At 38.0% G+C, this 72,089-nt stretch overlaps 3 protein-coding genes across 5 annotated transcripts; all 3 read left to right on the forward strand.

Moving 5' to 3' along the window:
• Nucleotides 1-4,385: 4,385 nt before the first annotated feature.
• Nucleotides 4,386-10,700, forward strand: LOC122300376 (putative pentatricopeptide repeat-containing protein At3g16890, mitochondrial). 3 transcript variants are annotated; one of them, XM_043110982.1, is made up of 3 exons: nucleotides 4,386-6,787; nucleotides 9,301-9,524; nucleotides 9,961-10,700. In XM_043110982.1, the coding sequence occupies exon 1, from the start codon at nucleotides 4,512-4,514 to the stop codon at nucleotides 6,657-6,659; it is 2,148 nt and encodes a 715-aa protein (XP_042966916.1). In that variant the 5' UTR covers nucleotides 4,386-4,511; the 3' UTR covers nucleotides 6,660-6,787; nucleotides 9,301-9,524; nucleotides 9,961-10,700. The 3 variants fall into 3 exon arrangements, with proteins under 3 accessions (XP_042966916.1, XP_042966918.1, XP_042966917.1); XM_043110984.1 differs by having other exon boundaries at nucleotides 9,328-9,524; XM_043110983.1 differs by lacking the exon at nucleotides 9,301-9,524.
• Nucleotides 10,701-12,261: 1,561 nt separating this feature from the next.
• Nucleotides 12,262-26,725, forward strand: LOC122300377 (AMSH-like ubiquitin thioesterase 3). The gene is made up of 14 exons (XM_043110985.1): nucleotides 12,262-12,509; nucleotides 12,852-12,916; nucleotides 13,026-13,101; nucleotides 13,190-13,390; nucleotides 13,927-14,027; nucleotides 14,739-14,844; nucleotides 14,929-14,975; nucleotides 15,178-15,490; nucleotides 15,655-15,744; nucleotides 15,927-15,989; nucleotides 17,798-17,872; nucleotides 25,087-25,149; nucleotides 25,994-26,046; nucleotides 26,193-26,725. Exons 1-14 carry the CDS (start codon nucleotides 12,408-12,410, stop codon nucleotides 26,398-26,400), a joined length of 1,563 nt encoding a protein of 520 aa, XP_042966919.1. The 5' UTR covers nucleotides 12,262-12,407; the 3' UTR covers nucleotides 26,401-26,725.
• Nucleotides 26,726-31,627: 4,902 nt separating this feature from the next.
• On the forward strand, nucleotides 31,628-35,663 carry LOC122300378. Its single transcript, XM_043110986.1, has 3 exons — nucleotides 31,628-31,995; nucleotides 32,130-32,259; nucleotides 34,228-35,663. The coding sequence occupies exons 1-3, from the start codon at nucleotides 31,863-31,865 to the stop codon at nucleotides 35,342-35,344; spliced, it is 1,380 nt and encodes a 459-aa protein (XP_042966920.1). The 5' UTR covers nucleotides 31,628-31,862; the 3' UTR covers nucleotides 35,345-35,663.
• The last annotated feature ends 36,426 nt before the right edge of the window (nucleotides 35,664-72,089 follow it).

The raw sequence follows: 72,089 nt of genomic DNA on the forward strand, positions 1-72,089 counted from the left end.
ATTTTTGGTATTCGAGTTTGGGTCGAGTTTGATCTTAATTTTACTTAGTCGAGCTGAGCTCAATCATAAATTTCTAATACTTTTCAAGCTCGAGTCAAGTTCGAGCAGATATATATGCTAATTGAGCTCGAGTCCCCTTGTTCGAACTTGGCTTGACTCAGTTTGTTTGTAGCCCTAGCTATAAGAGATCATTTGGATTTTTCATCTCATATCATCTTATTACTATAATTTTTTCAAATTTTTACAAAAAATATAATAAACAATTTAATTTTTTTAAATCCCAATTCAACTTTTTTAAATTTCAAAACAATAATAATATTAAAAAATAATATTCTAACAATATTTTATTCAACTTTTATATAAAATTATCTCATTCCATCTTTGAATCTAAACCCCCTTAAGTCATATTGGTTTTAAGGATGTGCCTATTCTTGTACCAGTTAATCCGATCAGTATTCAGGTTTATAATGCAGTTAGGATTCTCACCTGGGTTAACTCGATCATAACCTGAGTCGGTACTCCGTTATAAAAATTTGGATTTTACTCGAGTTGTAACTAGATATTCGGCTTTGTCAAAAAACTATTTTAGAGATGAGAGCTACAAACAAAAATGATGTCGTTATGAAAATCAAAATGACATTATTTTATCTATTAGAAGTGGACTTGGGCACCCCTGACCGTCAAATTTTGGGGTGTCAGCACTTGCCAGCACTTGGAAACTCAGGCAGGGACACTCATGCTAGGCCCATCTAATATAAAAAACTATTTCTTTAATAAAACAATGTCGTTTTAGGTAAAATCTCAAAACAATGTCATTTTAATATAGGATTTCGTATAAAATGGGAAATCTCCCAGGACCCGGTCGTTGTTGTGACGTCCCCAACTCGCACGTATAGACACGTGAAAATCGAGGTGTCGGGATGATAATAACATGGATCACACATCCCATCGCCAAGTGTCAAGTGTGTGTATAAACAACATGTGTACAATAAAATCACGCAGCGGATAATAAATGTCTTACAACTAAATACCAGAATTTTTGTTTAAATAAAAAACTCACTTAAATCACACATAATAAAATATTACAAGTCTCAAATATTGTTTCAACACCAAATTACAAGACATATAAACTAGAAGAGATAATTTTAACATAAAAAACTCCAAGTCAAAACTCTGGCAGAGCCGCCTCTTCAGGCTCAGCCTCCTCTTCCTCAACCTCTGCATCAAAATTTACGGTACTAAAAATGGTCCCGCAGGTAAGTAATAATCAAAATGCCATAAGATAAAAATATATTACAATCAACAATATGCATGAAAATATGCTGAATGCATATATCCCAAAATTCACATTTTTTCACGCACGCTAAAATTTCATTTTGACTCAAAACATATCATTTAAAACAAACCATTGATAATGGCTCAAACCAAGAAAATCATAGTTTTTCTAGAAAATGGATCACAATATCCTCTTACAAAATCTCGCAATTTTTTCAGAAAATGACCCATATCCAATATCAATTCCAAATTAATGAATGCACCATGATCTACCCTAGGGATCATTCGAATACTTTGGCTCTTGTGCCACACCGCAGGTAACGACTACGTGTGTGACACCTAAACGAGCGATATTTAGTCTCGCGTCCAGTGCATACTTGGACCAGGCCTTCCTCTAGTCACCGCTAGCCTAGGGACCACGGAGTCTACACGACAACGTTACCATATCGTGCGATCCGATCGTCGCCCAGCGACAACCTAGAGGGTGTCACTCAGTATTATCCACTCCCGAGTGACCAGAGGAGCTCCACCTAGATAATACCTCATCTCGGTTTGGGGTCGTGATACACACGCACCAGAAAATCCATTTACACAGATAAAATTAATTTTTCTCAATTTAACACATGTACATGTATGCACCATGCAATGCATACCTCAAGACACAATTTAACCAATAATTCTTAACATCAACAACAAACAAATAACTCCGTCCTCAAATCCATCTGATCCCCGACTCTTCGGATTCAGTATGGAATAACCAACCAGTCATAATTTATTGTAACGCAATAATATATTTAAATCTATAATGAAATTTGGAAAAATATTTACGGCGCTTTAAAGGCAAATTCCTGGAAGATCAAAAACCAATTTTAACTCCAAAAAACTAGTTTGAAAATAAACTACCAAAATACAATTTTTTACACTAAAATGGGTTGCGAAAACAAAGGGATTTAAAGGATGATTTTTCTGAAACGACACTTGAAGATGATGGCTGGAAATATAATTACACAACAAGGGAAAAACAAAGGCCAAGTACACACGCACGGCTTGCTCAAAAATAGGGCACGAAAATGAGGCTTTCAAACACAACTCTGACCCGAAAATACTAGAGGAAAAGGAGGGAAAAACGAGCAAGAAAGTAAAGCCAAAAATAGAGTATGATTTTAGTACAAAACAGAGCATATTTTTGACACAAAACAGAGAATAGATTCGTGGGAAAACCAAGGAGAAAGAAGGGGTTTTTACACCACAATAAAAAGGAAAAGAAACAAGAAACAATGAAGAAGAAAGAGGCGCACTAGGAAACTCGGCCAGACCTGCAACAATGGTGAAAGATCCATGAAATAAAATGCAGAGAAATGAGAGAGAGAGGCTTCAGTTTTATAGCAAAAAAGGAAGAAAAGGCAAGTGAATAAATGCAACTAACCAACTGAAGGAAAACAATGAAAGAAACGCAACACACAAAGAGAAGAAAGTTGTCGGCTGAAAGGAGAAGAACAAAAACTATAAGAGAATAAGAAGAAGGCAGCTGCGCTGGAAGAAAAAAGAAGGAAGAAGATGAAGCCCTAGACATCCAATGTGACACCGTTTTGGGTAAGTTGAGGGGCTGGGCTTATGGGTGATGGGCTGGGTCAGGAATTGGTTGGGTTTGGATCTGAAAAAGAAAAGAAAAGAGAAATAAAAGAGTCCAACCCAAAATACAAAGAACCAAGAAATAAAAAAGGTACAATAAAAATAATTAAAAGCTAAGTAAAAATACTACAACGTAATATTAATAAAGTAAAACATTTAAAGCATATAATAAATTAAATGTGAAATAATAACTAATAACAAGAAAGCACATTAAAATAATTTATACAACTTAAAATCATAAAATGAATGCAGCGAATAAAACATTAAATTTAAAACAATAGAGTCATAAACCATAATAAATAAAATAATCTTTCTACACAAATACACTTAAAAACGGGTATAACAGTTGTCTCCCCTCCTCTCGACCGCCTGTCTCTTTCGAACTTCTCTCTCTCACAGTGCCTTTGTTTTAGTGTTCTATGGCGTTGTCGCGGCAACGATCTCTCTCTCCTTCTCACAGTCACCCATAGTCGGTATATATATGGTTGGTGGTTCACTAGATGGTATTTGGTAACTTGAATGGTGGTTCACTAGTTGCAGTTGGTTGGTGGTTCAGTCTTCTCTACGTGGGTTTTGGTTTTGGAAAAATATAGTTGCAAGCATAATTGTGCATTAATCTGTATATCAATGTGATGTGATTGGTCAAAAAATAGATTTTATTAAAAATAGTGTTAATTTAAACTTTAAATATGAATGAATCAGTATTGGTATACAGATTAATATATGATTATATTTGTATATAACAAAACTCTTTAATTTTTTCAACGGTCATGATTAAGTAGGGGGTGCACTATATTTTAATCGGGGTGGGCAAACAAACAAGTGGGTCAATCCAGCACCTGGCAACTAGATGAGGAGTTCTATCCAATAAGAGAATGGCCAGCCACCCCCCTCCCCCAAAAAATCATGTAGGGGGGAAGGACAAGGGCACCCCTTTATTTATAATTTATTTTTTAAATGTGGAACCTGGTTTTCCAATTTCTGAATATTTTTCAGTCCGAATGCAAATGCCAACAGCTAATTTAAGTACGTAAATTTATTAAAAATAATTTCAAAACTACCATTTATGTGAAATAGACTCGTAAAATAGTTTTAATATTATAATTTTTTTGTTTAAAGAAAAATAATATTTACAGTTATAAAATACATAAATATCACGTATTTCTGTTGAAAATGTGAGTAAATATAAAATTGAAAAAATTAATTTTCTAATAATATATCTTAATTTTTTTTCAAATGAGTATGTAGTACTTGTACAACATAATTATATCTAACATGAAAAATGATATTTACAGTCATAAAATATACAATTATTATATAATTATTTAAAAAAATAAATAAATATGAGATTTACATAAAAAATTAATTATTTTAATAATAAATTTTATTATTCTTTATAAAAATTACGTAATAGTTACCGACTCTACGACTATATATCTAACGATGTATAGTCAGCTAGCATTACTCTGCCTAAAACCCCATTTTAGATTTTCCTCAGTGCTAAACCCCAGCCTGTTTTAAACATTCATGACCCACAAGACTTGGGCTCGTAGCACCAGAATTTATAAGCCGACTAGCATTCGGCGGCTTGTCTGGCGAGGGACATGAGACTGCGAGGGTCGTCTTCCTTAGCTTCCAGGGCTTCACCCGCACTCAGAAACCTACCTGAAGAAGCTTGCAATAAGAAGAAGCTTCAGAGGGATACCCCATCAAAGGCCGAATCCAAGGAATTTACTGATCAAGGACGCTCGAACAACTCTGAAGCTCTTTCAACAGGTAACCCTTCTCCTCTAAACTCTCAGTTCAGAAATCCCAACTCAGTTTCCATCTCAAAGGCCCCCATTCCAGCTAAGAAACGCCAAGATACTATTAGACCAATTGACCACCAGTACATTTCTCAAATTCTGTCGCGGAAGGACTGGTTTGTATTGCTAAACCACGAGGTCAAGGCGAGGAGAATCATTTTGACTGCTCAGTTTGTAGCTAGTGTCTTGCAAAATCAAGAAAATCCATTACACCCTTTGAAATTTTATATCTGGGTTTCGAATATCGACCCATCATTCGCGAAGAATCAATCGATTCGTGGTGTCTTATCTAACACCCTTTCTCGGAAAGGTCCAGTTGTTTTGTCTGTTGAGTTGCTTCAGGACATTAGGAATTCTGGTTGCCGGGTTACAGAAGACCTGCTTTGTGTACTGATCGGCAGTTGGGGGAGATTGGGGTTGGCAAAGTATTGTGCAGAAGTTTTTGCCCAAATATCGTTTTTGGGTCTTAGTCCAACCACGAGGTTGTATAATGCGGTTATAGATGCATTGGTGAAAGCCAATTCGCTTGACTTGGCATATTTGAAATTCCAACAAATGACTGCTGATAATTGCAATCCTGATAGGTTCACTTACAATCTCCTAATTCATGGAGTTTGCAGGATTGGAGTGGTGGATGAGGCGCTTCGTTTGGTCAGGCAGATGGAGGCCTTGGGATATTCACCGAATGTGTTCACGTATACAATATTGATTGACGGGTTTTGTAATGCAAATAGAGTTGACGGAGCCTTTAGACTTTTAGAGATGATGATAGAGAGGAATGTGTATCCAAGTGAGGCTACTATTAGGTCACTGGTTCATGGGGTGTTTCGTTGTGTAGCCCCTAGTAAGGCTTTTGAGTTGCTATCAAGATTTGTGGAGAGGCAGCCTGTCTTGGCTAAATCAGCTTATAATACTATACTGCATTGCCTTTCGAATAAATCTATGGCGAGAGAGGCTGCTATTTTTTTAAGAAATTGTGGGGCAAAAGGTTATTTGCCTGACAGTTCAATCTTTAATATTGTAATGACTTGTCTGATAAAGAGATTAGATTTGAATGAGACATGTGAGCTATTTAGTAGTTTAATAGGGCGAGGCATGAAGCCAGGGTTTAGTACGTATCTTGCACTAATTGAAGCTGCATACAGGACAGGAAAAAGCAAGGAAGGGAATATTTTTTGGGATCAAATGTTCAAGGATGGACTTGTATCTGATGTTTTTTGCTATAATATGGTGATTGATTGCTTGTGTAAAGCCAATAAGATGGACAGGGCATCTGAGACTTTCAGAGACATGCAGCATATGGGAAGTGCTCCTAACCTTGTCACTTACAATACCCTTATTAGCGGACATTGCAAGGATGGAGAGCTAGATAAGGTTCGGGAACTGCTGGTGATGCTTTTAGAACATGGATTTAAGCCTGATATCTTCACATTTAGTTCAATAATAGATGGCCTTTGTCGAGTACACCAGATTGGTGATGCTTTTGAGTGTTTCATTGAAATGGTTGAGTGGGGTGTCACCCCAAATGCTGTCACGTATAATATATTGATCCGCTCTTTATGTGTCATTGGGGATGTTGGTAGATCAATGAATCTTTTGAAAAAGATGCAAGCCAACGGAATAAGCCCTGATACTTTCTCATTCAATGCTCTTATTCAAAGTTTTTGCAGGTTGAATAAGGTTGAGAAAGCGGAGAACCTTTTCATTTCCATGTTAAAACTAGGTTTGCATCCTGACAATTATACATACAGTGTTTTGATCAAGGCACTCTGCCAATGTGGGAGACTAATTGAAGCAAAGGAGATGTTTCACTCGATGGAAGTAAATGGTTGTGTTCCCGATTCTTATACATGTAAACTAATTTTGGAAACTCTGGTTCAGCTAGGTCACTTTGAAGAGGCTCGGAATTTGGTAAAGAGATGTAGTAAGAGTGGACTTTCTTTGTAATCCAATCCTAACTTGTAGGACAGCGCTATTGTGGTTCATCAGTTCATGCTGCTTTGATGACATATGCATCTGTAGACCGTTAGGTTGCTGTCTTGCTTATTGCATCGGTGGAATTAAGTGTACAACAGGTATGTAGCAAGCCATTTGATACTTTTCTACTTCAAAAATTCTTTCGTATCTCTTTAATTAAAAAAAAAAATAAGGTTCTTTTGTATCTCTTTTAGAAGAGTGTTGTTCCCAGTAGGATATGCATGGTGAGTTGCTGATGATGCAGTTAAGCAAATTTATATAACAATGTAAACTTTAAATTTACACTGTCCGGGCATTCCCTTCTACTGGTTTTTTACATTCTAAGTGATATGAAGTTCCAATTTATTGTAGTTTTTAAATTTGGTTGAAATTTCTGAGAGTAGAGGGATGATGAATCAGATTGGCTTGGGTGTTTTATCTGTTGTTCATGCATTGACATTGGTGAGGTGTTAAACATATCAATGAAGAAAAGAAAGGAAATAAAAATGAGATTACTACTAGTATTCAAGGGAGTTGTGGGATGAGATTTTCCAAAGGGTTGATGTTGCGTGGGTTATGCCCTCGAGAGTGGTAGATTTGTTGGGCTGTTGGAGGAAGATGCAAGGATGTCACCAAGTGGCAGCAGTGTGGAAGATGATCCCGCTGTGTATTATGTAGTGTATTTGGTTGAAAAGAAATGTGCGCTGCTTTGAAGACAAGGAACGCTCTATGGCAGTGTTGAAGAACTTTTTCCTACACACTTTATTGCTTTGGTTTTCCGCTATGTACTAAACAGGGACAATGTTCATGAGTTCCTGTCTTTAATTCATCGCACATAGAACGTCCTAGGTGTCTTATGTATATTTCCTGTGTAAGCTTTGCCTATTTTCTGATTAATAATATTTTTCTCTTACTTATCAAAAAAAAAAGGTATTCAATCTTTACCCAATGAACAAAAATGTTCAACTGGATATGCTGGCACTAAAATATCAATAAACTCCATCTTTTAGATTGTCTTGATGCTATCTTCTTTTTTCAATATCAATTTACCCAATTGAAATAGAGTCGTGTTGTTTACAAGTACTCCCTTGCAAGCACATACGATGTTGGCATGCTAATGTTATTGCAATGTGATGTGGCTTGGAATTGTAAAATGTGAAGAATGGCTTTATGTTGTTTGGTGACCTTTTGTAACACCTCGTTCCCATAGGATAGAAATGTTACTAACGTACATAACATATTGCCCGGTAAAGAGATTCATATCTTGAAATACCACATTTATTGACAACATTAATTAAATTGAACATAACTGTTTTTGAAAACTTAAAACTGAAAATGTAAAATAAAAACATAAACTAACCCTACGCGTGACTTTTTATCCAAAAAACATAAAAGAACTAAGTCCTCACACTAGATCTGCTCCTGGTCCTCTAGCTTTACGTCCTTACAACCATCATTTGTGACATTTAAACATAGAAGAGAACAAAGAAACAAACAAGCGAACAAAAATGAGTCGAATACTCAGTAATAGTACATCATACCGTAAAATATAACTTAACAAGACTTAATTTTTGAAAGACTCTTCAAACAAACATATATCATTCATAGATTCTCATAGCCTGTCTATTCATCATCAACATGAGTGGAAACATACATAATCATGGTGAACATATAAACGTAAGTGCATAATTTACTTATTTATCTTGTTTTTCACTTATTGTATAGTGAACCACGCTTGAGTCCGTGGCACCCCATAACTTGTCATAACATGGAGTGAAACACGCTTGAGTCCGTGTTTCACTTAACATAAGGTGAACCACACTTGAGTCTGTGGCACCGCATAACATAACTTGTGGTGAACACGCTTAGGTCTGTGTTACCCTTAACATAATTTGTGATGAGTACGTTTAGGTCCGTGTCATCCTTAACATATCTTGAAGTGAAGCACGCTTAGGTCTATGTTTCACTTAACATATAGTGGACCACGTTTAGGTCTGTGGCGCCGTCTTAACATTGCTTGTGGTGAACACGCTTAAGTCTGTGTCACCCTTAAACATCTTATCTTTCTTAATGCATGAGAACTTATTTAATATCATGAACTTTTCTAGCATGGCATATACTTGTAAATGGCATAGCATAACATGGCATATCCTTGCACATGGCATAGCATAACATGACATATTCTTGTAGATGGCACAATATGATCTAAACATAAACATTTCATGGCATATATGATCTAAGATTTATATGAACTTTACAGAACATATTTGATCTAAATGCTTCATGACATTACATAGCATATATGATTTAATCACTACATGAACATGGCATTCATGATCTAGGTACTACATGAACATGGCATACATAATCTGACTATTTTATTAAATGGCATACTTGACTTAAATTACTACATGAACATTTCATGGCTTCCATGTAATTTTAGAATCATACACTTCATCAAACAACAAATTCATTCGTATGAGCATAATGTCGTAGTTCATCAAAGATCGTGAAAGGAATCTAACCTTGAATTCGCTTGTAGCGTAACATAGACAAACATCATATTTTCATATACCATTAGAAAATTATAGTACACATGCAATTGTATGATCATACTCTAATTACCTCTTAGTGCTGCTTTCACAATCTCACGTCGTAGCTCGTGATCGAGAGGAAACTGAAGTGACGATGGCTCTGGGGTGGCTGGGAGTGACCGGTGACGCCATTGGCTGGAAGGGAGTGGGTTTGACGGGATTGGGCTGGTCGGCACTTTCTATGGCTGTTTCTGGCAAGTTGGTTGTCTCGGTTGGCTGTGAAAGTGGTTTTCTTGGTTGTAGGGGCTGTTATGTTGGGCTGGTATGTATCTATTTTCTCCAGATAATTTTGTGTTTAATACCAAGGATCGTGTGGGATTTATAGATGAGGGAGAGGGAGATGCCGTGAGTCTTGAGGAGAAATTGGATAAAGTCTAGAGTTGAGAGTTTGAATTCAATTCGGGGGTCGTATTCAAACTGAAATGAAAACTAACGGGATAAAATTTTGGAATAGGGGATGAAAATCAACAACAAATATCATCTTAAAATCTATTTCAAAACATATCTCAAGTTTATAACAATAATAATAATAAATAAAATAAAATCACTCTGGGTCTAGGTGTTACACCTTCTCTCTCTCTCTCTCTCTCTCTCTCTCTCTCTCTCTCTCTCTATCTATGAGTTGTGACTATTTTTTTTCCTGGAAGCAAGGAAAATACTCTAATGTATGATCTAAGACTCCTGTTTCTCTTACACAGATTAAATCGCTGATTTAGTGATGGCTGCAACAAATCTGGGAACTGTTTTCTAGGTCTGGTGATATTGGACCTGAGAAAGAAAGTGGTGGTCAGGAGATAACCCTTTTGGATGGCTGGGTGTACCATTCATTTATCTGGCTGATGTCTGATGCTTGTTACTAGCATACGAAAAAGCTCCAAATGGACATGATTTGGAGCAGAGAGAAATGTTGCCCTGTTTGGCCCCCATGTACGAGAAGAAAAATGAAGCTGGTTTGGTGGAGCGTATGGCAAGCAATTGGAACAAGGCTGTGTCAATCGAATTTTAGGGCACATCGGACATGTTGGAAATCGAACCGAAATCATTAGGTTTATAAAGGCTGTTTAGACAACATCTTTTCTCTAAAAGCATTTAGTGCCTGCTTACATTGATAAATAGCAAAACCATCTTTAGGACCTCACGAAAACAAAAATCTCACGTGTTCATAGTGGCAGCTAAAGTTTTTGCAGTGATGCCACTTCTCATATCTATCAACCTTTTCAAGGATCGATAAAAAACTGTATAAATTGTTTGACATGTTTGGGATAATCCCCCCTAGATACTCCAAGTGGTGATGTTACTCTCCTTTTTCAAGGCACACAAGCTCCGGTGTATCAGGCAAGGCTGCCTTTTTTTTGGGCTCTAAAAAACATTGTTCTGTATTGTCTTCTGTGAACTGGTTGAACATGATCAAATATATATTTATATATGTATGTATGTATGTATGTATGTATTTACTCATAATCCAAATATTTTTATACACATACGAAATTGACTAGCATAATCAAGATGATGATAGACAGATATTGGTGAAATTTCAAAGGGTCATAATTTAGATATTTTTTGGAAGAAACTATGGAATCTGCCTACTCCAATGGTGGTTAAGATTTTTCTTTGAAAAGCTTGTCACAATGGTTTACCTATAAGAGCAAATTTCTTGTTGAAGAAAGTGATCGGTTCAGATCTCTGTCCCATTTGTGGTCTGGCTGGTGAAAATGTTGTGCATGCTCTTTGGACTTGTGTTGCTGTTGGTGATGTCTGGAGTGTTGGTTGTTGAAAAGTTCAGAAGATGAGTTGTTGGTGGACTTTTTGTCTCTTATGAAGCGTAGGAGTAATATCCTTGATCAAAATGAATTTGTCGAGATAGCAATTGTTATGAGGAAGATACGGCTTAGGAGAAATGCTGTTATATATGAAGACTTGTTAGGCAAGCAGTGGATCAATTGCAAGAATATCAGATTGCCAGAGCAGATATATGGTGCAACACGGTAGTATGAGTACAAGAACAGCTGAACAAGAAGTATGGTCACCACCTGCAAGTCCCTAGGTCAAGGCAAACTGAATGTAGCTATTGATAAATAACATACTCGAATGGGTATTGGGGTTGTGATTAGAAACTCTCAAGGTGATGATGTTTTGGCAGCTATGAACACTTGTGATTCCATTTCAACAGAAGCTCGGGCAGCTTTTACTGCACATTTGTTTTGTAGAGATCTGGGTTTGTCTAATGTGATTCTCGAAAGGGATGCTAAAGTAGTGGTTTATGCTGTTAATAATTCTCAGGAAATTTCTTCAAGTATGGGCATCTTGCTGAGGAAATCAAGCTCTTTATATCTGGTCCTGATTCACTATGTCAGGAGGCACTTCAATCAAGATTTTTTCATAACACACATCAGTTCAACTATTTTTATGTTCTTGTGTGATAATTATTCTGGGGGGTTAAATGTGACAGATCTTTAAACAATTTACCAATTCTTCAAATACTATTTTTTAATTTTGACTGGACCAAAAGTAACGATGCATACACAATTATTTTTGTGATGCCTTTATAGTCATATTTTAAAATGGGATATTTATATAAAGATGCTATTTTTATGAATTATTTGATCATAATATCATTTATTTAAAATTTAGCAATAATTTATCAAAAAAATAAATTATAAAAAATGGTATGTCTATATTTTCCAATACTTTTACGAAGCCTCATTATGTCGACATAGGGTGACATAAAATGTCGGAAATCTTTATTTATTTCGAGGAAAAAGAATGAAGATTATTATTATTATTATTTTTAATTTTTTTCATATAACTCTCATATATTCTTTGGATTTTTTCAAAAGAAAAATGAGAAAATAACTACCCATTTATAATTTCTCTACAACCTTTCAAAAAAAAAAAAAATTATTATTTTTTAAATATTTATTTTAATTTTGATTTTGATTTGTGCATAATCACTATCAGTTTTCATTTATATCTCTCCTCGAAACGACGGTGTTTGATATTTAGAAACTTGACTCCCACGCTCGCTCGGAAATCGACTCCTCGCTACCTTGTTCTCGTCTTTCCAACATTGACATAGACGTGTGGCTTTTCTAGGAATTCAATCGGAGTTGCAGAGAACTGGCATTTTTATCGCCGTCACCGGAGAATGATGGAGATCGACGTGAACTCGATGACTCGGACAGTGGAGGTCGACAATCGAATTGCTCTTCGTAATTACTATCGGATCGCTGATAATCTCCTCAAACAGGTTCCTCCAATTATAGGATTTTCATAGCTCTGGGATGAAACTGTATGCGTAAACTTGTTGAAGGTGCAAGTAAAATGACTCTAATTCTGGTTTTATTGGCAAATAGAATATAGAAGCAATTGCTAATGTTGTACGATGGAGGTGTACGTGACCGTTGGTGCTGAATGTTTGTAGGGTTTTGATAGAATAACATCATTACTGATATTTTGCCCGTACTGTCTATGGTGTATGCTTTTGATCCGATAGTATTAGCTTTAGCCTAACGACAGAGCAGGATTTATTTATTTATTTTTACGGTTCCCTTTATTTATATGGCTTATTTTTTATGTTTAATCCACTCAGGCTAGCATCTATAGGGAGGAGAAGAATGTTATAGATTTGTACATCATACTTCTTAGATATTCGAGGTAAGGATTAAAAAAAAAAAATTGATGTGATCTTTTTCTCAAGTTTCTGAAAATTGAAATGGTATCCTGTATTTGGATTCATGAGCTTATTTTTTCCAACTTACTGCAGTTTGGTGTCTGAAACTATACCATTCCATCGGGATTACCTGGTTCTGCTTCCAGAAGAAAGAAAAAAATATAAGAAGGTAAGGCATACTCTTTGTGTATCTTTTACTTTTGTGTCGACTATATGATAGAATGTCTTCGTGTGGGCTTTTCTTATTTGCAATCCAGAAATTGTCATCAGTGCTAGATGAGGTTGAATCTTTGAAGCCAGAGTTCTTACGACGGGTGGACGAACTAAAAAAGGCCCATTCTAGATCCAGATTACTACTACCTGATGCCCCAGAATTGAGTTTATTTGGTTCAGAGATATCTTCCTTGGAAAGGCCTGCTGCTAATAGAAATTCTTACCTCAGCGTTGATATGAAGCGGGTATGACCTTGCTCATGCTTCTCTGATGTTATGTGAATTTTTCACCTGATAATTGGAATGCTAATGGTCTTCTAATCATTTGATTTGTTTGACATTACCCTACTTACAAAGCTTTCTTTTCAGTTTTTTTGGAAAATGGTACTTGGAGACCCAAAATACTGAACCATGACCGAAATTGTTATTTTATTTTTATTTATTTTTTTTAATTTTTGTTTGAATAAAAAATAATGTTTATAACTGATTTACCTTTTAAAAAACTCAAAACTGAAAATAAAATTCGAAAGAAAATTAAAAAATTATATCGGTCAAATTTCAGTATTTTGGGTGTCCGAGTAGAAGTGTCCTTTTTTTTTTTTTCCAGTATAGTTGTTCAGTTACAATGTTGTCTTAATCTTCTGTTCTATATTGTATGAAGTTTGTAGGAATCTTCACTTTTGTTGTATACCTTCTGTCGATTTGTTTTGTTTTCTATTATCTCTTGCTCTTTGGTGTAGAATTTTCATTTTCTAAAATATATTGTTTTCATCTTACTGCAGCCTGCTAGTGTAGCTCCTCAGTCTTCATGGAAATATCACAATCATCATTCTGAGGGATTTTTATCAAACTCCGTGCAAGTTGAGAAGCAGTTTCAAAAGCTGTGAGTATATCATTTTAAACTTCTCTCCCCAAAGTGATTATAGACATAAGGCCCCTTTTGGATATCAAGTCTTTATACCATGCAAAATCAGCCCCTTTGTAGGCCGAGTTAGAGGGACTTGGTTGGAGTTTATCAAGTTCAGGTATTTATAGGAGAGTTTGATTTGGCATAGGCCTCTCTGAAACTGCTCATTTTGCCTAACTTAAGCTGATTAGGACACAGATTTCATGCCCTGATAATAAGTACTGTTTGTTGAAGGTACTAATCGTGTTAGTTCCTTGTACGAAGCTTTTACTTTATTATACAATATGCACTTCTAATAGCCCTTACAGCCAATATTAAAGCAATGATATGGACCTGCTTCCTGAAGAGACTGCCACCCTAACTTTGATACTGTAAGGTGTCTCACCTTGATGTGAAATTCAGACATGCTTCGTAATTCCTATGCTGGTGTTGATCCTCTGGCTACTCTCATCTCCTATAACTGTTCCACTTTTGAAACTTTTTTAGTTCTTCTTTCTTTGCTTTTGTTTAGCCATACACATCATTATGTGTGTAATATTGTACTAGTAATCTAACTGACCAAAAAAAGAATATTGTACTAGTAATCTAGAAAGAACCATAATATAAAATTGCTAAAGATAAAATTGCTTTTAGTATTGTAGTTTCTGCAGAGATGACCCATAATAATTAATATGTTGAAATGTGCAGATCCTTTGGTTTACCTCCTCCAAAGAAGGAAACTTTGTCTAGACACTCATTCTTGGGTCCAAATGGTCTTCAGGGACAGTGGCTAGGACCTAGTGCAGACATCAAGGTGAACTTGTCTGTTCTTCTTCCTCCTCCTCCTCCTCCTCCAGCCCAAACTCTATAAACTAATGAAAGCTACTGTGAAACACAGGTTCAATATCCAGACAATATCAACTTAAACCCAACAGAAAATCCAGTGTAAGTATTTCTGAAGGTCTTCCATTAACTAAAGCTTCAAAATTGTAGTCTTTTCTTCCTTTTTTATGTCTTATATTTATCGCACATGGCATTATAATGAATTCAAGAGATTGACCATTTTGCTTGCTATTTCTTGTCAAGTTTCTTCCATCTAAATTGCCACTGCTTGTAACATTTTTAATTTCTTCATCCATGATAATAGCCTGAATCAGGCTGGACAATATGGTCTTGTGCCAGCAAAAGATGGTGATCGCGTCAGCATTGGATCTACAATGGAGTCAGTGCTCTCCTTGGATGATGGTAGATGGCAACGTACTGAGGAGTTGTGTTCTCCATTGATTGAGGCAGAACCTTTCCAGTTGGTCAAGCAACCTTCCATTCCTCCTGTCCTTGCTCAGCTGCAGCAAGATGTCACTCCAATTCCTCCATCCAAAGTTGCAGATCCAAGACCTGGATCAGCTAAATCTTCTCAGAATGGGATGTCAGATTCTGGTTCATATCAGCATCTACACATTGTAGGCTACCCCTGTTAGCTCTTGTTTGGCATATAGTTAGGGAAAGTAAACATTTTCCTATTACTTGGAAACATCATGAATATTTCCTTTCTACCTTTTATGGGCTATATGTGGCTCTAGTTCTTGATGAATATGATGCTAATTCAATTCAATTTATATTGCAGCCTGTAAAAATGATGGAAGATTTCTTGAGATTAGCTCGGGAAAACACTCAGAAGAATTTAGAGACATGTGGTGTTCTTGCGGGTTCATTGGTAAGACTAATTAAATATTTTAAGAACCATGTGTGGGCTCTTGTTTACTCTTTTGTTAAAAAAATTATTTACGGTTTAAAAAAAAAAAAAGAACCAAATTGTTATTGTATTGTGATAAGAAAAATAATTTAGAAGGGAAGTTGACCTTGTCTTCATTTTCTTCCAATTTCATGTTTCTGTAGAAAAACAGGGTCTTCCATATCACTACGCTTATTATCCCAAAGCAAGAATCAACTTCTGATTCGGTAAGACCACTTACTATTTTTCTTCTTTCTTTATCATTTTTAATTTTAACTCATATTTAAGTTTATGCCCTCCTGTTTATTCTTCTAAGGTTTATCTTAACTCCACTCCCCCGGCCTCCCCCCCCCTTCCTCTTTCTGGGGGGCGCCCCTAAATTGGCGAGTCTTTAGGGGGCCGGTTCATCAATATCATAATAATTAAATCTATTTTGCTACTTTAATATATTTACTTTTTGGTTAGTTTAATATTAGGTTTTTTCCCTAATTTATACTAAATATAAAAAATGATATTATAAACTCAATTTTAAATACAAAATAAAATAAAATGTTATCAACATATTTATCAGTTGGAAAATGTTATTAGTACTTCATCCTGAACTTGTCATCTCACCCACGCCTGCTGATGTGACGCATTTTTTAGCAGCTTCTTGTTTCAACAACTCACTAGAAATCAGTTGAAATTTGTCATATCAACCAGTGTGATGATGAAAAAATATCCATAATGAAAAGTTCGGAGAGAATAAAAATAAGTATCTTGGATAGCCACGTGCAATAGATTCGAAAAAAAAATATTTTTTGGGTTTTATAAACTATTTTGGAGCCAAAGTTTGAGCTTTAAAAATAATTGTAGATTTTTTTTGTAGTCTGGATGGTCTTAGCAAGACTTAAAATAGAGGATTTTTTGAAATTTTATTAGTGAATGAAATCTTAGAAATTTATAGGCATAATATTAAAAAAAAGAAAAAAAAAAAAGAAATTTACAGGCATAGCCCAAGTACACAAGAAGATATACAAAGGTACGCCCTATCTATGTGGATGCAATAGAGACAAGAAAACTTCTAAATCGAAGCCATTAAAGTCTACAGTTATGGCCCAAGTAAATAGAGTTCTAATAAAAAAAACCTTTTAGTCCTCTATAGTGACCTAGATAGGTCTTATCTCTTGTACACCATCTTGTGTACTTGAGCTATGCCTATTCCTATTAATACTACCGTTTACTTATAAAAAAAAAAAAGAAAAAGCTTTTAGTTCTTCTATTGATCTCTTGTTGACTTCAAACGTTCTATCATTGTGCTCCTACCACAAACACCATAGAATGCATATAGGGACCATCTTCCACACAACTTTAATTTGTTGAATGCGCTAGCCAAAAGTGCAAACACTGTCGCGGGCATAACCCAAGCCTAACTCAAGTCTATTGAACACCTCACAATGTAGTAGGAGATGATCCGCAGACTTGCCGCATTTCTTACACATCTCTTACATAGAGTAGTAGTAGATGATCCATATTTCTGTAAGAATATTCAGAATGTGATATATTTGTCAAATGTTTAGGTTTTAGGAAGAATTTGAGATTCTTAGATATGTCATTTGCATTTGAAATTAGTTCTTATTCCCTTTGCAGATGCTTTTTTAACCATTGATGCTAATAGAGATCATGTTGAAGAATAACTCCAAATATCCTATTTGGCATGCACTCATACCACTGACTTTATTGGATTTCCTACGCAAATATTTCCTCCTTTTTTTTTTTTTTTTTTTTTTCGTTTTTCTAAATGTAAATAACTTTTTTTTTTGTTGGTTTTCTTTGAAGGCCTTTGTGTATATTTCTAAATTACTTAGCATCAGCCAGTTTATTGTATCTTTAAATTACAAATGGATATAACGCCTCCCTATTGCTGATTATGAGTAAAAAAAAAATAAGAAAAATGCTTGATGTGTCTGTTGAAAGCAATTTTGTCTTTTTTTCTTGGCAAATTTTTAGTGTATACTACTTTTATATATGTGCCATAAACTCCCCTTTATTTCAGTGTCAGACTTTGAATGAGGAAGAAATATTTGAAGTTCAAGACAAATTATCGCTCTTTCCACTTGGTTGGATTCACGTAAGTGTGTGAATTCTCTCAATGGCCAGTAATTGTCAGCATTACTTCTCATTTTATTTTGCATGCTCATGGTCTGTTTCTGCTTTGACCCATTGGAATGTTGATTAGAAATTTTTGAAATAACTCGGTCACATAATTTTACTGAGGGTTGGTGTAACTATCAAAAGAAAATTATTTAGATGGCTGGTGAACATGCTGTTGGCCTCTCTGATTTTTCAGTTTTTGTATAATGATATTACTTTTTTTTGATAGGTAATCAAAACTATATTAATCAAAGAATAGGCTTAGCCTAGTATGTACAAGAAAATGTTCCTTTAAGTGGGCGCAAGAGAGACAAGAAAATCATGGAGGACCATTCCATTGAAATCAACAGCAATGTCCCACTTACAAAGCGTACTAAAAAATAAAGACAACTCCTCTAATGTTCGCTCCATGTCTTTGAAAGTCCTTGCATTCCTCTCCTGCCATAAACACCACATGATGCATAGTGGTATCATCCTCCAAACCGCTGATATCTGGGGCTGACCTCCTATGTTGGGCCAGCAGGCCAAGACTGCCGTCACTGTCCCTGGCATAGCCCAACCCAACTCTACTCTACTTAGCACCTCGTTCCACAAAGCCCGTGCAATCTTGCAATGCAGCAAAAGATGATCTATCGACTCGCCCCCTCCCTTACACATGCAGCACCAATCTGCCATAATAACCCTCATTTTCCTCAAATTATCAGTTGTGAGGATCTTACCACACAAAGAAGGCCGCCTTGAGGGGCGCCTTATGTTTCCATATCCTTCTCCAAGGAATCTGACAGTTGGGATTTGAGCGTGAGCAATATAGGAGTGAACCGAGAACATACCTTTCCAGTGCGGGACCCACCACAACCCATCTTCTTGTTGATTGCTTGGCTTCATAGAGTACAAGAGACTATAAAAATCCACAAAGCTATTCATCTCCCAATCTTGCGCTAGCCTGCTAAAATTTATATTCCAATGAAAATGTCCCCCCGATATATCCATAACATCCACCACTGAAGCCTCTTTAATGCTGGCAATTTGATAAAGAGAGGGAAATAACTCATGTAAATTCGTATCACCACACCAAATATTTTGCCAGAATTTGATCCTGGTACCATCCCCCAACTGAATACGGGTGTGCCGAAGAAAGACCGTCCAACCTTTCCTGATATGTTTCCACAACCCCACTCTATCGGCTCCTCTAACTTCTTTAGTACACCATCCCCCCCATATATCACCATATTTGCACCCAATCACCCCTCGCCACAAGGCTTCTGGTTCCTGACTATATCTCCACAACCATTTACCGAAAAGTGCCTGATTGAACGTCTTCACATTTTTAATACCCAGACCACCCTTGGATAAAGGACGACACACTGTTTCCCACTTGACCAGATGGTATTTGAACTCTTCTCCCAAACTGCCCAGTCACGTTGTAATTTCTCAATACGGCTTGCTACTCTTACTGGAATAGGAAAAAGAGAGAGGAAATAGGTAGGCAGATTAGAAAGAGTGCTCTTAATCAATGTGAGCCTTCCTCCTTTCGATAAGTACAGCCGCACACCATGTCATTGCGATTCAAAGCCGAAATCATCTTGCCTAGACCCTCCATCACAACAACAAACAATAATGGCAACAACGGATTGCCTTATCTCCGGCCTCGTGAACTATGAAAGAAGTCAGCTGGGCTACCATTTAATAGCACAGAGAATTTAGCCGTTGGCACACACCATCGGATCCATGATCTCCACTTCACCCCAAAACCACACCTCCCAAGAAGATAGAGTAAAAAATCCCAATTTATATGATCATAAGTCTTCTCCATATCCAGTTTGCAAATGATTCCATTAACAACATCCTTCATTCTACTATCCACACACTCTTTTGCAATAAGGACCACATCAAGGATTTGCCTACCTTTAACAAAGGCATTTTGAGGCTTAGTGATAATCTTCCCTACCGCCTCACTAAGCTGGTTTGCTAGCACTTTAGAAATGATCTTGTAAATACCACTGACTAAGCTAATGGGACGATATGTATTTACCTCATTAGCCCCCACCTTCTTTGGGGATCAATGCTATGAAAGTTGTATTTAAACTTTTTTCAAATTTTCCAGCCACGTGGAGTTTTTGGAACACCTTCATAATGTCTTCCTTAACCACATCCTAGCATTCTTGAAAGAAACCCATAGAGAACCCATCTGGCCCCGGAGCCATATCCTTAGCCAATTTTCACACAACTTCCGCCACTTCCTCTTCCTTAAATGCTTGTTCTAGTCAAGATAAATCACTCTCCCCAATGAAGTCAAAGACCAAACCATCAGGAGATGGCCGCCAACTCATCGGTTCAGTAAGGAGTTGCCCATAAAAGCCAACTATATGGTCCTTGATAACATGTTCTTCCCTACACTCCGTATCATCAATTTTCAGCATCTCAATATTATTGTTTCTCCATTAAGAATTTGCAACTCGATGAAAGAACTTGGTACAACAATCTCCTTCCCTAAGCCACAAAGCACTTGATTTTTGCCGCCACGAAATCTCTTCCATCAAGATAATTCTCTCCATCTCCTCACCCAACAATGTCCTCCGTTCTACTTCGACTTGGGTAAGGGATCTAACCTCTTGAATCTGCTCAATTTCCTGAATCTCCCTCATCTTTCTTGCTTTGTTTTCCCTAAGATCACCGAAAGATTGTGTATTCCAAAGTTTCAAATCTCTTTTTAGTGCTTTCAATTTGCTAGCAAGAATAAAGCTAAGAGTACTCTGAAATTGATACGACGCCCACCACTGTCTCACTCATTCCACAAAGCCTTCCGACTTTAACCACATGTTTTCGAATTTAAAATATCTCTATCCACTTCGCAACCCACAACAATCAAGCAAGATAGGCCAGTAGTATGAACTAACACGAGGCAAACGCCTTTGCTAGACGTCAGGGAAATGGCTTTCCCACTCCGGGGATACGAGGAAACGATCCAGATGGGACCACGTCTAATTGTTAGCCCATGTGGCGGAGCCCCCGGCTAAGGGCAAGTCTACCAAATTCAAGTCAGAGATGCCCTCAGAAAATTCAACCATAGCTGGCCTCCCCCTTCCATTACCTTAAGATTCACTCGGGAATCTAGTAACGTTAAAATCTCCCTCAATACACCAAGGGAGATTCCACCTAGTATGAACACCGGCTAGTTCTTCCCACAATGTTACTCTATTACTGTCCAAATTTGGGCCGTAGACGCCTGCAAAAGCCCATAAAAAGTTATCTGACACGCTCTTGAACGAGCATGCTACCGTGTACCTCCATATGAACTCCTCCATTTTTTCCACCACCCGCCTATCTCACATGACTACCACTCCACCTGACGCCCCATGAGAGGCCAAGTAAACCCAATCCACATGAATACCACTCCACAAGCTTCTCACAATCCGCCTATCAATCTGCTTCATCTTAGTCTCTTGCAAGCAAACAATGTTTACTTTCCACTCCCGGAGCAAGTTTCTTATCTGCAATCGTTTAGTAGCCTCATTTAGTCCACGGGCATTCCGTGATACAATTTTGGGTTTCATGGAGAATGGGCTAGCCCATTCCCTTTCGGCCTGCTCTGGCTAGAGCTACCCTCAGTGTTCAATGACCACGTCAACCGCTTAAGCTCTCACTGTTTTTTCGAGATGGCCTTCCATTGTAGTTGATGCCCTGCTTCTATAGTTGTCAGCAAGGCCATAAACTGTTCCTCATATCCCTCCCACTCTAGTCCCACAACTTTCTGAATCTCCTTCACCTAATCGAACACCTAGCCGGAAACTCCTGAATGGATAGGAAGCAGAAAATTCAGTGGTGTCAGATCCACCTCTCTAGTTTCCTCCACCTCGGAAAAAACAATCAAGTCTAGCTGTTCCCTCAAAGCCAAAGCATGCTCATCATCAGTGGACACCCCTTCTACATAATCATAAAGAGACCCCTCCACTTCCAAATCTTCCAAGCCTTCCCCATCCCTCACAACCACCTCTGAATCCCCCAAACGTAAGCTGGAAGGGGTCGCCAAGCCCCACTAACCTCCACGGTCTTCACTAGCCTAGGCACCTCCTCCTCTCGACTCACTGGGTTCATCACAAGCTCAGCCACCTTGGGAAGAAGCTCAGAGGGGTTCGATGGGGCCTCCGAAATCCTCATCGGCGTTTTCTAGACCTGAAAAGGTGCATGCGAACCTCCCTCTTGATTCGCCACGACCATCACAGGTTCCACCTCCACATTCCGGTCATCCCACACCTACGTGCCGTCGTCTGAAAGGTCCACCATCCTCGCCGGCGCATTCTGTTGCCCCTCTGACGTCTCCTCTACCGGCAGCAGCAAGCACTGCGTTGGTGGCTGGACGTTGGACTTTTTAAGACCCGTGGGCTGCTGAGCTGTGTTTTCAAGATCCGTGGGCTATGCCCCACCTGGGTATTTTGGATCCTTCGACGTTGGACCCTTCTCCTGGCCCATGGTTCATGAGTCATTTTTAAGCCCATGGGTATTATTTTTATAACCATGTGCCCCACCTGAATGCTCTGCCCCCTTCATCAGTGGGCCCTTCTCCCAGCCCACTCACTTCCTTCCAGACCTCTACTCTTCCTTTTCAGATGGGCCTTGTCTTTATTCAAGCCCTGCCCCTCATTCTCAGCACCCCTACAGCTGCAACTACAACCTTCCTTATTTCGACAGACCATAGTCTTCAAAGTCTCACGCTCCCTCTGCAACTTCCATATTTGCTCCTGCAGCTCTTCCATCCTCCAACACGCCTCCCTTTCCTCTTCTCTGCTACCCTCTGTGTATCGTACACCTTGAGGAGCTCGAGGCATGTGCATGTCAGAGAACCATTCTCCATCGCGTGGTCCCTGCCATCCTCTGTTTCTCAACGCCTCCTTGTACGTCCGCTTCTTCTCGGCCGGAGGCCTTATGCCGTGGGGTCCTCCCCGTGGCCTCTCCTCCTGCAGCAGCTCCCCCAAGGCCTCCTTCAGCCTCTTCCAACCTTTCCCCCCATCTCCTTCCGGGAAGATGATAAGCCTTCTTCCTCCACCCTCTCTGTATTCTGCCACCTCCAGAAATCGACCCCTACTGTTGGAACATTTTTGGCTAAATAACTGGAGTATCCCTTTCTAATGGAGCTGTAAAACTCCTCCTCCTCCCTACTCGAGCAGCCCTCCAACGCCTTGATCAGCCACTGTATTATGTTCTGCTTCACTAGGAGTTCCTGTTGCCTCTTCCATCCTCTCTCTGTGATGCGAAACAAAACTCCCTCTTGCTAAAGTGAACAATTTCGAGTCTATTCCCACCTTTCTAAATAATCCCATTGAAACCAACTCAGAATTGCAGTAGCAGCTTCACCATTAGTTCCAAACAGAAAGAGTTTTTTTTTTTTTTTTTTTCCCCCCTCAAAGTGTACGGAGAGAAAACTTATGGAGAGAAAACTTAGTTGGAAATAATAATAGATATGCAGTCAATTGGAATTATCTAATTCAATCTTCAACTATAAATACTGAATAAAACCCTCAATGCATCTACTTTACATGTACCCATATTGTAAGTGAGGGACTAGGCTTGCTGCTTTTGCTCATGTCTTGGTCTCAAATGTTGGTATGCTCGTAGCTTTGCTTATAAGCATTTGGATCTCCCTGTGGGAGCATCATACAAGGAAAAGTTTAAATGGGATGGTTTATTGCTGAAATGGGAAGAGGACTGGCTGGCTGGGAGCATCTTTATATGTTAGAAGGCATTGGATCGGCTTGATCAGTAGCACTCTATCTAAGTTACCTATTTTTTTTTTTTTGCTCTTTCCCCTCCCAGTTGGTGTGGCAAAGCATAGAGAGAAGCTCAAAATGGACTTCCTATGGGGGTGGTATGGAGGGTGAGCCTAAACGTAACCTAGTCCATTGGTCAACAATATGTGCTCTGGTCTCTTCTGGTAGTTTGGCTGTCAAAAGTTAGTTTGTGTGTGTGGGCAAATGATTGTGGCACTATGCATTGGAGAGAAACTATGGTGGTTGGTGGTGAAAGTTAAGTATGGGAGCATGTGGGGCGGATGGTGTTCTAATGTGGTCAGTGGGCCTTTCAGAGTGTGGGTGTAGGAAAATATTCGCTGAGGATAAGGAGAAATTTCTAGGTCCATTAGATATAAGGTAGAGTTAGGTCTAGAATTAGGTTCTGACATGGTGTGTGGGAGATTGGGCTTTTGAGGAAATTTGGCCAGAATTGTTTAGTTCCTCTTCTACAAGCATTTATTTATTTTGATAAGTATCTTCTACAAGCATTTATGAGTGGCTGAACTTCTCCAGATTATGAATGACAGTCCACACTGGAGTGTGTCCTTTGTCAAATTAGTGCAGGATTGAAAAGTGGAATGGATTACATCGCTCCTCAACCTCCTGTATTCACTAAGGATGAGAGAAAACCGTGAGGACCAAACGGGGTGGATCCATTCAAGAAGAAGGCAGTTCAAGGCGAGATCATTTTATTGTCTCCTACATTTTGCAGCTGCATGTTCCTTTCTCTGGAGAAGTATATGGTGGAACAAGGGTCACTCAAGAATGGCATTCTTTGTATAGACGGTGTCTAGGGAAGATCCGAGTGATGAATAATCTGATTTGGGAGGCACATAATATGATGAATTGGTGTTGTATGCCCAAGTACTGGAAACCATCTACCACTTGCTGCTTCACTGTAAAGTGGCTTGTTCGAAATCTAGAATGGTGAAACCACCATGAATGGAGTTAATGGTAGTGTGGGCTGTAAACCGAGTGAAAACTTGGGCATAGGGGCCAGGAGGAAGGCTCCTTTGTGCTTAACGTGGAGTATTTGGAAGGAGGGTAACACCCACAACTTTGAAGATTGTGAGAGAGGAATTAAAAACTTCTACGATTGAATCTTTGTATCAGTGGACTACAGTCTACAACAATGTCTGCTTTGCATCTTTGTAGATTTTACTAATTCTTGCTACCTTCACCTCTTTAACTATGACTTGATGTGCTTTACTTGTTGATATCAAAAGAGAGAAATTATTATGAAAAGTGAACATTATTTGAAAAGCCAATTTCGGCATGATCGACTCAGAGATCACTGGTTTTGTTTTATCAACTTTCTATGTTTTTTGTATGGATATGTACCGTTTACTACAGGCAGCTGTTCGGGTTTTTTGACCATTCTGTCTGTTCCTAATGTCATTATCAGACACACCCATCACAGACCTGCTTCATGTCTTCCGTGGATCTACACACTCATTACTCGTACCAGGTAACAAATGGTAGCACTTGATCTAGGTTTCCTGGCTTTGACTGATTTTAGCTTGATTAAATTCAGTTTTACTGAATTTTGTATACTTTTTTTGTATTAGCACTTGATTAAATTCAGTTTTTTATACTTGTTTTGTATTAGCTCGATTAGCTTGGTATTAGCGCTTGATCTATACTTGTTTTCTAGTATAAAGTTTTAGTAGTGTTGCAAAGTGATTCAGTTGTACTGGAGCATGGTCGATCCTTTTTTCCTCTTGCTTTTTTCTCTCTTGTTTTGTAATATTCTTTTCCATGAAGGCAACTTAATTTAAATTTCAATACCAAACTAATCAGAACAAGTCACATAAATCTGATATTTTTCACTTGCCCTCAGGCCATGTCCCTTGTTGCCTTTCAAGCAACTATGTCTTTTTTAATGCATAGTTTACGTGGCAGGTTTTTTTTTTTTTTAATAATTATTTTATTATTATTATTATTTATTTTTAAATGTTTAAGCAGTAGTTGCATTAGCATGGAACTTTTTAGAGATAATGACCAATATCTGCTAAATGCTTGGTTATTGAAACATGGATGAAGATGTAGCACTGAAAGGCATATAAACTAAGAATTTATGCATTTGGAGGTTTAAGCAAAATAGATAAGATGGCGATTGCTGAAATTGCAATTATAAATGTGAACTTAAATAAGCATTGGCATTTCTCCAGAATTTGGAGATTTTTCCCCATGAATCAGTTAAAACTGCTTCTATATTTGCATATCTAGTATTTTCTCTGGTATTTCTATATCTGTTGTTATTATGTATTTTTACTTTGTTAACAAGATTTCTTTTTTGGTATTTACTATAGATTATGCTGCCAGAAGCAATTGCAATTGTTATGGCCCCTACAGATACTTCGAGGTTGGTTTTCCAAGATCACTTGGTAGTTATCACGTCAAATGTATATAGTCTGTATTAGGCTACGCAGTATTAATATATTAAAACTATGTATCTTAGTTAATACTATTACTAGTTCGCATGCTAATTTGTTTCCCGTGCTTTTGCAGCCCACATGGCATATTTCATCTATCCGATCCAGCTGGTGTGTCTGTGATTCGAAATTGCCAACAGCGTGGCTTTCATCCCCACGAAGAAGCATCTGATGGAAGCCCAATTTATGAGCATTGTTCACACGTCTATATGAACCCCAATTTGAAGTTTGATGTGGTTGATCTTCGGCATGATTTCTTAACACCGACGGAGTTTTCTCATTGAAGGAACATATATACATACACACATATATGCATCAGTATATGTATATTAGAAAGTAAATCTCTTTGCACCGCACAGACTTATTCTGAGTATAGGATGGATAGGAGGCACATCTATTTGTATCTTCAACCATTTGCGAGAAAGCTCAAGTCAAATCTTGTGTTGTTGTTTGACTGGTAAATATGAATTGTGTAATTAACACCAGCATTGTTCACAAAGTCTACATTGTTCGCAGTTGGGATGGCTTGGCATGAACGCCAACGTGTTCTGTTGGTTTCAATAATATAAAGGGAGCTCTTTGGGGTTTTTCCTCCCAAAGTTTAATTAATTGCAGAAACATACACTAATCCACATGAACAGACTCTCTCTCTCTCTCTCTCTCTCTCTAAATTTTATAATCATTTTGTCCAAAGTAATTGGTGGGGAGGAGGGGATGAAGTTTCAAATTGAAATGGCTCGTAGTTGGCGATGAGGTAATAAAGAGTTTCTGCAAGTGGAAAACAGGCTGGTAACAACAGCCTCTAGTCTTCGTCTTCTTAAATCTGTCTCCCTTCTGATAATTGTGGACCCCAACTCGTTGTGGTAAAGACGATATATGAAGAGAAAAGTATGTTTACTCCATAACCATATTGATCATCGTCTGCCACGTTGCAAGTGGGGTAAAGCATGATGATCATATTTCTGGAGAGTAAATGGGAGCTAAGATCATGAATCCTTGGGCCAAGGTTTCCAGACATATCATAACTCCTATTTATTTTTTGTGGGGTTGGGAGTGGTGACGGGACCATCCCGGGATTATCGATCTTAAGTAGCTGCTAAACATTGTTGATATGTTAAAATTTAATTTATAAAATAAAATAAATTTTGTAGCGTTAACAATTTAAAGGGCATGTTCTCCTCACCGACTTGGTTTTAACACAAATGCTAAAGCCACATATGGGTTTTTCCTGACTGGGGATTCGACTGTAGTCTTCTTCTTCTCTCTCTCTTTTTATATATAAATTTAGTGATTAAGTATTTTTTTAATGATGTTGTGATTTTTTTTTTAAAATATTAAAAAAATAAGAAAGAAAATCATTTGCACTGTCTAGATCCGAATCGAAATCCCCATGTGTGGGTGTAGATCTACTCTAGTTTTAATTTGGGGCATTTTGGAAGCTAGAAACGTCATAGAATGGCATATATGCTTTTTTGAATGGCTTTAAACTTTCGTATGTACTGTGAAGGCGGGCTATGTACGTATGCGCGCATATATACTGAGGATCACGTTAAAAGATTGTACGTAGTGTGGAGGCTAGAAATAGATATATAACCCTCAGGTCCCTTCCCTTAAGAGTAATTACTATATTTCTTCAAAAAAAAAAAAATTACTATTTAAAAAGAGGGATGGAGTCCACAGACGCAAAGCCCTTTACGGCAAGAAATTCAGAGTGTCTTTATGGTTTTCGGCCGTACATTTCTTCGGTTTTGCTTGACTTGACCACCAGGGGCGGCGGTTCATTCAAATAGGGTAGTGAACTGAACTAAAACCAGGATGTTACGTATTTTTAATTTTAATATACAAAACTAAAATAGAAATTTGCTTATTATAAGTTATATATTAGATATAAAATTATATATATCATTAAAGGTTAATCCAAGAATATTTTTTGATTTTTTAGACACAAATAGGGATGTTAAAAAAACCGAAAAATTGATTGAACCGGTGGGTTTGGTCCGGTTTGTACTAGTCGGTTCTACTTAATATTGGTTCTTAAGAATTAAAATCGGTTCGGTATCTATTTTTATATTTTGAAAATCAGTTTAAATCGAACTGGTATATATATTTTTAATTTTTTATATTCTATATAAAATATTTTTTATACTTTTTTATATTATATTGTATATATTATATGCTAAATTACTAATTAATATAATATGAAATTTTAATTTTATTATTCATGTCTATTAATTTTATAATATAAAATTAATTTTATAAAATTTTAATATAACATAAAATTAATCTTATAATTTTTAATATAGCATTTGATATAACATATAAATTTATTATACAAGATGTAAAAAAGAAAAAAAGAGAAGTTCCTTTGAGGAGAACAAACATTATAGAAATCGGCTCTCATGTCTCAACTTATGTAATACTATACATGTAAAAGGTAAACTAGAAAAATCAGATTAGACCAAAATTGGAAAAACCAAAAGTTTCGGTTTAGATGATGAATCAGTTCGTATCAATTTTTCAAAATTTCAAAACCGGTGTATATTGGTTCGGTTTTAGAATTTGTCCAAAATTGGACCGGTTACACCCCTAAATTTTTGTAGTTAAGTTATATATTTAATGGAAAGCAAAAAAACTGAAAAAGGAATGAATCCTTGTTGAGAATACATACTTATATATTCACATATACTTCTTCATTTATATGATGTTTTGCTATCTTAATCAATTAATTGCTAGCATTTAGATAAATATTTTGGAGGTTTTTTTTTTTTTTTTTTTTTTTTTTTTTTTTTTTTTCTAGTGCATCATATATGTAAATTCATCCTTATTAGAGAAAGAAAAAGAGAAGTGTTAAATCTATAAAAAGATCTCACAGAAGTAAGCACATAACAAACTGACACGTTTCATATAATATATCAAATCTAATTTATGGTAAAATTAACTTAACAGTCTAACATATCATATGATGATCAATCCATGTCAATATTCGATCGAAAACAAACTGTATGTATTTCATGGAGTAGAAAGAACTTTATAATATGCTGATCAGCTTCAATATTTCTGTTTTGTAGATGATTTATTAACATATTTGAGATATATAGAATTAGTAAAGAGGCCTTAAACAATTAGCATCGATCGTTATTACTTGATTCCCTATATAATTAATTAGCTAGTTAAATGTTTCCTCAGCTAGCTACAACTGAGTTATGCCTATTAATGTTTCAATCTCGATCGAGTTCGGCGCCAAATTAATGTTATGTATTGCATATATATATATGTGTGTGTGTGTGTGTGTGTGTGTGTGTGTGTGTGTATTAATTAGTTTATGTGAATGTAATTAAAGAATTAGAAACAATCAGATTATACTTTGGACCATTGATTCAATTGCATTAGGCCAGGCCGGATTTGGATGGATCGTCGGAGGTGGTGAGTAATTATGCATGCACAAGTACGATCATAAGTACAACCATGCACCTCCTAATTCATTTCTTGCCTCTGGCTATATACTTCTTGCTACTTTATTTCATTGACCCGTACACACTTTTATTATAACTAGCTATAGCATGCATGCGTTTAGAAAATAGCGAGGGTCTTGATGGAACGGGGAAATTGTATTGTCTTTTCGATAAAAATATTATTTTATAAATTGATATCGTTAGTCTTTTATTTATTTATTTATTTTTATTTTTTTATTTATAGATTTATACTTCAATTGAGTATGCCAATGTGATGAACAACGCAATGATCACATTTAAAATACTCAATTGATCATTGCATTGTCAATATAATATACTCGATTAAAAATTAAAATATATTTATAAGTTTGTTTTTTGACACACTCAGGGCTTGTTTGAATTTAAAGATGAGATAAAATGATTTTAGATGAAAGTTGAATAAAACATTGTTATGATATTATTTTTTAATATTATTATTTTTTTGAAATTTGAAAAAGTTGAATTATTTATTATATTTTGTGTGTGAATTTTAAAAAAATTATAATAATGAGATGAGATGAAACATTTTTTGAATCTAAACGAGCTCTTAATATATCACTAATCAAGTAATGGGTTTTACAATATTGATGACAAAGTATTTTGGTATTTTCAATTTTTTTATACAGTTGTAAATATAAGTCTTAACAACAAGCCGTTCATGATCATGTCTTGATACAGTACCAGAGTTGCTAGCAGCAAATTAACTCGTACGTATTAGATTGTCAAGATCAACTAAAATATTTTTGAGGTAACGAATCAATATACATAAATGCTTAGACAATGACACACTGCTTGCGGCAGAAAAAGCAATGCTTTTTAGTGACGGCAATCGATCTCAGACTTTGTGTGCCTGCATGCCTTCTAATTAAACTATGCATGTGATCCCAATTCAATGTTTTGAAAATGACATTCTAAGAAAATGGTCCCTGTTTTCATGAGTTGAAGTCCACATTAATCACTACTTATAATGTTTATGCTTTTTATATGATTGAACTTAGCATGCAGCCATATAATATGGTTCACCCTGATGAGGATGAAAAAGATGGAGATGCTTATGTTAGGTGAGGCAATAAATCTCCATAAAACATGATGACATATTCTCAAAGAATTTTCTGAGCCCACAGCCAGGACTGGGCGCTATTCTAGACCTTAAGAGCAACGTCAGTACTCTGACCAAGAGCTAGGTATATATACTGTCTGTATATAATTCATATATATGGGTAAAGAAAAACTGATCTAGTTCCCCAATACACACTTCATATATATATATATAGTATCTAAATTAAGGGCCTTAATTAAATGTGCGCACCATTTTGGCTAGCTATGATCTATATATATATAGGGCAACCCACTATATATATATATAATTAATGTATATATATGTTGGGCCTCACCTATATATTCTTAATTAAAATAAAAATATATAATTTTTATATGATTTGTTTTTCTTTTTAATTTTTTTTTGCTTTTCAAAAGCTTTGGATGATTTTTATAGATCTGTTCCAAGGTTATGTAAGAAAATCAAAAGCATTAATAAATCTTGTGAAAGTTCAATCAAGCGGTATCAGTTATACCCCCAAGCTTTCTGCATCATGTGCTCCCTTAAAAAATTCCTTTTGTTGCTATATGCTGTATATGTGCACGAAAGCTATATGTCACATTAAATGGCCTTATACTCTCATTTTGCTTTTGCATTTTTCTTAATTTTACGATAGTACAGCTAGCTAGCTTCAATGCTATTTAGTTAGGAAAAATCTAATTACAAGCACAACTACGCATTAATAAAAAAATGTGCACGTACAAATCTAATGTGATTGGTAAAAAAGTAAATTTTATTAAAAACAGTGCTAATTGAAATTTTGAATATGAATCAATTAATATTGGTACGCAGATTAGTATGCAACTTTACTTGTATGTAGCAAAACTCAGTTAGTTAATGGCCCTATATTCTAGTTAGTGTAAGAAATTGATGAGGGGGCACACTGTGGCGTTAGCTCTTAATTATTAAAGAGTGAATATATATCAGATTTCACACCAAAGAGGAGTTGTTCTTTAGAAGATTCAAACTCGGTTGAGATCAGGACATATCAAAATTTGGCCTCCCCTTAGACGTCCACATCATCATATTCATTTTGATCGATCTCTCCCTCCTGCATCTTCCTCGCATTGAGGATATAACGCAACCTCCTTCACATAACCATATAGTACTCCTCAGCTTTCTCTTGTCCTTCTCTGATCTCTTTCTTTCCATAAAGATGGGAAGGGCACCATGTTGTGAAAAAGTGGGGTTGAAGAAAGGAAGATGGACGGCTGAAGAAGATGAAATCTTGATCAACTACATTCAAGTCAATGGTGAAGGTTCTTGGAGAACTTTGCCCAAAAATGCAGGTACTACTGTTTTTCTTTTTCTTTTGTTGTTTTATTCATTCTATTGTCTTTTGATGAAGAATGCAATTAGGATACTGTTGAAAGTTGAGTGCTAAATACTCGATCGAGATTCTATTAATGGTCATGTTTTAAAGGTTTGTCAAGGTGTGGGAAGAGCTGCAGGCTCAGGTGGATAAATTATCTGAGGGCAGACTTGAAGAGAGGGAACATCACTCCTGAAGAGGAAGAAACTATTGTTAAGCTGCATAGTGCTGTCGGTAATAGGTATATATTTTATTTGCTCTATCTGTGCCTCATGCATAAAACCACAGATCATCAGAGGCGCTTTAAAAAGTTTGATAAATGGTGCATCGATCTCACATATATATATATATATAACCTTCCTACCTAGGAAAAAGAAATCCTGACCGGCCAGTACTCCATCATTGTTTTTCATGCTCAGATTAAGTTGATATATAGAGAAAAAAATCAGAAGCTAAAGGGACACGAATATAATGAATGTTCATTTAAAAATTCTAGAGTATGATTGATCAAAGATGTTGGCGCAATGAATCAATGTTTTATAATCCATGTGTAAATCTCTGAATTAATTCTCTTGTAATCGGGGAATTAACCCACGTCTTAAAAGAATATGCTGATCATTATAGGCAGCAATATTAGTAAGCATTTTATTTATGTTTTTCTGAACTACTACATGTACGGCATCATGCAAGAGTATTTATTTATGAACACGTACGTACTCGGGAATGCCAACAATTAAAGGCCGGGTGCCATTAACACCAGCTCCATGCCCTACTAGTAGTACTGCAAATTTCGGCAGTCGACATAGCTAGCAGTAACGAACCCCAAATTAAGGCGCAGGTAAAAGGGCCAGAGGTAGCATCTGATCTTGCCCCAAGCGCAAGGGTACATACGTTAAAATAGGCTATAAACATGATAATAGCTAGAGCTAGGGCTTGGCTTGAATGTGCTGGTTTATCGGCCACCGCTGACAGTTCTTCATAGCTGATTTGTTATGACTAATATATGTCTATACTATATATATAGGATAATATTATAAATTGGTTCTTTTGTTTTTCCATGATTAAATATTTTCTTCTAAATTAATTATTCTTAATCAATTAGCAAAATCATATAATTAAACTTGGTTATTTTATTATAGGATGATTCTCCTTAACATTCTTTTAATATTCAGTCTATGAAATTGTCCTTGTCCATGATCGAGCATGCATGTGACAAACAGATTCTATTAAAAAAAATAAAAATAAAATTCAGTGCTTGATCTCATATAGATTAAGGGAAATATGACAATTTAGGAGATGGAATGGAAGGAAATTAATTTATCTAATTAACCTACTTTAGATGAACAATTTATTCTTAATTTAAAATAAAAAAAGTTTGAACTAGCACATTTAGGGATTGTTTGGATGGTGAGATGAGATGAGATGATTTTAGATGAAAGTTGAATAAAATATTGTTAAAATATTATTTTTAAACTTATTATTATTTTGGAATTTGAAAAATTTGAATTGGGATTTAAAAATGTTGAATTGTTCCTTATATTTTGTGTGAAAACTTTCATTAATTTGTTTACAACCTTAAGGGTAGGTTTGGATAGTGATATGCGAATTTTTGGTTTTAGATGAAATTTAAAATATTATTTTTTAATATTATTATTTTTTTAAGATTTGAAAAAGTTGAATTGAGATGTACAAAATGTAAAATTGAGATTTGAAAAAGTTGAATTATTTATTATATTTTATGTGAAAATTTGAAAATGTTATAATAATGAGATGAGATGAAAATTTTGTGTCTTATCTCACTTGTCAAATCTACTCTAAACATAAGCACTCGATGACTTTAAACTATTTTAAAAGTGTACTTGAGTTATGTTATATACTAAACCTATATTTCGCTTTCATCTTACTCATGTATTGATGTGAACATTGACTTTTCCTTTAGGAAAAACAGGAGTTGATAGATCCAAGATCAGTTATGAGCAATACCATCACATTAATACAACGAAATAGAAAAGATAAGAGTATAGTACGTATATAGTATTTTATAAAAATTAGAAGGGTGACAATACGCATCCTGAAGATATGAAAAAGTTTTCCGGTAATGTTTTGTTGAAATATTCTAAGTGGAGTCACATGAATCAAGCGAGATTTATGATTGTAAGGGTAAAGCTGATAATATATCTTGGATTAATTTTATTAACGTTGCATGCAGATGGTCTTTGATAGCTGGAAATTTACCAGGACGGACAGATAATGAGATAAAGAACTATTGGAACACACACTTGAGCAGAAAGCTTTACAGCTTCACTCGGACCACAAGTGAATCCCTGTCTTCCATTATCAATATGGCTGCTGCATGCAAGCGAAGAGGAGGGCGAGGTCGAACCAGATCAAGATCTTCAGCCATTAAAGAGCTCAAAAACACAGCCTCAGCTGATATTGTTGGAACGTCATTACCAAAGCCTGATCATCATCATCATGGAGGTGGAACCGCAAATAATAATATTAGTTCCGAGGTGCTTGATCCAGCGTCATCCAAAGAAGAACCGCATGATCTACCTGGTACACTTCTAGAACAGGTTGAAAAGACATCAACGATGATGGGTATAATGGGCTCGTGGGGCCCCCCAGAACAGAAAGGAGATGATCAGGTCAGAACTATAAACAACCTCGGTGTGCATGGTTCTTGTCCGGACAATACAGATCAGAGGATATTAGGCGGCCATTGCGGTAATCATGAGATCAGTAAGATCAGTAGTAGTCCTAGTAATGCAGGGTTATGCCCTAATAATGAGCTAGAGATCAGTAGTGGTACTACTGCAGGGTTACGTCCAGTACACCAGCACAGAGAAAGCGAGGTATGGGAGCCGTACGAGTGGCTTGACTGTGAAATAACGAAGCTTAGCTATATTCTTGAAAGTGGGTTTGTGGAGGATCCAATTGAAAATGCTGCCCGTCCTGATCATAAGGAGTTAATTAGAGATCAAAAGGAGAGATCAGTAGTACCGAATGTTGGGGCATTAAGATCAAGAAGAGATCAGAAATTAGAGACCACAAGTACCGATGATCAGGAGATGGAGAGTAGTGTTCTGAGCTCCTCAAATGCAGATGGCGGTGAGTGTTACGATTGCTCTAATTACACAAGTAATAAGAATGATAATAACAACTCATCATCAGGCTTTGCTGATGAATGGGTGGATTGGAATTGGGTAGGTGGTGTTGATCAATGTCATAACCAATGGGCCTTATGGGATGAAGGAGACAAGATGTTGACTTCTTGTTTGTGGGAAGCTAAAGGCAGCAACAAAGGTAGTACTGAAGAAAAATAGTGTTATCAAGCGACAGATCATCATCAACGTGGAAGAAAGATTATCAAGTTTATATAGGTTTTTGCTTCATATATTATACGGTTTGGAACAGTTGGAAAGCGTGAATAGTACAATTTAAAAAAGAAACGGTAAAAAATTTAATAAATAAGTAAATTATAAAGGTACTTTCAAACTGCAGCTAGCTAGTATATATAGGACGTACGTACGATATGTGTATGCCTGTATTTGTGAGAGGCGGAAGCTGTGCTGTAATTTGTTGCTCAAATCATGCATTCAGTTGTATGAAATTAATTATAAGGTTGTGACCATTATCAATTTATCTCATGTACGTTCCGTATGTGTTGTTTTATATTTTCCACACTTAGCTTGCTTATTTACTTTTTGTTTTTGTTTTTATGTTTATTCTCCCCTTGGCTCCACGAGTCCTAATTATCAATCTCAAGCTCGTACGTAGTATCTTTCATGTGATCTGTGACAAATCCAATTCATTTGATCGAGTTTTAATTTATTAGTTTATGTTATAAGTGGACATTTTGCTTGAAGAAAATTGCCAGACCGTACGTGAAGTTGCTCTATGTGCGCTCAATATTAGACAAAAGGTTTGCTCAACTCTCGCTCGATATTGGCTTGAATAAAGTTATACACACAGTTCACTCGACACACACGATTTTGGCTCGAAAGAAGGTTACAGATCAAAGTTTGCTCGACACATCTTGGATGATACTAGTTTGACCAAAGCTAGGTTAGGAAGGGAGTTCATGACATGATGCGGTGGCAAAGTTAGCTCAAGCAAAAATTTTCAAGATTGACAAGTGAATTCGAATTTGAACGTACATAAATCCTAGGTACGTATAGTTTAATATGGATGGTTTTTAAGGTTGAGAGGGTGGCCACAACAGCTTATTTCTTGTATTATTGAGAGAAACTTCCAGAGATAGGTTTGGGTACCAAGAATTCTTAGAATACTCCACTACTATTTATTATTTTATTATTACTTTTTATCTACCTTTTACTACTATTAATTACTTTTCACTACTATTTAATATTCTATTATTAATTTTTCACTACTTATATTCAAAACTCTTCTCAACACTTCTCACCATCCAAATGTCTTCCTAGCTGACACTTTCTCTCCTGATATACAGATTTCCATCATTTATGAAGATACTATAAAAGAAATTGATTTGTACAGTTTTAGAGTGTACAAATCTTGCACAATTATTTTAAAAAAAAATGGGACACACATTGCGCCATATGAAAAAAAATCCACTTTTTCATGGTGGACCCAATTTGTTTTTCAATGGGACTGCCTATTTTTGGCTTACACACTTTAGGACTCCATCTAGTATATTCTATTATAACAAGGCTGAAGATTTGAAGTTTCCGAGTTGCAGAGAAAAGTGAGTCACTTGATGAGATATTATAGAAGAGACGAGAGGTTTGGATCTACCAAGTTAAAGAGACTATTTATTGTATGATCTTTATTTTATAACTGGTTGATTTTATACTTTAATAATTTGAATTATAGAACGAAGACTTTTCAAATAGTCAAAACGCATCTATTCAACACTCTCTAATTGTACTTGGGTTTTGAAGTAATGTGTTAATAACGTGTTTCGCACATCGGGTACCCAACTTAGTCACTTGCAACACAGAAAACTTGGGGGGACTCGAGGTTTTGGTGGAACCTCCAATGCCCAAGTCAATTTTACTATTCTAGAGATTTTCCGTAGAATTAGCCAATGTAAAACAAACTCTCACCTGGTGTTGGGCTTTTATACTACCCGTTGGGAGGATCATTCTATACCTAGTGTCAAGGTCCAGTCCCTCATGTACGGGGCACCATGATGCAATCTTACTGAGGCATGACTTTCTTGAGTAGTGCTTCAATGGCAAATGAGTGGGACTTCCACTCTTTGTGCACAATGTCTAGGGTAGGTGAGTTGGCCATGATCTTCATTTCACATTCAAGATCTGATCCTTTAATGTAGTGTGGACTTCTCACAACGTGCTGATCCTATAGGAGGTGTCAGGCAGGTGACGTCAAGATAGGTGGTGTCCTATTTGTCCACATTGACTCCTTTCCTGCGTGGGGTGTGGCTTGTCATCTTCTTCACACCGCTAATGGGCTACTTGTGTTGACAACACCTTGGGCCTTCTAAGTGGGCCCATCTCAACCCAAGAAGGTTTATGGCTCCTTATTGGGTCCAACCCATTGAGAGACACTAATATCCCTTCTAGTTACACCATCAATTCTTACCATATGTGTAAGGTTAGAATTCCTTCTCCCCTTTCATTTTCTTTTCTTCTTCTTTTGTTCTTATTTTTTTTTAATACCTCAACGATCCGTAACGTCTGGCCAAGGTGTCATCCATTGCCTAGACCCTTCTATCTTCCTATGCTTGGATTGTATGTGATAGCTCTGCTCCCATGTCCCTTCATATAGCGCAAACCACGAGATCTATTCCTTGATAGTCATCCTCCTACAACGCCGACATGTGTCGCTTTATGGCCCGGGGAAGTCCATTTGGCGTGTACGTCTATTTATACCCAAGCTTTATCCGTTTTGGTCCATTTCCCTTCACTCCCTCTTGAACCTTTGAATTCCTTTTGGGCCGCTTGACTCTCTTGCTCTCTTTCCTTTCTCTGTCTCTTCTAACCCGCTTCTTCCTCTCTCTCAATGGAATCCAAGAATGTTTCTCGCCCTTCTTCTCGTGGTTCATGTTCCTCATGCCCCGGAGTCCTTCAGAACCCTTGTGGGTTTGGATCCTCTCAAGGTTTGCGATAGGTTGTAGCACTTTGAAGGCTATCATTGGACCTCAAGTGTAACTCCCTTTGATCTGAGATCTTCTTATCATATGCCGAATAATGCCGTAATGCAGATTTAGTTGGCTTGTCAGAGGGCTGTAGACTCGGAGGGTTACGCCATGAGGGTGGTGCTATTTCCCTCATGGTTCTCAAATAGGCTATGACTCCCTTTCTAGGAGCTGGTTCGGGATGTCTTGGACTTTCTTCAACTAGCTCCATCGCAATTCCACCCTAATGCGTGGAGGATTCTCATGTGTTGCTGCATCGTCCAACGCAGGGTACTAGAGGACATAGAGGCAGACTACCCAAACCCTACTGCTAGGGAGTTTCTCCTCACTTATAGCCTACTGAGGCTGGATGGTAATCTGTGTAGTTTCCACTCCTGTCTGGGGCAAATGGTCGCTTGCTTAAAGTCCTAGTACTCTTGCATCAAGGATTGGGCCCTAAGATTTTTCTTTTTGTCCGATTAGGGATGGGAGTTTCTTGCCCCAGAGGCTGCCCTCGTGCTTTCCTTGTGAGCACCATTTAGGGCATTGTGTCGAAGGATAGGGAAATCCTCTGGCACAACAATCCTAGACTTGTCTTACCGGCTGACTCTCGATGAGGTATGAGTAAGGTTGAGCAGTCTTAGACCTTTCCCACCTATTGGCTAGTCACGAGAAAGGTCGGATAATCTGATGACTTGTCCCGCCTGTTGACTCTCGGTAAGGTATGAGTAAGGTCGTGCGGTCTTGGACTTTGGACTTATCCCGCTTGATGGCTTGTCATGAGGGAGGTTAGGCAGTCTGATGACTAGTCCCTTATTGACTCTCGATGAGATATGAGTATGGTTGTGTGGTCATGGACCTTTCCTACCTATTGGCTAGGATTTTACAAAATGTTTTTGCAAAGTTAAATTCATAATTACAAAGAGAATTCAGTTTTATTCATGATATTTTTGAGGTTTGTACCTACATTTTTCAAATACATTTAATAGAAATATCTTTGCAAATGTTATGAATTTTAGAGGTATGAGAGTTTCTTCCCTTGGGAGTCTTGGAATCAATAGGAACCTGATCGGTTGTTGGCCATGATGATGAATGAGCCTTCCCATCGTGGCCCCAGTTTTCCTTCTTCATGGGTAGTTGTCCTTAGTTTCTGCAACACCATGTCGGCCACCTTGAAGGATCTCAGTTGAACCCTCCTATTGAAGTAATGATCGGTCTTTCTTTTGTTGCTTGTTGTCCTTATCTAGGCCTCTTGCCTCTTTTCCTCTTGCAAGTTGAGCTATTCTTCCAACTTTTCATTGTTTGAGTGTTGGTCAAAGTGTTGAACCCTATAGGTGGACATCCCTACTTCCACAACCACCACTACCTCATTTCCATAAGTGAGGGAGAATAGAATTTCTCCTGTCGGCATCCTAACCGTGGTTTGGTAAGCCCACAGAATCTCAAGAAGCTCCTCTACCCAAGTCCCCTTCTTATCGGTGAGCTTCTTCTTGAGTATCCTAAGTAGCACCTTGTTAGTCGCTTCGACCTGTCCGTTAGCCTATTGGTGTCCTAGGGAGGAGTACTTGAACTTGATTCCCAAATCTCTGCACCAGTTGCGATGGTGGTTTGAGTCAAACTATTGCCCGTTGTTTGAGATTATGTAGTGAGGGATACCAAACCTATATACCACTGTCTTCTAGAGGAATCAAGTGATGTTATTCATTGTTTTTGTTGCTAGGGCTTTAGCCTCCACCCATTTGGTGAAGTAATCCATAGGGATGACCACATATCTTACACCTCCCTTACTCAGGGCTAAGGATTCGACCAGGTCGATCCAGCTCTTCTGGTGGGAAATGAGGTAGTGGGGCTTATACTTGGCATTTTTGAACAAATTCTTTTGTATCTTTAAGGGTATGTGGCCAGTAGTACCCCACCATTACCACCTTTCCTGCCAAAGCTCTCCCGTTGGAATGGTTCCCACAAACTTCTCTCTGTATGTCTGCCAGTATATACTGTGTTTCTTCCAACGAGACACACCTCAGGAGTGGAGTGGAGTAACCCACTTGTACAAGAACCCATCTTCCAAAGTGAAGTGCATTGCCTTATTTCTTTATTTATTTATTTTTATCTTTTGCGCCTCCCACTGCTCGTCAGGGAGCTCGTTCGCATATAGGTACTTTATTATTTCTAATGTCCATTTTGGGGCCCCCGGTCTCACCTTCAATACCTGGACTCCTATGGCGGAAACATCCACTGTCATGATGATCGTCTGTTCTAGTAGGGGCATCTTTTTGCCCTGAGGTTGCTCGTGCTAGTTTGTTGTCCTTTTGGTTTTCCTCCCTTGGCACCTGCTGGATTTGGAAATAGCAGAAGTGGTTGCGCTTTTCCCACACCATCCTCAGATATTTCTTTAGTTTTTTACTTTTTGTGTTGAACTCTCCTTGAACTTTGTTGAAAACTACATGGGAGTCGGCTCTTACTTCCACTTTGTCAACTCCCATTGATTTGGCCATTGCTAACCTGGCCAGTAATGTTTCATATTCCACTTCGTTGTTGGTGGTCTTGAACGCCAACTTGATTGAACGACTCCCCTATTCTCCAGTGTTTGTAAAGTATGCACCCCCACTCCCTACCAACCCATTAGGTTAGGCTGTCAACGAAGACCTGCCAGGGCTTCATTAGAGTTGCATCTTTGATCTTTTCTAGGAAGCTGGTGAATTCCTCAATGAAATTTGCTAATACCTGCCCATTCATGATGTGTCTAGGAAGGTAGTCGATGTTGAACTCACTTAATTTTATTGCCTAGTCCATCAGTCGGCCTGAGACGTCTGGCCGTTGCAAGACCTTCTTTAGGGGGGCTTCTGTCAAGATCATAGGCTTGGAAATATAGTCTTAATTGTCTTGTTGTCGTTACCAAGGTGAAGGCTAATTGGTCCATGCGAGGGTATGTTACAACTACTCTCCGAAAGGCCAAATTGGTGTAATACACAAGCTTCTAGGAGCCCTATAGGTCCTTTACTAAGGCTATGGAGATGGCATGTCGAGAGACAGACAAGTACAAGCAAGCTTAAGGCTTCTCTTGGTTCGGCTTGGCTGAAAAGTTGAGGGCTAGTGAGATACTCCTTGAGCTTTTCGAATGCCTGATCACACTCACCATCCTAGGTTAGGGCTTTTTGTAACACCTTAAAGAAGGGTAGGCACTTGTCCGTTGACCTGGAAACGAACCAGTTGAGAGCAACCACTCACTTGATCAGCCTCTGTACTTCGTTTACATTCCAAGGTAGCGCCATGTTCATCATCGCCTTGACCTTTTCTTGGTTTGCTTCTATCCCTCGTTCTGAGACCATAAAGCCCAAAAGCTTTCCGAACTCTACACCAAAAGCACACTTCACTGGATTAAGCTTTATTTGATAATGTCGTAGTATTGCTAAGATTTCATGTAAGTCAGTTAGGTGCTGTTTGGGAGTCCTATTCTTGACGAGTAGTTCATCCATATAGACTTCCATATGGCTTCCTGTTTGGTCCATAAACATTCTGTTAACCAGCCTCTAGTAAGTGGCTTTTGCGTTCTTGAGTTTGAAATACATGAATTTGTAGCAATACAGTCCTTGGTTCGTGATGAACGATGTCTTATCCTCGTCATCTGCGTTCATCATATCTGGTTGTATCCTGAATAAGTATTCATGAAACTTAGCATGCGATGGCCTAGGTGGAGTCCACGATTAAGTCGATCTGGGTTTTATCCTTCGTTTTGAGACCATAAACCCAAAACTTCCCAAACTCTACACCAAAAGCACACTTCACCGGATTAAGCTTTATATGATAATGCCTCAGTACTGCTAAGGCTTCACATAAGTTGGTTAGGTGTCGTTTGGGAGTCCTGCTATTGACGAGTAGGTTGTATACATAGACTTCCATATTGTGCCTTATTTGGTCCTTGAACATTTGGTTAACTAGCCTCTAGTAAGTGGCTTCTAAGTTCTTGAGTTCAAATGGCATGACCTTGTAGCAATACAATCCTCGGTTCGTGATGGATGATGTTTTCTCCTCGTCGTCTAGATTCATCAGATCTGGTTCTACCCTGAGTAAGCGTCTATGAACCTTAGCATATGATGGCCTGTGGTGGAGTCAACAATTAAGTTGATGTGGGGCAATGGGAAGTTATCTTTCAGGCATGTTTTGTTTAGGTTGGTGAAGTCGACACACGTTCACCACTTTCCAATTGCCTTGTCCATCGATATGACATTGGAAAACCAACTCAAGTAATGTGCTTCTTGGATGAACCCAATCTGTAAGAGGTGGTCAACTTTGTTAGCTATGGCGGTGCACTTCTCAGTATTGAAACTTTGGCATTTTTGTTTGGTTCCGCTTGCCTAAGGGCTTGTTCATCCCTAACTTCTTCTTTTTTGGTGGTAAACTCGAGTGGGGGTGGTGGGTCAATTCTATAGCTCGAACCTTCAATGGTGTAGACCTCTCCTACCCCGTCATTAGTTCCTGTACATAGCACTCGTGTACTAACACTTGGTTGCCCTGAACTTCCCCTATGCCGACTGTCACCATGAATTTCATCTTCAGGTGGTAAGTTGACATTACTGCCTTTAGACCGTTGAGGGTGGGCTGCCTTAATATGGCATTGTACGACGTTGGGGCATTCACCACCAAGAAGTCGACCACCATCATGGTTGTTTTAGGAGCTTTGCCGGCCAAGACCGACAGGGTAATGGTTCCCACTGGTTTAACTACATCTCCTGTGAAGCCCTTGGAAGGCATGAGGGCCGGTTGTAGACGGTCATACTCAATCCCCATTTGAGTGAAGGCATCCCAAAAAAGGATGTCGACTGAACTATCATTGTCGATCAGGATCCGTTTGGTCGTGAAGTTGGCGACGAGCATGGTCAATACCTGAGCATCATCGTGGGGGCACAGGACACCCTTTTCATCATCCTCTCCGAAGGAGATGACTTGTGTTGTTAAGCACCTTCTTTGCTTGGATGGGGGACACTCAGCCGAGTATACTCCTTCATAGCACGCCTTTTTGGCATGCGCTTTCCTGTCGGACGAGGTGGGGTCACCCTTGGCTTTAGATCTCGCTTAAGTGTCTAATGCTAGGGGGCGTGTAGGTTCCTACTTTTTCAGCCATCTCTTGAGGCTTTCACTCCTTTTAGGGCCCTTGGGCCTTTCTTGGCCATGCTCTTGTTCCCTCATTTGGTCTGTTTGATGTTGGGCAGTGTGGTGCTCTAACTCTTCCCTCCTTCTCTTGAGGGAGTAACAATCCTTAGTGTTTTGGGTCTTTCTCTAGTGGTAGGTGCAAAAATGATGATTCATCCAGTCTCTACTATTGGTCTTTTTGGTGCTCGATCGCTGGACCCATGTATGTCTAGTGCCAGACCTCTTAAGGGGGCGACTTTGTCCCGCCTCCTTTCATGTTGTCCCCTTTTGATCTTTTCTGGGGCCTTGGTTTGCCCTGGTGCATTGGACTTTTTGTAGGCCTGCTCTAATTCTACCTTCCTCAGAGCGGTTAAGGCTCAGAGTGTGTCCTTACATTGATGAAGCAGTCTACCTGGTCCATAAACTCTCATAATGTGCTGGGAGCGTTTCTCACTAGTTCTTCCATGAACGGTTTTCGGGGCCATATGCCTCCCAGGAGTGCCGCCAACATGATCTTTTCTTCCTGATCGTTCGTTGTCATACACTCTTTGTAAAACCTAGCTAGGTATGCTTTCAATCTCTCTTCCTCTTTTTGCCTAATGATTAAGAGATAGGCAACTGAGCGTCTCCTCCTTCTACTTGCCATGAACTGCCAGAGGAATAGGCAAGCCGGTTTGTTGAAATTGTTGATCGAACAAGGTGCCAGAAACTCGAAACATCCCCTTGCGACCCCCTTCAAGGTCAACGGGAAGACTCTGCAAGCTATCTCCCCCTAGAACCCTTGTAGGGTCATTTGGATCTTTAGATCCATTGTACATCTAGATTTGGGGAACTCTAAATTTTGGCAGTAATGGTGCAACCATCACCTCTGCACTGTAAGGTAGGTCTGTACTAGTGAGCAACTGGTCGACCGACGTCAAAGCTTCCATTCTCTTTGCCATCTCCTCATATTTTTCCATGAAGTTGCACAGCTCGTGATGCATCTTCTTTCTTTCTTCCTTGGTGGCATCTAATCCTCTGGCACTTCGTGACTTGGCATGTTCGTTCTGGCTTGGTTTAGCGTCTTTGGCAGGCTTGTTTTTGTCCCTCCTAAGGACCTCATTCTCTCTTTGAAGTGTTTCCATCTCCGTAGTTAGCTTCTTCACAAGTTCCTCCATCTCCACAAATCTTCCTTTGATGTTTCTAGATGATGCTTCTTGTCTATGGCTTGTTTGAGAACGCATTGTCATTAGCATACGAAAGACACGTTACATCTATAGAGATCTCACAAAAGGCGCTACTATTAATGACGTGTTTCTAAGGCTGTATAAAAACCGACCACACCGGTTGTCACAAACATGAACTGGCCGAAGCTGGTAGAGAACTGGTCAGCCATTGGCAAAAGATAAAAATAGAAAAAATAAAAAAATCGAGGTAGTCCCAGTTCAAACTTGGTTCAAATCGCCGAATCGATCGATTGTATATATGTATTATAAAATGGTTTTTTTGCAACTATTTTACGTTTTTCACATCCAATTTAGGTGATGCAAAAAGTTATTTTTCTTGTAATGATTATATGTATATAAAATAATGCCTTTTTACTTAAATGAATGAAATGGTGTCATATATAACACTGTCAGGGATAGGAGAGTTGGCTATGATCTCCATCCACATCCAAGATTTGATGCTTTAATGCGGTGTGAACTTCTCACGACATGCTCCTGTAAGGGGTGTCAGGGCAGGTGATTTCAGGATAGGTGGTGTCCTATTTGTCCATATCGGCTCCTTTCCCACGTGGGGTGTGACCTGCCATTTTCTTTCGCATTGCACATGGGCTACTTGTGTTGACAGCACCTTGGGCCTTTTGAGTGGGCCCATCTTGGTCCGAGAAGGGTTATGGCCTCCCCATTGGGTCCAGCCCAATGAGAGACACTGATATCCCTTCCACAATGAGTTTTCAAAATTGATTCTATTGCTTAGAGAAAGTTACCCATAGATGAGGCAGCAATATGGCATGGGGACCATAATGTAAAGTAGCATGAATAGTTTCCCCTTTTGTATTTGATATCGTGCCCTTTGAGATTTCTTGCCTTATAGTTGGTTACGGTTGGTGACCTTCTTACCCACCACATGCGTGCTCGCCCATGACGCCGTTGGGTGATGTCATCAATACTCGTACAGTTTGCTCGCCTTGGCCCGGTTATCTAGTTGCTATCTCGCCTCCGGCGACTAGTATTGTTGTCCTAATCACCTTTTACATTGGGCCAAATGTTAGGTTTTATTAACATTATAATTAAATCATTTTGGGTATTTTAAATAATAATATAATATTTCATTTTCCTTTTATGTTTAAATAAAATTTTGTACATTGATGGAGAATGTCAACTTTTTGAAATATATGAAGAAGAAAATATTAGACAGTAATTGTTATGTACGTAACAAGAAAACAAATTTCTAGTCGTCATAAGAATGAAATATTAGATAGTAATTGTTACGTACGTAACAAGAAAGCTAACAATTTTCTAGTCATTATATGACATTTGTTATGTAACAAGAAAATTAGTCATTTTCTATTCATTAGACGGCATTTGTTATGTAAAGAGAAAACTAGCCGTCTTCTAACCATTGGAATAATGCATCATAAGTGGTTATAAAACAATTAATTTGTTCAGATTTTAGAACAAATAAGAAAAACCAAAGTTCTCATTCCAAAAGATATCTCTCTATCTTGTAATTCTAAAAAATATGTGTTTTAATTTGAGTTGTTTTATAAAAGTGCTATCATAGAACAATGAGAAAAGAGAGGGCTTCATTGTATCCTAAAAATAATTTTGTCGATACTCTGTATCACGTTGAAAGGGGACAAAATATGTTATAAATAAATCGTCTTTACGATCGATCCTTAGAGTCCAAACCTTTATTTTCTGCCTTCGTGATTCCATTGTTTCCATTAGAATTTTCTAACAATTTTAGAACATAGTTTGTATCATGAAGGTGATGAAGTCCATTCAAGTGATGAACCAAGACCTCTTTCGTCTTGATTGTTTCGATGGTCAAAGCTTCATTCGCTAGCAACAAAAGATGCTATTCTTCCTCATCACGTTGAAGCTCACATACATTTTCGAAGATGACATGTAGGCGATTCCTAATCCTACTCTAGAAGAAAGCTGTGACGAATTGAAGGAGAAGCAAAGGAAGTGGAAAGAGGATGACTTTCTATGCAAAGGCCACATCCTCAATGCGTTGTCCAATTTAATATATGATGTCAATTGGTCTTCTCATTTAGCAACGGATTTTTGGAAAGAGTTTGGAAACAAAATATAAAATCAAAGAAGCAAGTATGTCAATTATTTCAAATTTTATGGATTTTAAAATGACTAATGATAAGCCAGTTTTAATCTAAGTAAATGAATTATTCCTTATCGTTGGTGATCTTAAATTGATGGGAATTGATATTGCTGAAAATTTCTTGGTAGGAGCAATTGTTATATAACAAATTACGTACCCTCAGAATGGGATGATTACAAGAGGAAGCTTCAGCATGCTAATAGAAAATATTCTTTAAAATATCTTCAACGTCATTTATGCATTGAAGAAAATTCTAGGAATAGAGAAAGAAAAGATAATTCTTCTAAAATGAAAACAAAGGTTAACCTCATTGACATTAACAAAACCAAGCAGAAGAATAATTTGCAGGCCAAGAATGAGAAAAAGTTCAAGAAAATTGGCATGAACCCTAAATACCAAAACAATAAGAAGAAAGATCATTGTTTTGTTTGTGGCAAATAAGGGCATCGCTCCTATCAATGTCGGTATAGGAAAGAAGAAGTGAATGCTGTGATTGATTACCTCATTGCCACAGTTTGTGAATCCAACCACGTGACATTCAAGAATGGATGGTGTCTTGATACTAGAGCTACAATTGATATCTCAAAGGATAGAAGTCGTTTTAAGACTTATGAAATGGTTGATGACGGAACTGAGGTGAAAATGGGTAATAACATTCAAACCAAAGTGGTTGGGAAAGGAACTATCGTGCTAAAGTTCATCTCTGGAAAAGTTTTGACTCTTGTCAATGTACACCATGCATGCTCCTGACATGGCAAAGAATTTAATTTTTAGTGATCTTTTGTAGTGGTGTAAAAAATAACGGGTGAACCAGTAAACCAGATCGGACCAGTGGGTTTGGTTCGGTCCACTAATAGTTTTATTTTTATTTTTTAAAACTGGTCAAAATTGATTCGGTTCTTATATTTTTTTATAAAACTGGACTGGACTGGTTTATATATATTTTAATTTTTTTATATTGTATATAATTTTTATATATAATATATTATTATATATAAAATAGTTTGTGTTATATAATAAATTACTAATTGATATAATATTAAATTTTAAAATCTTATATCGCTATTGTTTATTGTATTAATAGTTATACTAATATTATATAGTGCATATTAATAGTTATACTAATACTATATCACAATATATTATAATATATTATAATATATCACTATATTATATATTATAATATAGCATTATAGTTTATAGTACAAATATAATATATATTATAATATACTACAATATATTATCACTATAATATTATATACTATATTATATAATGTATAATATAGTTTATTAAAATTGGACCGAGCCGGACTAGAAACCGGTAAAACTGAAGTACCGGTTTAGGATGGTAACCGATGTATAATCGGTTTTGAAAAATATAAAACCGGTGCATACTAGTTTGGTCTTAAATTTTGTCCAAAATAGGACCAGACCGAACTAGACTGGTTATACCCCTAATCTTTTGAATAAGAGGGGTTTCAAGCTTGTGTATGAATTGGATAAATTTATTTTATCCAAGAATGAGATGTTTGTAGGAAAAGCCTACCCTTGTAATGGAATGATTAAATTGAATGTGTAATGGATGAAAGTTTAGTTTATTTTGTGCCTTCTTTTAGCTTATGGTATGGTAGATTAGGACATGTAAATTATAGTTCCATAAAATATGTCTAATCTTGGTTTGATTTCTAGTTTTGATGATAATGTTAAAAATGTCAGATTTATGCTCAATAAAAAATAACTAGAAAACCTTTTCAAAATTTTGAGCGTAAATATGAAATTCTTGAACTTATTCATGGTGATGTTTGTGATCTTAAAAATGTTGAATCTAGTGGTGGTAATAAGTATTTTCTTAGATTTATTGATGATTGTACTTGAAATTCACATGTTTATTTGCTCAAGAGTAAATGTGAAGTTTTTAAAAAGTTTTTGATTTATAAAGTCAAAGTAGAAAATCAATTTGGAAAAACGTTTAAGGCCTTAAGGTCTGATCGTGGTGGTGAATATTTATCAAATGAGTTTATTGACTTATGGGAAACTCATGGGATAAATCACCAAGTCATGACCCCTTATACATCACAACAAAACGAAATATTCGAATGGTAAAATAGAACTCATGTTGAAATGGTGAATGCTATGCTTTTAAGTTTCGGTCTTCCTCTTAACTCGTGGGGTGTAGTTTTTTTATCTGCATGTTATAGTTTAGAACAGTACCCATAAGAAAAATTTAAAAACTCCTTTCTCCTTTTGAATTATGGAATAAACATCCTCCATCTTTGAAAAGACTAAAAGTGTGAGGGTGTTTAGCCTATGTTTGGAATTAAACCGGATCTTAAAAGATCAAAATTGGGTTCCATATATGTGCTTTTGTAGGATATTCTCAAAATAGTATGACATACAGATTTTTAGACCTAGATTCAAATGAGATATATTAGTCTAGGGATGTAGAATTTTTTGAAAATTTGACTAAGTCGGATTTTCAAAAGAATGATTCTCATGTTTGTATCCCAAATACTTCTGAAAATGAAATTGAGCATCCTAGTGAATTTGAACAAAGGAGGAGCAAAAGGCCTCGAAAAGAAACACTATTTGGCCCCAATTTTCTTATCTATCTCATAGAAGGATATAGAATTGAGATGAAGAAGAGGAAGTTAAATTCGTTTTTAATGTTGAAAGTGATCCTTCATTTTACCAAGAAGCTATGTCATCACAAGATCATGTAGCTTTTTGGAAAGAGGATATAAATGATGAAATGAAATAAAAAATTTTAAATCAAAGTTGGAAACTAGTTGATTTACCTTATGGTTCAAAAGCAATAAGATGTAAGTTAATTTTTAGAAAAAAGCTTAACACTGATGGCTTTATTAATAAATTCAAAGCTCGTTTAGTGGCTAAGAGATATAGACAACGAGGAGGTATAGATTATTTTAATACATATTTTCCCGTTGCTAGAATATCCATTGTTAGAATCTTAATTTCTCTTGCATCTCTCAATCATCTAGTAGTTCACCAAATGGATGTAAAAACTGTTGTTTTAAATGGAGACTTAGATGAAAAGATTTATATTAAGCAACCCGAGGGTTTTATCATGGCTGGTCATGAAAAGAAAGTTTGTAAATTGATCAAATCCCTTTATGGTTTAAAACAAGCTCCTAAACAATGGCATGAAAAATTTGATAAAATATTTTTATCTTATGATTTTAGAGTGAATGCTAATAAATGTGTTTATCATAAAGTAGATAATAATGTATGTGTGATCATATGTTTGTATGTTAATGATATGTTAGTATTTGGAATTAATCTTCAATATATAGAAGAAACTAAAACGTTTTTTTTTCTCAATATTTGACATGAAAGATATGGGAGAGGTTGAGATGATTCTTGGAATCAAGATTGTGAGGACAATCATTGGTTTGTCCTAGACATAGTTTCATTATATTGAGAAAGTGATAAAGAAGTATGGTCATGAAGACCAAAAATTAGTCTTAATTCCATGCGATCCTAGTCTTAATTAAATTGAGAGAAAGCACAAGAAGATGTAGATACAAATTAGAATATTCTAGTGTGATAGGGAGTCTAATGTATGCTATGCATTGTGCTAGACCTGATATTCCATTTGCTATTGGGATGCTAAGTAGATTTATTAGCAATCTAGGTAACGAGCATTGTGATGCTATTTCTCGAGTTCTAAAATACCTGAAAGGGACAACGAATTGTGGTTTACACCATCAAAGAGAACCCGATGTATTATAAGGATACAATGATGCTACTTGGAATAGTGTAGAATCAAATTCTAAATCTACAAGTCGGTGGATTTTTACATCAGGAGAAGTTGCGATCTCATGGGGATTAAAGAACCAAACTTTTATAAACCATTCTCAATGAAATCTGAGTTTATTGCTTTAGCAACTACATGTAAAGAAGCAGAATGACTTAAGAATTTGTTGGTAGATGTACCAATTTGGACTAAACCTGTTTCTGCAGAAACAGTTTATTGTGAAAGAAAGGCAACCTTGTGAGTAGCTCCAAGCAAGACGTACAACAATAAATCAAGACAAATTAGTTTGAGGCACAATTATGTGCGTCAATTACTCAATAATGGAGTGATTACTCTTGAATATGTTAAATCTATTCAGAATTTGCGGATTCGTTAACAAAAGGCCTACCAAGAGATATGACCTATAAGACATCAAAGGGAATGTGTTTGAGGTCTATAAATTAAATCGCTTGCGATGGAAACCCAACCTTGGACTTGAAATACTGGTAAGGTTCAATGAATATCAACAAGTCAATAGAGTGATGACTGTCTAACACTAGATAATTGGTTAAAAGTTTACACCTCAATTCTAAAGAGATGTATTCTAATGTTAATAGTTCCTGGAGTTTAAAGGATGAGTAAAACTCTTAATTAAATTCATAGGCTAATTTTCTCGAGACTAAACAGAATCATCTTAGATGAACTTGCCTATGTGAGAGTGGAATTGTGGCCGCTTCCTATGGAGAGCTAGAAAATAACTAGAAAATAATTGCCTTAATTCTATGTGGATAGTCTAATAGGGTCATCAGTTCAAGATACGTTCACTGATTATTTTGATATAACTTTGATATAATCACACTAGGTGAAGGTTCAGGTCCAAAAGACACCTTCATAGAAGCATTTTATTTTAATCCATATGCACAAGAATTGTTTTTTTAATTATTATTTCAAATAGTGAGGGAATATTAGATTTATTAACATTATAAAATTATTTTGGGTATTTTAAATAATAATGTAATAGTTTATTATTCTTCTATATATGTTTAAATAAAATCTAGTGCATTGATGAAGAATGTCAACTCATTGAAATATATGAAGAAAGAAATATTAGACGGTAATTATTATGTAACAAAAAACTAGTCGTTTTCTAGCTGTTAGACGACATTTGTTATATATAAAGAAAACTAGCCGTTAGATGGCATTTGTTACGTAATGAGTAAACTAGACATTTTCTAACCATTGGAATGCATCATAAGTGGCTATAAAATAATTGATACGTTTAATTTTAGAACAGATAAGAAAAACTAGAGTTCTCCTTCTAAAAAATATCTCTTGATCTTGTAATTCTAAAAAATGGTGTTTTTTGAGTTGTTCTATAAACGTGCTATCATAGAAGAACGAGGAGAGAGAGAGCTTCATTGTATCATGAGAATAATTTTGTCAATACTCTATAGCACGTTGAAAGGGGACAAAATATGTTATAAAATAATCGTTCTTACTATCGAGCCTTGAAGTCTAGATCTTTATTTTCTGCTTTTGTAATTCTATTATTTTCATTATAATTTTCTAACACCAAGTTCTCTTCAGCTAGTTGCCTAAGTTACACAACACGAAATTTCATTTATTGTGATAGACGAAACCACTACAAAAAATTAGAAAATCATTACATAAACTTTTTGAAGGCGTCATTGAAAGTATTTTGTGACGGTTTACTGTACAACTATCACTAAAAGTTTTTTGTGATAGTTGGAAGTCTACCGTGAGATGCAACGTTCGAACATGAAGAGATTTTGTGACAGTCAAATTCTGTCACAAAAAGTAAATTCAAACATAATAAAATAATGTTTGAACATTTACTCGATCGATTAGCATTCGAACAATAAATATCTAATGTTCGATATTTTCATTTGATCGTTTGATTTTTGTCTTCGAATGTACACATGTTTTTTTTTTTTTTTCGATGGAAAGAAACCTTTCATTCAACAGATATTAGCATTACAATTGCCTCTCCGCCCATAGGGCTGGAGCAATTACATCAGGGACAGACCCCCACCAAAGACTAATATCAGTAACTTGCCAAGCATGCCTTGCAAGTTTATGTGCTACTTCATTACAAGATCTCATAGTATGTCTTACATCACACACTCGAAAGCAGCTCATAAGCTCCTTAGTATCCCTAATTACATTACCAACTAGAGTCATCGATGGTTCTGTCTTTTGCAGCTCTTTAACTAAGGTCAAGGCATCACTTTCAATGATAAGATGCTGAATACCCAAATGAAGTGTTAGTTGTAGGCCCCTGAGGATTGCCAGCATTTCAATGCTTGTTGCATCACCCACTGCTGATTCCCTTTTGCTAGCTGCCATAAGAACTTCACCTTTACTGTCTCTTAAGATAGCACCAATTCCTGCCCTTTGTTGGTTCTGGAAAATAGCCCCATCTACATTTAGTTTGAAAGTTCCTGGCTGGGGGGGCTCCCATCTGCAGTATTGTCTCACCATTTTCAGGGGTTGGCCACGAGTTGTTTTATAGACATGCTGGACAGCTAGGGCGTGGGCTATAGCTTGGTCAACATGGATGTGTTTGTCTTCAAAGGTTGCTTGGTTACGCCTGTACCAGCAGCTCCACGAAATCAGAAAAAAGAGCTCCAGGTGGTCTTTCTGTTTTAGGCCACTTATGTATCCAGCAAGGTCCCCATACAATTTAGGCAGGCCAGATGAGAAGATAATAGGCAAGTGTGTTTCCCAAGCTTTCCTCACTGAAGGGCAGAAGCATAATGCATGAGCTACATCTTCTATCTCTCGGTTGCATAGCTTGCAAGTTTCCTCATATAGCACTTTTCTTTGCACCAGATTGAGCTTAGTTGGTAGGCTTTCTTTGCAAGCTTTCCATGCAAATATCTTAATCTTGGCTGGGAGTTTCAAGTTCCATAGATCCTTCCATAGTTTCTTTAGTCCCATGTTTCTCGAGCTCTCACCTTCCACCCCATTCTGTTTTGCCTCTCTAAAAAGCCGATAGACACTCTTAACTGTAAACTTTCCATGTGGCTCAGGGTCCCAGATGATCTTGTCTTCATGGTTACTTCCACTCAGGACTATTTTTAAAACTGCATTTGCTGCTTGGGCAGGCAGCAAGGTCCTAACCTTTTCCATATCCCACCATCTAGTTTGAGGGTCTATTAGGCTATCAACCGTGGCATTTTGGTCATATGCTGCTGCAGTTCCATCACTTCTGCTTAGGGGTGAGAGGCCAGGGATCCAATTGTCTCCCCACACCTTAACACTCTGTCCTGACCCCACTCTCCACTTGCATCCCCTCCCCAATAGTTTCCTTGTCTCCCAAATTCCCTTCCATGCAAAGCTCGGGTTAAATCCTAACTTGGCCTCTAGGAATTGATCCTTTGGGAAGTACCTTGCCTTAAATAACTTATGAATCAGTGTACCTGGTTCTTGCATGATTCTCCAACCCTGTTTTGCTAAGAGAGCATCATTGAAAGTTCTAAGGTCTTTGAATCCCAACCCTCCTGCCTGTTTATGTTTGCAAAGCTTGGTCCAGCTAACCCAGTGGATTTTATGTTCTTCCTGTTTCTGCCCCCACCAAAATCGTGCCATCATCTGCTCCAGCTCATGGCAAAGGCTTCCTGGTAGCTTAAAGCAGCTCATGGTATATGTTGGGATGGAGAGGGCCACTGCTTTTATGAGGACTTCCTTACCCCCTTGAGATAGCATAGTCTCTTTCCAATTCTTCAGTTTGGTCCATACCTTATGTTTGATATCCGAGAAGGCTCTTGTCTTTGATCTACCCACTAGTGGGGGTAATCCCAGGTACTTGTCATATTGCTGGAAATGTTGCACCCCCCATAAATCCATCAGTTCTTTCTGTTTGGTTGAGTCCACATTCTTACTGAAAATCATTGATGTTTTGTCTCTATTTACTTTCTGCCCTGAAGCCTCTTCATACTGGCAAAGAAGTTGCTGAATGTGACTATTTTCTGCCTTGTTAGCTTTACAGAATAGGATGCTGTCATCTGCAAACAGCAAGTGTGAAATTCTTGGAGCTCCTCTACAGATTCTGATGCCAGGTAGCTTTTTCAATTCTTCTGCTTGTTTCAGTAAACTAATGAGTCCTTCAGTGCCTAGGAGGAATAGGTAAGGAGACAAAGGATCTCCTTGCCTTATACCTCGAGAGGGATGGATGGGGCCATTTGGTTCTCCATTAATGAGTACTGAAAAACTTACAGTCTTGACACACATCATAACCAGTTGAGTCCATCGGGGGTGGAAGCCCATTCTATTCATCACAGCCTCTAAGTAGTCCCATTCTAGCCTATCATAGGCCTTGCTAATGTCCAACTTAATAGACATATACCCATCTTTTCCTTTCCTTTTGTTCCTTAGATAATGGATCATCTCATATGCCACCAACACATTGTCGCTAATCAATCTTCCTGGTACAAAGGCACTCTGTGAGCTTGATATAACATCATTCAGTATCTGCTTGAGCCTATTTGCCAAGACCTTCGAAACTAATTTGTAGACCACATTACATAGGCTAATTGGCCTAAATTCAGTTATCTTGTCAGGCCTTTTTTTCTTTGGAATCAAGGTGATAAAGGTATGGTTGATAGTAGGTGGGAGGGTGCCACTTTGTAGTGCCTGCATCACAGCATCAGTTGTAGCTGTGCCAACTATATGCCAATACTTTTGGTAAAACAAAGGAGAGAGGCCATCGGGTCCAGGAGCTTTGGTTGGGTGCATCTGGTCAAGAGCAGCCTTAACTTCTTCTCTCTTGAATTCTCTCAACAGGTCCTGGTTCATGTCTTCAGTTATCCTACCCTCCATGTCGTTTAAAAAATCCAAGTTACCATTCTGATTAGTGGCTTTAAACAGGTTCTGAAAGTACTCCATGATCACTGTATCTCTCCCTTCATCAACTTGCCATTCACCTGCCTCATCTTTTAGTCCTTTAATCCACTTCTTTGCCCTTCTCTGAGAAGCCTTCTGGTGGAAATACTTGGTGTTCTGGTCTCCCCCTTGTAACCATAGTGACTTAGCTCTTTGGCACCATAGGATCTCTTCCCTTTCCAACCACATTTGCAGCTGACATCTTGCCTCTTGGTGGAGTTCCATCTGAGAATGATAGGGGTCCCTCTCCTGGACCTGTTGCAGGTGGGTTCTACATTGCTGAATTCTCTTCTGCACATTACCATACTTGGTCTTGTTCCATTGTGCCAGTCTCTGGGAGCAGGCTCCAATCCTTGTCTTGATGTTATTCATTTGGTTACCACTTGTTCTTCCATTCCACGAGTCTTCCACAATGTTTTCACACTCCCCTTCCTCAGTCCACATAGCTTCAAATCTAAAGAGCTTGTTTCTTTTGGAACTTTTTTCTCTCCTTGAATACAGAAGAATTGGGAGGTGGTCAGAGGAGGCTGCACTACCATGTACCACTCGAAAGCCTGGGAACCAATCAATCCACCCCTGATTAGCCAGATATCTATCCAGTCTTTCACTAACTGTATGTTGAACATTCCTTTTGTTGCACCAGGTGAACGGGGGTCCCATGAATCCCAGATCAACTAAGGAGCAGTCATCAAGTAGCTGTCTGAAGGTCCTCATTTGTCTTTTAGGTCTAATCCTACCCCCTCTCTTTTCCTGCCAACATAAGACCTCATTAAAGTCACCACACACCAACCATGGGACAAATACTGTGCCCCTCAAAGCTCGAATTGTATTCCAAGTCTCTTGCCTTAATTCTATATCAGGATGGCCATATACACCAGTAAAGTGCCACTGTCCATCATGTTCTGCATTATGTATTAGAGCATCAATATGGTTCTTAGAGTAGCTTTGCACATTCAAATTTGTCTCCTCTTGCCACATCAGAGCCAATCCCCCACTTCTCCCCTCACTGCTCACAGCAAAACAGCAGTCATAACCCAAAAGTCTTTTTACATACTCCATTTTAGTTACATGTAATTTTGTTTCCTGCAAGAACAGGACCATGGGAACTTCCTTCCTGACCAGGTCACGAAGTGCACGAACTCCCCGTGGGTTCCCAAGCCCACAGCAGTTCCAGCTAATGCAAATCATTGTGTTGGGCAGGGCTGAGCACCAGCCACTGCCCCTTCAGTCAAATCCTCATCTATTAACACCATGTTGGTTTTGATTTTCTTTCTTGTCGACATGTTATGCACTCCCATCCTCTTCAGTTGATTCGAAGCTTGTTCATTAAAGCCAACTGTATCCTGCCTTTCCTCTAACAGATTAGAGGAGTTATCATGAACATTACGTTTTCTTCTTTTCCATGTTTTCCCCTGACCTGGTCTATTGGCCATTGTTTCAAAGTTCATTTCTATCTCATTTAAGACACTCCTCTCATTAGACAGTTCCTGAGGTTTACAGCTTTGGGTAGGGGTATTGCGTGTTGTTTCTGGCACGTGATTTTCTTTTTGCCCCAAAATGTTTTCTTGTTTTCTCCCGCCAGTTTTTCCTTCCCCTTGGATGTCAGTGGCCCCCAGTGTATGGCCTCCTACTTTAGCTCCATGACTTATATTAACAGACCCCCCTTTCTTGGAAAAGACTTCAGAGCAAAGTATGGGGGAAGTACCTGATGGTTGACTAGGAGGGTCTAGTCTTGTCAACATCGGCAGATCTCCATGTGGGCAGGATTCTTGCGTATCTCTAGCCACGTCAGAACTAGTTGACTTATGCCCCTGTGGTCTGTAGGCTTGTTCCACGTCTTCATCTCCTTCCCTTGGTTCTGAAACTCGAGGTGCTACAGTGCCTTTCCCGCCCTGCTCTCCCTGTGTTTCTTTGGCAGCACTTTTCTGGTATGAAGCACGTAACCATGTTCCATATTGAGGCGCCTCTCTACTATGCATGGAGCTCGGTTGCATGGGGCTCTCACACCCTGAGGGGCCATGCTTGACAACCCCACAGCTGAAGCAGAAGGATGGCAATCTTTCATAGCGAAAATCTATCCACACTCGGTTCCCATTAAAGTAACTCATTGCACCTCTCATCAAAGGCTTCGCAATATTGATGACTATCTTGACTCTTAGATAAGGCCCCCACCCAATTCCTTCCTCATCAACATCAATTTCTAGGACTTCTCCCGCCAGTTCCCCTATGTTTTTCCCCACCTGCTTGGTCATACCCCCAAGGGGTATGTTATGAAGTTGGACCCAGATTGGTTCCTTGTCAAAATTCATATCCTTAGGAGCAACTAATCCATTATAATCCTCTAGACAAATCAGGTTATGGTCAAACATCCACGGTCGACCCTGTTTGATCTTTGTCATATCACTTACTGTTTGAAACTCTAACAAGAACAGGTTTGTGCCTACTTTTTTGAACTGGACCCCTCCTCGCAGTCTCCATATTCTGGTCATGGTGGCTTTGAAGGCTTCACTATTGACAACCTTCTCTGCCACAATGAGTCCCAGTAGGCAGAGGTTACCACGTCGAAATGCTAGCTCTTCAGTGGACAACTCAAAGTGGACTTCCGCTTGTTCAGCCTCAGTCAATTTCAGCTTGTCCCAGTTCTCCAGGATGGTATCAGCCATTTTTGCCTCCAAACGTATTGCTAGGATTATGGCTCCGAAGACTACTCACTCTTTTCCTTTGGACTTTCTATATGGATTACCCTTTCGGTAGCACCTCTGTTGAACTAGAGATAGTTCTATACTACAGATAACAAACCTTACTCCTTCAGTCCGAGAACCAGGAGACAATCCTTGCCCAAAGCAAGAGTTTCCTTCACCTCTATCGCCTCAGAGAGAGCAAGAGAGAGAAGACTAAATGTACACATGTTCAAATGTATGTGATCTGATGTTTGAATGTTGCATTCGCATGTTATTGGGTAATCAGTCGTTCTAGGTACAGGCAGTCCAGTGTACCAATCGCGTACCGAATGATGAGGTGGACTGAGCAGTCAGATGCCATTTAAAATAAAAATAAAAAAAGAGAAAATACATCAGCTTCATATCCCTTCATCTCCCTTTTTCGTCTCTCTCTTCTCTCCCAAATCCCACCCTAAATCTTTTACTCTAAACTTTGGCCGATCTCCTCTGCATCAACAGATGTGAACTGAACAGCTGACGAACGCTACCCATGACTCCCACTACCCTTGCTCTTACCCTCACCTCCACTGTGTGGATGATCTACTGGTTCATAGCCACTCCTTGAACTTTTGGTCTTATGCCCAGCCATCGGCTCTGCCTAGCTTTCTTGAGCTTCCGAGCATCATGACCTGGGTTTGACACCCGACCGATTGTGTCCTGACATCAAGAATTGATCAACTTCTCAACACCTAAAGGCAGTCTCACTAAACAATACTTGGATGTCGGCTCTTTCAAGATCTTTGCAGAAGTACCTGCAGCTCGAACTAGCTTGCCACCTTGACTTGGGTTCATCTCAATGTTAGGGATCATTGTTCCAATACGCATGGCAGCAAGTGGCACGCAACTCCCAATTTGTGAATTTATGTCAAGATGGAACATTTGGTTCATCATGCTATCATGCAAATGAGGAGTGCCAACCACATCAATGAAAAGTGAAATAATGAACAATTAGACTTGGTACAAAATTTTGTATTTTTATTAGTTTCTAACCAGATGATAGAGCAATGAACTCAAATATAATTGAGCCTGATGCAGAGCAATGAACTCAAATATAATTGAGCCTGATGCACTAGTTCACATGATTGTATTGAATTCTCATTATCCTCTCTGTTGAAAACCACCCTAAGTGTGAATGCATAAATTACACAGCTGCTGCACATGCACCATCTCACACAGCATCATTTTCTATTTTGTTGTATTAGGCACCAACCAAGACTCTGCAGCAAATGGTGCCACCCAAAATCTCTATAGCAAATTGCTGCACCGATTTCCTCCGAAATCGTAGCTGCTCTCTCCCATAAAAGGGAGAGATCAGTTGTGTAGAAATGTGTGGGGAAAATAACAGAGAGAAAGAGAGGACATGAGAGAGAATTTGTAGAGTTTTTTAATCTCATACAAATTTAGTAAAAGAGGCCCCAGTGGACGTAGGCAATTTGCTGAACCACTTAAATATCGTTTTGTGTGATTTTGGACAGACTAGAGGCACAACAATTGGTATCAGAGTTTTGGTTCACGCTATCCAGAAATCAAGTTGATCAAAATCAACTTTTGACAACTCTAGAGTGTTCCTCACGTCAAGACGAATTCATTGCTGCAAATAGAATCGAAAACAGAGGTCTGACGAGCTCGCACGTGTGGATCGAAATGTGAATCCATGCCCCACACGCACATCTGGAGGTTGAAGACAACTGAACCTTATGCTCCACGTGCCCCCATGCGCAAGCATGCCCCCCCACGCACGCACACGCGCCCAGGAGGAGGTAGGCGCGTGATTTACACTCTCTCACGCACCCCCACGTGCCCTAGAAGGAATCCACGCCTGTAGTCCTCGTGCCCATGCGCCCCAGTCGCATTGCTGCAGCGCGTGCTCCTCACGCACCAGACGATCAGGACCATTCATTTTCAGATCCATTTTGGGCTTGATCTAAGCCATTTGGAATTCAATTTCAACGATCAAATAGTACTTTCCAACTATTTGGATCATTCCGGACTCATCCGTATAGTTAGAATTTTAAAATTTTTTGTCTAAATTTTCTAAATTCAAATGGAAAGATCTAGAAGAGATAGGAGCTCAGAAAATGCTAGTAGCTCTGGGCGTCGGTCCACAGTGTCAAATGCCAAGTTTGAAGTTGAGAAGTTCAATGGAACAAGCAATTTCGACATGTGGCAGTATGAAGTCATGGAAGTTTTGATCCGACAAGTGTTGGATTTTACGTTGGATGGAAGACCAGATGATATGGCAGAAAAGGATTGGAGGAAGCTTAATACCCAAGCTTGTAGTACAATTCGGTTATACCTTACCAAAAAACAAAAGTATTTTGTCATGAGAGAGACAAATATAAATGAACTTTGGCAGAAATTGAAAGATAAGTTCATGAAGAAGAGCATTGAGAGCTGTTTGCACTTGAAGAAAAGATCTTCAGATTCCAATTTCGTAAAGGTATTTTAATGTCTGAACATCTGAATAGTTATAACCAAATTCTTGTTGATTTGTTAAACTTGGATCTTGAAATCCAAGATGAAGATAAAGCTTTACTTTTGTTAAATTCCTTGCCTGATACATATAAGCATTTAATTACTACTCTACTGTATGGGAAGGAAAATATTAGTTTTGATGATGTATCTAGTTCTTTAATTAGTAATGAGTACCGCAGAAAAGATAAGTAGGTACAACAAGATACATCAAGTGAAGCGTTAATAGCAAGGGGGAGACCACAGTCGAGGTATCCCGGAAAGAAGAAAAGTTTTCAATCGAAAACTCGGGCCACATCACGTGGTTCATCAGTCGGCAGAAAACTTGCCAGAGACTAGTGTTCCTTTTGTCGCAACAAAGGATATTGGAAGAAGGATGATCCCAAGTTGAAGGGACAACAGCAGAATCAACTCACCACAGCCAATGTCGTGGACATAGATGATGATTCAGATTTTGCCTTGACAAGTTCATCATCCATTTGTCATTCCGATGAATGGATTATGGATTCGGATGTACCTATCATATGTGTCCCAATCGGGACTGGTTTACTGACTTCACAAAAATTGAGGGTGGAGCAATACTTACGGGCAATGACAGTGTCTGTAAGACTCAGGGAATAGGTAGCATTCGGTTAAAATTGCATGATGGTAGCATCAAGACTCTGACAGAAGTTTGGTACGTTCCGGACTTGAGAAAGAATGTCATCTCACTGGGATCTTTGGATTCAAAGGGATTCAGAATCACCATTGAAGATGGAACTCTCAAAGTACTAATGGGAGTTCAGGTGGCAATGAAGGGTTTAAGACGTGGAAACTTGTACTTCTTGCAAGGAAGTACTATTGACAGAAGAGCTTTCACATGCTATGAGAAGCTAGATGAGACTGATGTCGACACCACTAGTCTTTGGCATATGCATAAGGGACACATAGGAGAAAAAGCTTTGCAAGCACTGGTGAAGCAAGGCTTACTCAAAGGTGCCAAGACTGGTAAACTGTCTTTCTGTGAGCACTGTGTATTGGGGAAGCAAAGGCGGATCAAGTTTGGAACCACTGTACACAATACACAAGGGATACTTGACTATGTATACTCCGATGTTTGGGAACCTAACCAAAATGCATCTTTGGGAGGTAAGTATTGGTTTGTAACTTTTGTGGATGATTATTATCGTCATGTGTGTGTATATGATGAAGAATAAAGATAAAGTGCTGAAAATCTTCCTTGATTGGAAGAAAATGATTGAGACTCAGACCGGTAGAAAGATTAAGTGGCTCAGATCTGATAATGGAGGCGAGTACACTTCAGACCCTTTCATGGAAGTATGCCAGAGAGAGGAAATTGTCAGACACTTCACAGTACGAGGTATATCGCAGCAGAACTGTGTAGCAGAACGAATGAATCATACTTTACTAGAGAAAGTGTGATGTATGTTGCTGGATGCTGGATTCAGTAAACAATTTTGGGCTGAAGCTGTGACATATGCCTGCCACCTCATCAACTGACTACCCGCAGCTACCAATGACAGGAAGACACCCACTGAAATGTGGAAAGGTAAATATGCTACTGATTATGATTCTTTACACGTTTTTAGATGTCTTGCTTACTATCATGTAAAAGAAAGTAAGCTTGATCCTAGAGTCAAGAAAGCAAAATTCTTGGGCTTTAGTACTAGTGTAAAAGGGTATAGACTCTAGTGCATAGAGTCTAAAAAGGAAATCATCAGTAGAGATGTTACATTCAACAAATTTGAGATGCTTAAGTCACATAAGCATAAAGATTCCAATGAAGGCATCAATGATGGCGAAACATCAGATGATTCGCAAAATGTGAAGTTTATTACTTCAAAGAAATTGAGAAAGCATGGACAAGATAAGGTTGATAGTCTAGTCACAGTACCTCCATGTCAATCCGAATCAATAGCAACGAACAGACCGAGACGAGAGAAACGTGTACCGACACGTCTTGCAGACTATGTGACATATGCATTACCAACTGAAAGGGGTGAGATCTCAACCACTTACAAATAAGCCATACAGTCTAGTGAGCAAGTTGAATGGACAAAGGTGATGAATGAAGAGATGCAGTCTCTTTACCAGAACTAGACTTGGGAGCTTGTGCCGCTTCCAAAAGGAAAGAAGACAATTGGGTGTAAGTGAATCTTCAATTAGAAAGATGATCAAGCTGCTAAAAATGGAGTGCAATACAAAGCTAGGTTGGTAGCCAAGGGCTACGCTCAGATAGAGGGAATTGACTATAGTGAAGTATTCTCTCCTGTTGTGAATCATTCATCCATTCGGATATTGCTAGCTTTGGTTGCACAATATGATCTTGAGTTAGCACAGCTTGATGTAAAGACAGCTTTCTTACATGGTAATCTAGAAGAGGAGATTTTTCTATCTCAACCAGAAGGTTTTAAAAAAGCTGGAAAAGAAAATTGGGTATGCAGTCTGAAGAAGTCACTCTATGGTTTGAAGCAGTCACCTCGGCAATGGTATAAGCGATTTGACCGCTTTATGATGGATCTGAAATACACTCGTTGCCAATACGATCACTGTGTGTATTTTCAAAAACTTGCAAATGGATCTTTCATTTATTTGCTTTTATATGTAGATGATATGTTAATTTCATGTAAAAGCAAAGGGGAGATAAATCGCTTAAAAACTTAGTTAAGTCATGAGTTTGAAATGAAAGATCTGGAAGAAGTACGAAGAATATTTGGGATGGAGATCAGTAGAGATAGGGTGAAAGGTACAGTTCACCTTACTCAGAAGCAGAACCTGAAGAGAATACTGTAACTCTTCAACATCGACTCGAAGATGAAGCCAGTGAGTGCTCCTATGGCCCCATATTTCAAGCTCAGTGCATTGTAGTCTCCTAAAGATGATGAAGAGCGGGACTACATGAGGAATGTCCCATATGTAAGTATTATTGGAAGCTTAATGTATGCTATGGTGTGTACACGACCTGATATCTCCTAGGCCGTTAGTTTAGTTAGTCGCTATATGCATAATCCTGGAAAGGTTTATTGGAATGCGGCTAAGTGAATTATACGGTATATTTTAGGGACCGTAGATATTGGTTTGAAGTTTGAGAAGAGTGAAGATAGTCTAGTAACTGGATATGTTGACTCAGACAATGCAGGTGATCTTGACAAATGCCGATCGACAATTGGATATGTGTTCACTATGGCAGGAGGACTAGTTAGTTGGTGATCAACTTTGTAGTTGACAATTGCACTATCATCTACTGAGGCTGAATACATGGCTGTAACAAAAGCTGTGAAAGAAGCCATTTGGTTACAGTGATTGGTAACAGATTTGGGCTTTAAGTAGCAAGAGGTTACCGTTTACTGTGATAGTCAAAGTGCAATTCATTTGGCCAAGAATCAAGTATATCACTCTCGAACCAAACACATAGATGTTTGATTTCACTTTGTACGTGAAATATTAGAAGAAGAGGGCATCAAACTTTAGAAGATTGACACTGAAGATAATCCAGCAGATATGTTAACGAAAGTCGTCATAGGGATCAAGTTCCAACACTATTTGAACTTGATCAGTATTGTACACTGCTGAGCACGCTTGGGTGCATTGGAGCGCATTCGATAGCGGAAGTCTCTCATGTCAAAGAGTGAGGTGCATTCATTTGAAAAATGAATGTGGATTCATTTGGAAAATGAATCAGTTTGTAAGCAGCCTGGTATGACACACTTGGATGGAGGGGGTGATTGTTGAAAACCACCCTAAGTGTGAATGCATAGATTACATAGCTGTTGCACATGCACCATCCCACACAACACCATTTTCTATTTTGTTGTATTAGGCACCAACCAAGACTCTGCAGCAAATGGCGCCACCCAAAATCTCTGCAGCAAATTACTGCATCGAATTCCTCCGAAATTGTAGCTGCTCTCTCCTATAAAAGGGAGAGCTCAGTTGTGTAGAAATGTGTGGGGAAAATAACAGAGAGAAAGAGAGGACGTGAGAGAGAATTTGTAGAGTTTTGTAATCTCGTACAAATTCAGTAAAAGAGACTTTAGTGGACATACGCAATTTGCTGAACCACTTAAATATCGTCTTGTGTGATTTTGGACAGGCCCAAGGCACAACACTCTCTTGAAAATGTCCAAAGGAAAAGACCTCATTGCATGGACTATGAAATAGCAACTGGCTTTCGACAAAAAGCTAAAATCGAGACAATAGTTTGGCCCACTTAAGCAGAGTATTTTATTTCCCACGGATCAAAACAAGAAAAAAATTGAAATCCATCTCTCCTTTTCAATTATCCAAGATGAAGTAGCAATTCGGATTTCAACCTCTAAAGTGAGATTAATACAGCAATTTGGTCCTGTAAAGTAGTTTCTCTCATATTCCCGGAAAAGAACAAAATCAAACTTCATTCTTTTTAGAAGATACTACCTAATCAAAACTTAAATCATTTTTCCGAGAAAGACCAAAGCTTTCGGTTTCTATACTTCCATAGTGTTTTCTCAGCAACCAAACACCTTTTTAAAAAAAAATCCATCAATATCAATGGTATCCTCGAAACCAATTAGTGGGTGGCTAAAGTAAGAAAAATACAAAAGTTGTGAAAAGAAAAGTACCGGAGGAGAGACTGCGACGAGCAACGTTGTTGTAGAGAGAGTGGCTGATTGTAGGATGGATAAGATTGAGTTGGAGGTTGAGCTTGTTGAAGAAGCTGGATGAAGCATAGCAAAGAGCCAACGAAGGGTTAAAAAATCAAAACAGGCCGTTTCAATCCCTTCCTACAAAGCAATTCTAATTTCGTCTCCCTTGCCTCACCCATGCGCACCGTTTCATTAAATCACATTCCATGTCAGCTTCGGTGTGCAACAATGCCTGAAAGAAGAGTTTTCCTTGGGTAATTATTCAAACATCAAAAATTAAACTTTCGGATGGTTAATATATACATTTGAACGTTAAGAAATTTTGTTCGGTTGTAAAAAAATGAGTTTGATTATTTGGGTATATACGTTCAAAGGTCATACTTTTCATTCAAATGTATTTATCGCACGTCTGTGTAATTATGTTTGAACGTTAATTCAAATGTAAAGCCATGTTCGAACGTTCTTCAATTACATTCAAACCTACTGATCAGAACTAATAATTTCATAAAATTAGAAAGCATATAAATTATATCATATTACACCACAAATAGTATCATCTAATGAAAATGTTTTAGAAAGTTGCAAAATTAGAGGACAAAAGTTTTGAACAATGATAGGATTTATTTCTTCTTCTTTTCTCACCCATTGCCATCCTGCTGTAATGATATAATACGCTCCATCTGGACCAACATCTTCCTTTGTACTCTTGAACTTCAATGCGTATTCTTTCCTCTTGGTCTCTTTTTCGCTCCTGCAAATGCGCCTCTAAATTGGATTGTTGCGATCAGAGAGCCTCCAACTCTTGCTGTCTCGACTTCATCTGCTCAATTTCTTGGCGTGCTGTGTGTACATCCTTGGTAAGATTATTAACTTATGAAATCGAGGCCGTCGAGGATGAACTGACATGTTTGAAAGAACGTCCCAAATCTCTAACCAAAACAGACTTGGTTCCAAAGATCTGTGTAAATAGTTGATGTCACTAGGAGAAGATTCCTCAGAGGTTGACTGCAGCTCAATCATTTTTTCCTATAATAATTAGGAAGAAAACATACAATAAGTAACATATTAATAAGAAAACATAATATCCATTCACATGTTGGCATAATTTATTCACACAAAAGACCTCATTTACATAATTATTTTTGGTGACAGAATCAATGCACTAATTGTGCGCTTTAGTGTGACTAGCAGCATAGACATGAATGAGGGAGAAACTTTCAGGATCATTGCATTTCTAACAAATTCATATTAATAATTTTGAAAAATAATGTTAGTACTTAAATAATGAATATGATAAAAATGACTAAATTTTAATAAGTAATTACCATTTTCTCGACAACGCATTGGAATGACCTTGAACCAGTGCGATGGTGGATTATCAAAGATATTTTATTCTTCGCATTGATAGAACTTAAGTGCCACAAGAGAAATTAACAATATTAAATTTAATCTATGAAACCAATATAGACGTAAATAAGTTATAGGGGAAAAATCTAGAATATTTGATAATCTAAACTTGTGAAAAGATCACAACACTTCCTCCAATTGTCTAACTTCATTTTTTGAAAAGGGCATTGAGCAGCCTCTTCCAACGTCTCAAATTTCTTGAAGTGGTCATGACATCATCCCTTTTGATGCCAAAATAATTTAGCCATCAACTCATTCACAGTTCATATTTCTTCGTTACGGCCAAAATTTAGGTCGAACTCATCCTAAGAAGTGAATTGCATCAAAAATATTATATTATAACATCTCTAAAAACACTAAGGTATAGAAACTCACCAATATATGACTCCAAATATGATCCTTAACCTTATTCAAAACATCTCACCAAGACTGCACATAAAATTTGCATAAGCTCAGACTAGTGTTCCGACATAGAAGGAAAGTGATGCCACACTATCATCCACACACCCAGTAGAGTTATTGGGGATGTTAGCCTTGATTTTGCCATGCCTTCTATTTTTTTTTTCTAGAGCCAAGCCACATGTTAAGCTACAATTGCGATGTGACAAGGCATTAGCTGATATATTTAAAATTATTAAAACCAATCTTCCCAAGTATTCAAATATAATTAATTATCAGCAAGAATTTCCTTACTGGTATGTGTGGACTGGCCATCTGTCTCTTGTGTATCAACTTGATCAGGAATGGAGTCTTCAACCAGTTTGGGACTTGGCGGAGGAGACACATTTCTTCGTTGTTGTTTTGGTGGCATCCTTGAAAGCATTATTATTTTTAGTGAACTAGTTTAGAAATAATTATGAAACATTGAGAAATAATTATGAACTAGTTTAGAACTAATCTATGTAAATAAAACATTTAGTACTTTCATCTTTTTCTTCTTCTTCTTCTTTGCCAGAATTTTCAACTGAATGATCATTTAATACGGATGGGTCGAGATGTATGGGTGGGACATCATCTTTACATAAGGGTATTAGTTTGAGTGCACCAAGGTCAACATATAAATTAATACCTTCTCCATTGCCCTGGTAGGCCTCTATATTCAGAGTGTCATATTCATTTCCACTACAATTGTGATCCACTACCAATCCTACATCATAAATATTCTAAAGAACAAACTTCTATTCGACTCGCCAAGTTATCTCTCCACTAGCTTCATTGGCCCATTTCATTAGATCAATCAAGTAATAGACTTAGGTCGCTTGACGAGCCAATACGAACGGATCATCTTCGTATAATTTACATGCAGTATTGACACTCGTAAAGTGACTATCCCTATGTATTGATACCCAACCACCGCCTAGATTGCACAAATCACATTTAAATACATATGTCACATTTCCGCCCAGGTATTTCAGTCCAATAATGTCACATATGACACTATAGTAGTCAATATCCTCCATTCCACGACTTCCTTCAACCAACACACCATAGTTTTAAATTTTTTAATTACGTTCATGGTTCATAGTATGGAACCTATAACCTCAAATCGTGCATATAGTATATCGAGGTGCTCTGTTTGAAGGACTACGGATCAATGCATACAATTCCACAAAAATTGATTTTGGATCATGAGCACGTTGTTCCAAAATATAACAAGTGAAATAGTAACAAAAATTTACAAAGTTACTGTAAATTAAATTGGTTACCAAATATTCTACTATACCGAACATTTAAATGCATACGTGTTGTTCAAACCATCTTGGAAATTCTTCTTGTGCCTTGCCTCTATATCTTCTACACCTTCAGTCATAAGTTTGTCCATGTGCTCACTATATAAAAGTAAAAAGAATATAATATTTGACTCACCTTCGATATAGTGGTACTTTAATAGAATATATATTAATTAGAATTATTCTAAATATGGATTGACATACCTGAGATAGTTATTAATCTCACAACAATTATTCAACACATACTATCGAGCTTTTGCTAACTCTCCACTGATTAAGTCGTACCCTGTTTGTTCATCCAATGGTCGTATGTTATGGGAAAACACTGATAGCACACGATGGCGAGGGGCAGCAAAATCAACATTCCGCTCTTCATGATTAAAGCGTGTCTCAACCCCATAGAGATATAGAGAGCAAAATGTCAACCATTTATCGTGTATATAAGCCTTTGCTATTGACCCCTTAGTTCAGGCTTTATTCCTAACAGTGCGCTTTAGTATACCCAAATATCTCTCAACTGGATACATCCAACGAAACTGCACCAGTCCACCTAACAGTACCTCTCAGGGTAAATGTATTGCTAAATAAACCATTACGTCAAAAAATGATGGTAGAAATATCTACTCAAATTTTATAATATTATTGCAATGTTGTCTTCCATCTTCTGCAACACATCTTGATTTACTACCCAACAGCACAAATCCTTGAAAAATATTTAGAGTTCAAGTATGGCGACACGTATATTAGAAGTTAGCTTCCTATGAATTCCTACTGGTAACAATTTTTGCAAAAATACATGACAATCATGACTTTTCAATCCACTTATTTTCCATCCATCAGGGCTCACGCGTCTACCGAGATTTGAAGCATAACCATTTGATAACTTCACATCTTGCAACCATTTGCAAAAGTCAATCCTCTCATCCCTTGTCATCATAAAACAAGCATGCGACATAACCACCCTATTGCCTGTCCTAAATATATTACTAACTATATGTTATAGCTTACTAACTATACATATATTAACTATATAGTAAATATGGTATAGTTCTATATAATATAGTTATATATAAAATAATTTATAATATAGTAACTATATATATATAGTAATATATAGTTTATAATATAGTAATACATATTGTATGGGTCAAATTAGCAGCCTATAATTTAGTCTTTGGATGAGATCGAAAATCAAGAGATAAAGCCAAGAAGAGATGGGACAATAGACTCAGATTCCTAAAAGGAAATGGACTCAGACTTCTAAAAGGAAAAAAGTTTTACAAGGTAAGTTGAATCCAATCACTTCAAGGAAATAACCCTCTATATAAGACAGAGACTCTCCACAAATTCTCTACACACAAGCTCTCTCCATAGAAGGTCTCTATGCTCAGACTCACCACAACTTGTCTATACTTAGACTGAATTTCTCCATTGTATTGTGAGATATATGAGGCCATGAGAGATTATAAAATCATCCATTATAGTGAATTTCACCCCAAACAATCTGTGGACGTAGACATTATGCTAAACCATGTAAATCCTTGTATCTCTCTATATATTTACTTTTATTTGCTTATTTATTATTTATTTTATAGATGAATGTGAAAAGCTTCATATCGAAGCTTGAATCATCATCATGGGCTGGATATGACTTTTTCCTCCCTTCGGGTCTGTTATGCAAATTAAGGCATTAACAATTGGCGTCGTCTATGAGATCTTATTTTTCATTATTTCTAGTAAAGGTAGGAGGATGATTCTCCAACTCATGAGATCTTCTCCAAAAAATATCAGATAAGTTCCTCGACCCTGCACCAATTATTTGATTTCGTCACTACAAAATCATCCCCAAACATGCAGATAGAACTTCCCTTAGATAATTGCTCTCAACTTAACAACTCTTATTTTTATAAATATTGTCATTTGAAAATTAAAGGGCGATGACACAAAGTGGGACATACACTTTGCACTTAAAAATGCCCCCAACACACCACACAAAGAGAGTCTCGCCACATGCACTGTACACTTAAAGTGTGAGTGCATTGAGGGACATCTCGATTGTGCATGGCATGCATGGTGCAGAATGAGTGCATTTCGTGCACCCAAGAAGGCCACTTGGCCCAGCCCTGCATGGGCTCAGCAGAGGCATTAATAGCCACCATGTGGACTGCCGGCACCCTCTACATCCTCCTTATCGGGGTAGTCCCTGACCACCCCTCCCCACGGAGGTGGGGCCCATGCGATGCACGGTATAGGTTGGATGCACGGTGAGGGCAACTCAGCCTAAACTATCATGGGGCCAGCAGAGATGTCAATGGTCACAAGTGGACTGCCGACGACCTCAGGCACCTCCAAGGCGGTCCTTGACCACCCCTACGGATGTGGCACCTGTCACAACGGCCGCACACATGTAACATGCACCCTGTTGGCACTTTCTCGCCCACTCACTATCTCCATGGTGACCGTCCGCGACTGGTACGATCGTGCAAGGCAGTGTCTTGGCCATGAAGGCCTTGCACATGACTTGCATTAGTAAGACTCATGGCAGCAAGTGGAGGTCCTGATGGTCACCACCGGGACCTACGGTGACATATGTCATCGCCAAAGTGGTGCCGACCACAGAGGCAACATTTGCCTCAAGAAGTGTGTGCATGGGGCATGCACACATTTAAGTCCCACCTCACCCTCTCAGCGTGGACTGGTGGGGGCTACTAGCAGCCAACCCGGGGACCTTCGGCTATGTCTATCATCGACAAGGTGTTCTTTGGCCTCGATGCCCTGCCATAATGACGAGCTCCTTAGCTCGCCAAGCACACGAGTGGGCAAGAGTTGCACTACCACCCTCTTGGGTCACAGGCATCTCGGCCACCGATGGTCTCCTCGACCACCTCCCCTGCATAGTGGTCTATTTGACTGCCTACTCTCTACGATAATCTACTTTACCACCCTCATTGGCCATGGAAGCTCCTTGTCAATGGAGGAAACTCCTCACCACCCTCCTCGACCATGTAGTTGGCAATAATTCCTCCTAGGCATTGCCCGTCATGGGCAGTGACTACTAGTCGCAGCAGACTTCTATTGGTGAGTCGCGAACTCACAACTATACAGTGGGCAAGCTCCCCAGCTCGACTGTGATTAATCATACGGTGGGCAAGCTCCTTTGCCCACCCACTGTGACTCACTTTTCTTGTGACAGGTTACTACTTCACAATGTATGCATCTACAATCGCTCGCCCCTAGCTACTTGCTCAAAAATTAAAAAATATAAAAAATAAAATATAAAAATAGAGAGACTCATTCAAAAACAAACAATCTCCATTGCTACAAAAAGGCAGACAACTTCCCTAAACAAAAACAATTCATTAGCAAACAATTCCAATAAGGAAAAATGGAAAACGATGACAAAAGAATTCTGGTTTGTCTCTCTCAAACTTTATATTTTAATTTTTACTAATAGGTTTGGTTTATGAAGATTTTATCCACCAGAGCTCCTCAAGGTTCCATGAGAAACCTAGTGTTTGTACGCCTCAGGAATATACTTCACTAGAAATCACTCGTGTGGTACAAAACACCGACTACAAAGCCCATTTCAGGTTCCACTTGAGTATCTCAGTTTTTTGTAATCAGAATAGACCGGTTAGTATCACGAGCATCCCAGGCTTCATCAACGCTAGAGCATGGTTGCTCGCGGGCGTCGCTTGTGATTCAGTAATCTTCACCACACTCTAGTGGAACGGTTTAGGTTTACAAATCTCAAACTTGTAATTTGTATTAAATTAACCTATTTGGTTTTTGGTGAAAATATCTTAGGGTGATTGAACTCACCCTCTTGCCACAACAGTGTGGTCGAGCATTCCTCTATACACCAATGACAAGTCCAAAA

Source organism: Carya illinoinensis, chromosome 2 (assembly GCF_018687715.1).
Source record: "Carya illinoinensis cultivar Pawnee chromosome 2, C.illinoinensisPawnee_v1, whole genome shotgun sequence".
NCBI classification, from domain to species: Eukaryota; Viridiplantae; Streptophyta; class Magnoliopsida; order Fagales; family Juglandaceae; genus Carya; species Carya illinoinensis.

What these genes read in the sequence shown, in the direction of transcription:
- LOC122300376 (XM_043110982.1), top strand. Translation starts at nt 4,512, where the DNA reads ATGAGACTGCGAGGGTCGTCTTCCTTAGCTTCCAGGGCTTCACCCGCA.
- LOC122300378 (XM_043110986.1), top strand. Translation starts at nt 31,863, where the DNA reads ATGGGAAGGGCACCATGTTGTGAAAAAGTGGGGTTGAAGAAAGGAAGA. An exon ending in AACTTTGCCCAAAAATGCAG is followed by an intron (nt 31,996 to 32,129) that starts GTACTACTGTTT and finishes CATGTTTTAAAG; the next exon opens with GTTTGTCAAGGTGTGGGAAG. An exon ending in CATAGTGCTGTCGGTAATAG is followed by an intron (nt 32,260 to 34,227) that starts GTATATATTTTA and finishes CGTTGCATGCAG; the next exon opens with ATGGTCTTTGATAGCTGGAA.
- LOC122300377 (XM_043110985.1), top strand. Translation starts at nt 12,408, where the DNA reads ATGATGGAGATCGACGTGAACTCGATGACTCGGACAGTGGAGGTCGAC. An exon ending in AAAGAAAAAAATATAAGAAG is followed by an intron (nt 13,102 to 13,189) that starts GTAAGGCATACT and finishes TTTGCAATCCAG; the next exon opens with AAATTGTCATCAGTGCTAGA. An exon ending in GCCCCTACAGATACTTCGAG is followed by an intron (nt 26,047 to 26,192) that starts GTTGGTTTTCCA and finishes GTGCTTTTGCAG; the next exon opens with CCCACATGGCATATTTCATC.